The sequence below is a fragment of the Cricetulus griseus genome, chromosome 3 (assembly GCF_003668045.3).
Source record: "Cricetulus griseus strain 17A/GY chromosome 3, alternate assembly CriGri-PICRH-1.0, whole genome shotgun sequence".
NCBI classification, from domain to species: Eukaryota; Metazoa; Chordata; class Mammalia; order Rodentia; family Cricetidae; genus Cricetulus; species Cricetulus griseus.
The window spans coordinates 274,609,253-274,680,156 of NC_048596.1; the positions used below are offsets into that span (position 1 = coordinate 274,609,253).

General features: G+C 43.6%; 3 protein-coding genes across 7 annotated transcripts in view; all 3 read left to right on the top strand.

Annotated features, from left to right (window-relative positions):
• The window catches only part of Camlg (calcium modulating ligand), a 10,073-nt gene extending 9,672 nt beyond the window's left edge, over positions 1-401 (top strand). For all 3 annotated transcript variants that reach the window (XM_027409768.2, XM_027409767.2, XM_027409769.2), the window contains one exon: positions 1-401. This exon is cut by the window's left edge and continues 196 nt beyond it. The gene's annotated coding sequence lies outside the window, so the exon portion shown is untranslated.
• Positions 402-5,685: 5,284 nt separating this feature from the next.
• Ddx46 (DEAD-box helicase 46) lies at positions 5,686-51,065 on the top strand. 2 transcript variants are annotated; one of them, XM_027409765.2, is made up of 23 exons: positions 5,686-5,859; positions 9,430-9,618; positions 11,666-11,809; positions 14,932-15,028; positions 16,908-17,073; positions 20,582-20,733; positions 21,658-21,771; positions 22,315-22,480; positions 23,083-23,203; positions 24,233-24,408; positions 25,244-25,365; positions 27,568-27,646; positions 29,243-29,325; positions 32,770-32,934; positions 33,384-33,546; positions 34,576-34,769; positions 39,729-39,866; positions 40,242-40,391; positions 44,433-44,609; positions 46,395-46,613; positions 47,414-47,558; positions 48,113-48,186; positions 49,756-51,065. In XM_027409765.2, exons 1-23 carry the CDS (start codon positions 5,843-5,845, stop codon positions 49,801-49,803), a joined length of 3,099 nt encoding a protein of 1,032 aa, XP_027265566.1. In that variant the 5' UTR covers positions 5,686-5,842; the 3' UTR covers positions 49,804-51,065. The 2 variants fall into 2 exon arrangements, with proteins under 2 accessions (XP_027265566.1, XP_027265567.1); XM_027409766.2 differs by having other exon boundaries at positions 44,433-44,606.
• Positions 51,066-66,143: 15,078 nt separating this feature from the next.
• The window catches only part of C3H5orf24 (chromosome 3 C5orf24 homolog), a 9,449-nt gene continuing 4,688 nt past the window's right edge, over positions 66,144-70,904 (top strand). The window contains exons 1-2 of one of the 2 annotated variants that reach the window (XM_027409764.2): positions 66,144-66,375; positions 66,938-67,121. The gene's annotated coding sequence lies outside the window, so the exon portion shown is untranslated. The remainder of the gene's footprint in view (positions 66,376-66,937; positions 67,122-70,904) is intronic. The other variant, XM_027409763.2, reaches the window with a different exon arrangement.

The following is a 70,904-nucleotide window of genomic DNA, read 5'->3' on the forward strand; positions in this document are numbered from 1 at the left end:
TGAAGAACTGAGAACAAGTTTACAAAGTGAAAACAATTTCGCTTCTACATTGCAGTGTCTCTAAAGGGGACAAATTGGTTTATACCTTTTCTTTCACTTTACAGAAAACCAATTTATTAGTTTCCCTGATTTAAAAGGGTTGAATTTGTATCAGTTCTGGTATGTGTAACCAAATAGAGGAACAATGTTATTAACAATTTTTCTTGTTTAATTAGAGATCCAGTCTTACCTTCCCCTAACTTCTGAGATTTGTAACCCTCCTGTGGGACCTGGGTCGTCCTTGTAAGGGAGTAGATAAACATGATCTCAGCCTGCCTGAAGGACTGCACCTTGTATTTTGTGTCATTCTGTCCCGAGAAATGAAAACATTCTAAAAATAAAGTGAATGGAATTGAATCGTGTCATGTTAAGTCTGCACATTTTATTAAAAAAAAAATTAACACAAGACCTGAAAGAAGTAGCCATCCTTACGGGTTCTTGAGTTAATGTACAAATAGTAAAGAAAGAAACAGTTAAAAGTTCATGCATTTGGCGGTAGTGTAGCTCAGTGACAGAACGCTCACCTAACGTCAGATCTGCCATCTGAGTGGTGATGAGAGTGACACAAGTTAATGCTTTTTCAAGAAGTTTACATTCTGTGCATCTTGTACTCATCTCTTTTTTTGTTTAGATTTATTCATTTTTATTGTTTGTGTATGCATGTGCTACCTGCATAGCTGTCTTTGTACCCCGTGTCTATCTGGTACCTGCAGAGGCCAGAAGAGGGAATCTGATCCCCTGGAGTTCTAGGCAGCTGTGAGCTGCCCGGTGCATGCTGGGAACTGTCTGCAAGAGCAGACAGCAATTGCTCTGAGCCCTAGTCGAAAACATGTAACTTGCTGTATACATAATCATAGTTGGAAGTTTTCACAAGCATGTTCCTGATGTTGTTGTCCCCGTCTTGCTGTACTGCAGTCAAATCTCAGGACTGTGCATGCTAACTTAGTGCTTGCACATTGAGCTACATGCCAAAGGAGTTTTAAAGATTGTTTTTATTGCCGGGTGGGTGGTGGCGCATACCTTTAGTCCCAGCACTCGGGGATAGAGGCAGGTGGATCTCTGTGAGTCCGAGACCAGCCTGGTCTACAAGAGCGAGTTCCAGGATAGACTCCAAAGCCACAGACCCTGTCTCGAAAAACCAAAAAAAAAGAAAAAAAGAAAAAAGATTGTTTTTATTAAATTTCTTTTGTGTGTTTTTTGTATGTGTGCATGTACACCGTCTGTGTACTTGGTGCCTATAGAGGTAAGAGGGCATTGGATCCCGGAACTAGAGTTATGGATGGCTGTGAACCACCATGTGAGTAACGGGAATTGAACTAGGTTCTCTGCAAGAGCAGCAAGTGCTCTTAACCCTTAAGCCATCTCTTCAGCTCCTCAGAAATACCTTTTAAAGCAAGCTAGGTGGGTGGTAGTGGCATATGCCTTTATTCCCAGCACTTGGGAGGCAGAGGCAGGTGGATGCCAGTGAGTTCAAGGCCAGCCTGGTCTACAAAGTGAGTTTCAGGACAGCCAGGACTGTCACACAGAGAAACCCTGTCTTGAAAAACAAAAACAAAAACAAAAATAAAATAACAACAACAACAACAAAAACAAGGTAGACCAGAAATGTTAGAGTGGGATCTGAGTAGTTTAGGCAGGCAGTGCAATCCCATACTCTTTTGCATTAGCGATCATATTAGTTGCTTTTCCATTGATGTAATAAACACCACGACCAAGGCAATTTTTTTTTATTTTTTTAATATTTTATTTATTATGTATACAACATTCTGCTTCCATTTTTATCTGCACATCAGAAGAAGGCACCATATCTCATAATGGATGGTTGTGGTTGCTGGGAATTGAACTCAGGACCTCTGGAAGAGCAGTCAGTGCTCTTAATCTCTGAGCCATCTCTCCAGCCCCCAAGGCAATGTATAAAGAAAGAGTTTATTTGGGTTTATGCTTCCAGAGAGTTAGAGTCCAGGTGGCAGACATGGTGGCTGGAGCAGAAGCTGGTGGCTCACATCATTTTTAAATTTTTTTTATTTTATGTATATGAGTGTTATGCCTGCATTCATTCATATACACCGAATGCTGCCTGGTGCCCTTGGAAATCAGAAGGTGGTGGTGGATTCCCAGATGGTTGTAAACCATCATATGGATGTTGGGAATTGAACTGAGTCTTCTACAAGAGCAACAGGTGCTCTTAACAGCTGAACCATCTCTCTCTAGCCCCTGGGCACGCATCGTGAACCATAAGCACAAGGCAGAGTAAATTGGGAATTGTCTTAAGGTTTCTATTGCTGCAATGAAACACCATGACCAAAAAGCAAGTTGGGGAGGAAAGGCTTCATTCAGCTTACATTTCCACATTAATGTTCATCGCCAAAGAAAATCATGACAGGAACTCAAACAGGGCAGGAACTTAAAGGCAGGAGCTGCTGTAGAGGCCATGGAAGAAGGAGTGTTGCTTACTGACTTGTCCCCATGGCTTGCTCAGACTGCTTTCTTACAGAACCCAGGACCACCAGCCCAGGGGTGGCATTGTCCACAATGGGCTGGGCCCTCCCCCGTTTTTTTTTTTTTTTTTCTGTGGAATAATCTTTTTGTACACTGTGAAGACTTATCTTTGCCAAGACGCCTTCTGAGTGTTTAATAAAGAGCTAAATGGTCCATAGATATGCAGGAGGTATAGGCAGGACTTCCCGGCACAGAGAGGACCCTGGGAAGAAGAGAGGCAGAGAAGCCAGCCAGATGCAGAACAAGTCAGACATTGTCGAACGGAGATTAATAAAAATATGGGCTTTTCAATAAAAAATGGAAAAAAACAAAACGAAACAAAAATATGTGGCTAATGTAAGTTAAAAGAGCTAGTTAGGAACAAGCCTAAGCTATAGGCTGAGCTTTCATTACTAATAAGAAGCCTCAGCAGGACTGAGGTGGCGCACACCTTTGATCCCAGCATTCTGGAGGCAGAGGCAGGCAGATCTTTGTGAGTTCGAGGCCAGCCTGGTCTACAGGTAGTACAGGACAGCCAGGGTTACACAGAGAAACCCTGCCTTGAAAAAAAAAACTATTAAAAAAAAGTCTCTGTGTCATTATTTGTGAGTTGGCTGGCAGGACAGAGAAAGACTCCTTATACCCACTGATCACTAATTAAGAAAATACCTTACAGCTGGATCTTATGGAGGGATTTTCTCCACTGAGGCCTCTTCCTCTCTCATGACTCTAGTTTATGTGAAGTTGACATAAAAGCAGCCAGTAGAGGAATGATGCAAATCTTTGGTCCATGACATACTTTCTCTAGCAAGTCTAAATTCCTATTTTGCCCAAACACCACCTGGGAATCAATGACCGAGACTGTGGAGGACATTTCATTTAAACAACCACAGCAATCTGGGACTAATTTTTTTTTAAGATTTTATTTATTTATTATGTATACAGTTTTCTGCCTGCAGGCCAGAGGGTACCAGATCTCATTCAAGGTGGTTGTGAGCCACCATGTGCTTGCTGGGAATTGAACTCAGGATCTCTGGAAGAGCAGTCAATGCTCTTAACCGCTGAGCCATCTCTCTAGCCCCGGGACTAAATGTTTTTCCTGATCCTGTTTTCTTTCATTAAAAGCTCTTCCATAGGGCTGGAGAGATGGTTCAGAGGTTAAGGGCACTGGTTGCTCTTCCATAGGTTCTGAGTTCAATTCCCAGAAACCACATGGTGGCTCCCAACCATCTGTAATGAGATCTGGTAACTTTTTCTGGCCTGCCGGGATACATGCAGACAGACCATTGTATTAATAATAAATAAATAAATTTTAAAAAGCTCTTCCATCTGTGACATTGAGTGCAATTTTAATTAATATTCAATGTGTGTGAATTTCAAGAGTGAAAAGCCATTATTCTCACTCCCTTCTACAGGGCCCCATCATCCAGTATCATGACTATAAACACTTTGTATTTTCCATACTGTACAATGCTTGCAATCCATTGCTTTCCCACGTTTGTTCTTTGAGTTTCAGATTTCAGTAGCTATTGTTCCATAGCTATTGTTTTCTGGAGGTCTAGTGGGTATCTTAAACATTCCATGACTGAAACAGAACTTTCTTTGCTTCCTCCCCAGATCTACTGCTCCCATGTCCTCCTTGTTGGGGGAATATTAGATCACACTGTGAACCCTAAGTATTCATATGCATTGATTAAGTAAAGTTAACCTTGGGTCAGGTGATTGAGTTAGCTGCTAGTTGACAGAAAGTCGTGATAGTTCATCAGAGGGCATTCAGGAGAGATAGAGAGACCCAGGAGGTAGTAGGGGGAGATTTGGAGTGCCAAAGCCTTTTCTGGTTTGGCAGAGTCGGAGCACCGGTCGTTCGGAGATGCCAGCAGGGAGAGAGGGTTAGCTTATACATGGAGTTAATTTCCCACCTGGTCCCACTGTCCTTTAGCCCCACATAAACACACAGAGACTTATATTAACTATCAACTGTTTGGTCAATGGCTCAGGCTTCATAATGGCTAGCTCTCTCTTAATTATTAACCCATGAGTACTGATGTATTTATTTCTACATGGTCTTGTTTTCCCGGATAACGCCCCCAGACCTGTTACTCCTTCAGCAGCTACATGGCGTCTCCCAGTGGCTTCTCTCTGGGTCCTCTCCCCAGAATTTTCCTCATCTGGTAGCCCCGCCCTTTCCTTCCTGCCTGGCTATTGGCCAATCAGTGTTTTATTCATCAAATTCATCAACCAATAACAGATATATATATATATATCACCACATACAGGACATTCCCCATAGTTAGCTGGTTGCCCTGTCTGAGCTCGTAGGTTTTCACACGAGCCTTTTAATCTTGAGTCTTATTTATAAACAGAATGAGAGATTTAGTTAAGGCTACCTTTGGCTGCATCGTCAGGGTCGGCGCCCGTGGGAACAGGATTTCTGTCAGGCCTCGGGCTGCTGCCAGGGAAGCAGGCCAGTAACTGTGGAGTTTGCAATTGCTGGCTGTAAATTAGTATAGTAGATTAAGGCACAGGCATTGTGCGGAAGTTATAATAACAACTCCTCGCCTCTTACCGTGGAACCAAAAGCACTCCTCCGAATCAGAGTGTTCTTCTGTCCTCTCCATCAGCTTGTATGCCGTTGATCAGCTCATGTTTTGTGTAAATATCCGGACTCTGATCACTTCTCTGCTTCTTGTGTTAAGACACTAGCCACAGGTTCTACTTTCCGTTCTCCCCCTTTTTTGAGACACATTTAAATTCTGTTTTCCAAGCTGCCCTCTGACCTCTGGGCTCAAGTGAGCCTTCTGCCTCAGCCTGCCCTGTAGTTGGAACTGTGGATCATACATATACGGTCCCTTTCCCTGGGCACACTGTGGCTGTCTATGGCCAAGCACGTGCTTCTGAGGCTTGCCGCTCCTGTCACATTAGTATAGTGTAGAGGACTTACCAGGGTGAAGATCTGGCGCAGGCCTGCTCAGTAGCTTCTGACAGGGTTGACCGGGCTTGGGGTCCCACTCCATCGCACCAACTAGCCAGGCCCTGGGGTTTGCCTGCGAAAACCGGCCAGGGCCACTCCAGGCGCAGCCCGCGCCGCGCGGCCTCCAGCCTCGGGGTGGCGCTGTGGGGAAGGCGCCACTTCCTTCTGCCCGCTCCTTCCTTCCGCGCCCGGCGCCAGCACATCCTGTTTTCGTTGGCCGCGCTCTGATGGCGGTCCGTGCTGGAGCCCCGTTCGCCTCGTAGGGCCGGTGCTCGCTGGACGCCGTGAGGCCGTGGTGCTCCGCTCCTCTGTCCGCCTCCAGGGCGCGGCGCGGACCTTCTGGTGGCCGGCAGCATGGGCCGGGAGTCTCGGTGAGTCCGCGGGCGAGCGGCTCTGGGGCTCCGGGGCGGCGGCGGCGGCGGCGGGTTGGGGCGGCCGCACGTGTAGCCGCCGAGGAGCGCTCGCCGCGGCGGTGAGGGTGCGCTGAGGGCGCGCTGAGGGCGCGCCGCTGCCGAGCCCACCCCTGAGGTGCCGGAGCCGCCTTCCGCCACTCAGGCCGCCGGCTCCCCGAGCCCGCAGCCGCGTCACCTCAGGCAGCCGACCCGGCTCGCACTCCCTCCCTTAGCGCCTCGCCTCTGCAGCGTGGCTTACGCCCACTCTAGTTTCCTCAACTCAGCCAGTTAAAGGAGCGAGTGGCAGACTTTTACTTCACTTCTTTCTTTCTTTATCCTGCTTATTTTACGGCACCTGTAAGACGTGTTCGGCCGGCTCTGGGTAGCAGTGAACACTTGTTTAATGGACGTCTACTTCGCGGATACATTCCGTATTACTTTGTTACCAGCTGCTTCTCGTCTTTTTGAAACCGTTCGCGCGCGCACCTTATTATGGCTGTAATTATAATTAGACGATGTCTTCAAAAACTTGAGGATGTTGATAACAGGTTCAAGACCTTGAGGTTGTTACTGTTATTGTCTTGAAAGATGACTGATACGTATGTAGCCGGTCTGAAAGACACTGTGGTTCGGTGTCTAGGGAGAATGAAAATTCGGCGTTGCTGTTAATGCAAACAGCATTTTACTGGGCTGCGACTTAGGTACGGGAACATGAGCGAAGTGTGAGCGGAGCATCTTGGAATTTTGCAGATATAGAAGCCTGTAGCGTCATGCGGATAAAGGCAGTACAGCCAGTTCATGTGACTACCTTTTAAGTTTCCCAAAGGCATTGATCTTCATCTGGGTACCTAGACCAGAGACCTGGAAGCAATGTTTGATTCGTCCTCTCCCACACTGCTTATTGCTAGTTAGATTCTGCAGTATTCCCCCATTCCTGATCTCTGACTTTATTAAGGCCCCTAATATTCATTGTCCAGACTGCTTCAAATTGATTCCTCACTGAATTACCTTCCCTCCCTCCCTCCCCGCCCTCTTTCTTTCTTTCTTTTTTGTTTTTGAGACAGTGTTTCTCTGTGTGGCTTTGGAGCCTGTCCAGGAACTCATTTTGTAGACCAGGCTGGCCTTGAACTCACAGAGATCTGCCTGCCTCTGGCTCCCAAGGGATCAAAGGCATGCACCACTACCACCCGGCTTTTTAAGAATGTTTTTTAATGAGGTATTTATTTTTATCTTTTGTGCATTGGTGTTTTGCCTGAATGCATGTCGGTATAAGCATGTCAGATCCCCTGGAACTGGAGTTACGGACATTTGTGAGCTGCCATGTGTGTGTGTGTGCTGGGATTTGAACCTGGGTCCTCTGCAAGAGTGGCCAGTGCTCTTAACTGCTGAGCCATGTCTCCAGCCCTGGTAGCTTTAGTTTCATATTTTCTTTTCTCCTGTTGTCTCCTTTGTTTGATTTGTTATTTGTTTAGCAACAAAATAATGCTTCTATTTCTTTCGCACACATACATGCACACACACCATCTCTTAGCCAAGGCTGGTCATTCTGCCTTCACCTCTGAGTGTTGGCATTACATACCTGGCTCTTAGCAATACTTCTTCTTCTTTTTTTTTTTTTTAAGATTTTATTTATTTATTATGTATACAACATTCTGCTTCCATGTATATCTGCACACCAGAAGAGGACACCAGATCTCATAAGGGATGGTTGGAGCCACCATGTGGTTGCTGGGAATTGAACTCAGGACCTCTGGAAGAGCAGTCAGTGCTCTTAACCGCTGAGCCATCTCTCCAGCCCAGGGAAATACTTCTAAAAACAGTGATGAGGTTATGCCACTCATTTTTTAAAAAATCTTCAATAGCTTTTTCTTTTCTTTTAAAGATTTATTTATTGTTATGTGTCTTGGTGTTTTGCCTGCATGTATTGACTGTGTGAGAGTGACAGATGCCCTGGGGCTGGAGTTACAGACCGTTGTAAGCTGTTATGTGGGTCCTGGGAATTGAACCTGTGTCCTCTAAGAGCAGGCAGTGCTCTTAACCACTGGACCGTCTCTCCAGCCCCAGCCTTTTCTGTTTTTATTATCTATTTTGTGGTAAGAAAATTTATTCATGGGGCTGGAGAGATGGCTCAGGTCGAAAGTACCTGCTTTTCTTCCAGGGGACCTAGATTCGATTTCTAGCGTCCACATGGCTCACAGTTGCCTTTGACTCCAGTTCTTCGGGGTCTGATACCCTTTGCTGGTTGCATAGGTACCTGCACTCGGGTGCACATAAGTATACTCAGGCATATGCATATGTGCATAAATGAATTGAAAGTACTCATTTAGAGTCGGGAGCATGCTGGTCTCAAACTGCTAGACCTAAGTGAACTTTCCTGAGTCTTAGTAGCTGGTGCTACAGGTGTCTGCAAGCATGTGTGGCCCAGTAGCTTTTCATCTCACTCAGAGTCAAGGTCGGTATAAGATAAGAGCCTCTGAGGCTCTGCATATTTGACTACTTTGTTGATTCCTCTGGTCTTTCCCCATGACACTCTCTTGAGTCTCTTTTTCTTTTGTCTATTCGTTGAGACAGTCTCACTATGTAGTCCTGGTGGGCCTGGAACTAACTGCCTGCTTCTGCCTCCTGGATGCTGGGATTAAGGTGTATGCCACCACGCCTGGTGTGCTGCTGTACCTTCTTGATCTGTAGTCCTTGCTGCTGTTCCTTTATTTGCCAGTCCAGATTCCTTTCTGTGAGTTTACTCTTGTGCTGTTTGCCTGGAAAGTCTCCCTGTATGTCCACATGTGTGTCTGCATGGTTCCTGGAAGGTCTCCTTGTATGTCCACATGTGTGTCTGCCTGGTTCCTGCTTTTGTTTCCTTCAGGGGCCTCTAACATTGTCACTTTATCAGTGAGCTTTGCTAGTCATCTGACATAAAATGTCAAACCTCCCATTCGCTTTCTTTTAATTCTGAGCTGGTTGTCTCCAGTCCAGTGCTTGACACCTTGTGCCTTTCTTCACTCGCAGTCTCTAACTTTATCAGAGTATAAGCTGTCCTGTGGAAGAATAGTGTTGCTGAGCCGTCACTCCAGCCCCCCCCCACTCCCTTTTTTTCCCCCTTTGGTTTTTCAAGACAGGCTCTGTGTACCTCTGGCTATCCTGGAACTCACTCTGTAGACCAGACTGGCCTCGAACTCACAAAGTTTCTCTTTCCTCTGTCTCCTGAGTGCTGGGATTAAAGGTGAGCACCACCACCACCCAGCTCACTCCAGCCTGTTTGATAGAGGTTTATTTTGTAGCCCAGACCTCAAACCCTGATCTCAAACCCCTTACCATGACCCCTGACCTCACACCCATGCTGATCTTCCCCCAAGTGCTATGTGTGAGTCACCGTGTGTGGCACCCTTGCTTCCCTTGCTGCCTTCCCCTGTACATGTACTGTAGCAACAGTTCATTTTCTCTTTCTAATTAAACATATATTTAATTTGCTGAGTTTTTTTTTTTCTCTAACACATGGAAATTAAATTCAGGCTGCTGGCTAATCATAATCTTTATTTGGTCCTAATCCAGCCATTACCGAAAACGGTCAGCATCACGAGGACGTTCTGGAAGTCGGTCTAGGAGTCGTTCACCCTCTGACAAAAGAAGTAAACGTGGAGATGACAGACGTTCTAGGAGTAGAGATAGAGACAGAAGGAGAGAGAGGTCTCGGAGTAGGGACAAAAGAAGATCGAGGTCAAGGGACAGGAAGCGGCTGAGGTAAGCCACTCATCTTTGAAGAAGCCAGTCATCGTGGGCCTTCCCGGATAAATTGTCCCTCGTCAAAGGTGTGCGCTGGTTTGGAATGTAGCGGTTGTTTGTGGGTCTCCTGCTTCCACACTGTTTGATTAGACACAGGCTTTGTCTGTTAAAATTCTCTTAAGCAATATTTTTAAACTTTGAAATTTAGATTGTGTTTTTGGTAATCCAAAGAGAACCCCTGAAGTCCCCTGGGAGAGATAGAAGTAAGGTAATACATTTTATTTATGGAGATTTTGATTCTGCCCAAGACGGAACATTCTCAACTTTTCTATTTTACATTTATTTTGTGTTTTTTTGTTTGTTTGTTTTTTTCGAGACAGGGTTTCTCTGTGTAACAGTCCTGGCTGTCCTGGAACTCACTTTGTAGATCAGGCTGGCCTCAAACTCACAGACATGCTCCTACCTTTGCCTCCCAAGTGCTGGGATCAAAGACTGCTTACATATTTATTGACACTAGTGTCAATAGTTACAACTTCCCCCTAGTGAAGTGTCTTTAAAACCAGTTTTCTTTACCTACTCATTTTTTTTCTTACTAAAATAGGAAATAATACATAGTTAAACTATGACTAGTTCTGTAGGCCAGGCTGGCCTGGAACTCAAAAGAAATCTGCCTACCTCTGCCTCCCCAGTGCTGGGATTAAAGGCCACGCCCCATGATTGTTCATTTTTTTCTGTTTAAATTGTTCCACCTTTGTGTGTAGGAGCCAGCTAGGTTCCTTGGTCATTCTGACATTTGATAACTTCCTTGCATATTGACATGACAAGACAGGTTGGAAGGTGAGAATATTGTGATATTAATAACTGGTATTGCAGACGGAGCGTGTGGACTAATTCAGTTTCCGATTCTGTGTCAACTGACAGTTCCCACAGTTGAGTCAAGTACATGTTATGTGAATTGATAGTTAACTTTTGATCTTTGAGTTTTTTGTTTTGTTTTGTTTTGTTTTTCAAGACAGGGTTTCCCTGTGGCTTTGGAGGCCGTCCTGGAACTAGCTCTTGTAGACCAGGCTGGTCTCAAACTCACAGAGATCTGCCTGCCTCTGCCTCCCAAGTGCTGGGATTAAAGGCGTGCACCACCACCTCCCAGCTGATCTTTGAGGTTTTTATTTATATATATATACATACATACATACATACATACATACATACATATATATATATAGGCATCCTTTTTTTTTAAAATTTATTTATTATATATACAACATTCTGCCTCCATGTATATAAGGGATGGTTGTGAGCCACCATGTGGTTGCTGGGAATTGAACTCAGGACCTCTGGAAGAGCAGCCGGTGCTCCTAACTTCTGAGCCATTTCTCCAGCCCATGATCTTTGAGTTTTTATGTGAAAATAAAATTGTAAGATTTTAGGTCAGGGATTTTGAGGCTGAGTGTGGTTACATACAGCTTTCTTTAATGCAAGCACTAGAGGGTGAGAGGCAGGTGTCTCTGTGTTCTGAGCCAGGGAGACTCAGATTGAGAGGATAGAGTGAATTCTCCATGTTTTCTAGCTGAGGGATGTGGGATGCACGGAGTTGTGGGGAAGTCTGTCCTTTATCATGTGACTAGCAGCTCTCGGGAAGAGGTATTGCTGCCTGTTGCCTCCTAATCTTTAGATTATGGTTTTGTAGCTTAGGTTCTGCCCATCTCCTTACTTAGGTGCAGGCTCCCCCACGGCTGGGATTAGGATCCTGTACAGCTCAGCCAGTGCTCCATTGCTGCACTGCAGCCCCAGTCCTGGGCTGTCTGAAAATTGGCTTTGACTCTGTAGATGGTAGAGTTATAGTATTTATTGTTACACCATGTTGTGTTTGTTAACGGACATCGTGGAACTGGTATACTTGAGGTTCCATTGTTGTTTGTATGAACAGGCTTCACTGGTAGCTGATTGAGAATGCTACCTCTAATCGTGATCCTAATTTTAAGAAACTGTTTTCAGTTTGGGACAGTCAAAATCTGAAAAAATAACTCCCTTTGGCCACAAAATAATTGTAAACTGTCTCTTTCAGGCGTTCCAGAAGTAGAGAGCGAGACAGAAGCCGAGAGAGAAGAAGATCTCGGAGCCGAGATAGGAGGCGATCAAGGAGCAGAAGTCGGGGTCGTCGATCCCGGTCCTCCAGTCCTGGCAGCAAAAGCAAGAAGGCTGAGAACAGGTAAAGCTGTCATTGACCATATCTGCTGTACAGTTCCTTCCTTCTCAGTAATTACAGAGTGTGATTCTTGCTATGAATTGATGGCAATTTATTTATGAGATTATGGGGCTTATGATTCAGTTGGACAACAGCAGATTCTACTGGTTTTAAACTATGTTATACCCTTATTTAGTGTGTATTATTCATGGTCGGAACTTTTGTAAACATCTTTGTGGGAATTTAGTGTCTTTTGGAGGCAGTGATGAGTATTGACGTAGGCCTGCTGGTTGCCATGTATTCAGCTACATCCTTGGCATCAGTTCTCAGGTAGTTAAGATATTTGTTGACAACTTTTTAAAGATTTCTTATTAATGTGTAGGTAGGTGCCAGTAGAGGCAGGAGGCCTCAGTTCCTCTGGGAGCTGGAGTTATAAGTGGTTGTGAGCCACCTGTTGGGTGTGCTGGGAACAGAACTGCTTTGCAAGAGCAGTAGGTGGACTTAACCACTGAGTCAGCTCATGGTGTATCTTATTGAATTGCTATTTGCTAAGTGTGCTGAAAGGAGATGATTCGTAAGGTTAAGATATCTTTATTTAGATAAACACCAAGCCAGAGCGTGCCAGGGGCAGCAAGGCAGGGAGGCCAGAGAGAAGGGCTCCCATGTGCCTTCTTGCCCCTTAAAACCCTATCACCAGTCATCCTGACCTCGCCTTGACCACGCCCCGACAGGCATGGTCAGACACACCTGTGGCCAGCTTCTAGCAGGCATGCCTTACACTGTCCCCTACAGTGTGGCCTTTCTTGTTTCTTGTGATGCTGGTAATGCTCTTCTAGGTTCCAACCACCGCCATTGCTGCTTCCCTGCAGCCAGGAACTTGATATGTTGACTCTCACTTGTTTCCTGTTCCTGTTTTATTAAGTTGTTGCTACCTTTCCTGTATGGTTTGTTTTACTTCATAAATTGTACTTTAGTTTTTATAAGGCTAGTTTAATAGTGTTGTGATTTTGTGAGGTAGAGTAGGGGGCTGAGTTTGAGATCAGTCTGGTCTACATAAAGTTCAAGGACAGCTAGGACTTTGTAGAGAGAGCCTGTCGCAAAAAACAATTACAACAAAAAGACAAAAGGAAAAGGAAAGAAAGTGCGATGGAGGACTTAGGGAATACTGAATTTTATTTATCTCTTCATGTGTATGGGTGTTTTGCCTGTGTGTATGTCTGTGCATGTCCGGTGCCTGTGGATCTCAGAAGAGGGTGTGGGGACCCTTAAAACGGGAGCCAGAGATGGTTTTGAGCCGAAATATGCCTGTCAGTACTCAAACCAGAGCCCTGGGCGATTGGTATTTTCAACAAGAGCCGTCTCTCTGGCCTGTTTTATCGCTTGACCTTGGTTACAGGAATGTTTTATGATGTTTTCAAGTAATCTTCCATTCCCTGCCCTAACTTGCAGTTTCAGAAAGTTGCTCAAAAGTCATGGGCGGTAGGGTCAGGGCTACATTTGTAGATGGATTAATTGATCAGTGAAAGGACATAAAGAGCCTGCGGCAGCCATTTGGTAAATGACAGGTGACGTTGCAGGGAGTGAGAGATGCTCTGAAGATAAATGGTCCTGGGGACATTTGCTACTCTAATAAAATAGGACCGCCTTTGCTGTGTTCATAGAAAGCAGGCCTGGGCAGAATAAAGAGCAAGTTAGATGATTTTTATAAAGTTTATAATGGAGAATATTTCTTTCACCTCCGAGTATCTTTGTCAAATCTGAAAGGATGTCTAGACAGGATCACTCAGAAACACCAGTCATGCGCAGAAGAGGAGAGACGGGGTATTTTTATTTTAGGTGTATGAGTGTTGGATTCCACATGCATACATGACCTGCAGAGGCCAGAAGAGATCCCCTGAGACTGTGTTACCCATGGTGGCCCACTCCCTGTGAGCGCTGGGAACTGAACTTGGGTCTTCTTCAAGAGCAGCAGTGCACCTAACAGCTGAGCCAACTCTCTAGCCTGATGTTGATTAATTTTGTTTCCTTAAAATTGAGCCAGTTTGAACTGGGCAGTGGTGGTACATGCCTTTAATCCCAGCACTGGGTTAGCAGAGATAGGTGGATCTCTATGAGTTCAAGGTCAGCCTGGTCTTCAGTGAGTTACAGGACAGGCTTCAAAGCTACACAGAGAAAGAAGCCCTGTCTTGAAAAACAAACAAACAAAAATTATTAAGCCATTTTTTGTTATTAGAGGCATAAGTCAAATTGTAAACCCATTCTGATTTTAAATATTATTACATATATGAATTACTAAAATTGTACAATTTTTTAGACAAATTTCCAAATGTTTAGTAATGTTTTCTTTCCTTTTTTTAAAAGATTTATTTATTATGTATACAACATTCTGCCTCCATATATGCCTTCATGCTGGAATAGGGCACCATATCTCATTACAGATGGTTGTGAGCCGCCATGTAGTTGCTGGGAATTGAACTCAGGACCTCTGGAAGACCAACCAGTGCTCTTAACCTCTGATCCATCTCTCCAGCCCTTAGTAATGTTTTCTATTAGTGTTAAAAGATTTACTTTCTTGCCGGGCGGGTGGTGGCGCACACCTTTAGTCTTAGCACTCGGGAGGCAGAGGCAGGTGGTTCTCTGTGAGTTCGAGACCAGCCTGGTCTACAAGAGTAGTTCCAGGACAACCTCCAACGCCACAGAGAAACCCTGTCTTGAACAACCAAAAAAAGAAAGAAATGATTTACTTTTCTCATATCCCAGGTAATTATTGCTAGAATATGACAATGTGCTAGAATATACAGTGGGAGAAAGAAGAAAATGAGGTCTAAATCTGTTAAATAGTCTAAAATGAGTATAGCAGGACCTTCAGATGGCACAGTGGTACTTGCTGTTAAGACTCAAGCTGACCTTGATCCCTGGTTCTCAGTGTACGGCGTGAGACCTGACTAGTGCCAGTTGTCCCCTGACCTCCACAGGCATTGACTCTCCCCTCCCTCCCTCCCTCCCTCCCTCCCTCCCTCCCTCCCTCCCTCCCTCCCTCCCTCCTCCCTCCCTCCCTCTCTTCCCCTCTCCCAAATACATGTCATAAAGTGAAGAAGAAATGATTTCCAAATGATGGTATCTTACTCTCTTTTGTCCTTTGGTAGGTCTAGGTCCAAAGAGAAAGCAGAAGGTGGGGACAGTTCTAAAGAGAAGAAAAAGGACAAAGATGACAAGGAAGATGAGAAAGAGAAGGATGCTGGGGTACGTTCAGCTTGGAACAGTTCTGTAATGGCAGTCTTGCTTTCACAACAGAATTATCCCCTTCCTTCCTTCCTTCCTTCCTTTCTTTCTTTCTTTCTTTCTTTCTTTTTCTTGTTTTTTCAGACAATGCAGCCCTGGCTGGCCTTGAACTCACAGAGACCCATCCGCCTGCCTCTGCTTCCTGAGTGCTGGAACAAAAGGTGTGCCCCACCACATCTGAGAATTAATTTCTAAATGATACTCTTTATCTTTATTTTTACTCTTAAGTAATGTATAACAGTAATATAAAATAAAGAGAAGTCTTGAAGAATCACTCTGAAAATGTTGCATAGTTATGTTATCTGTTTCTAATTAGAAAATGTGATTAGTCCGTGTAAATAGTATCTAATTGGCCTGAAAAGTATATACAGATTTAGACTCTAGAATTTAGGCATCTAGGACCCTACAATGGAAAAGCACTTATCACGGATGCCTGGTGGCTAAATTTGAAGGAACAGCCCACATGAAGGTGGGAAGAAAGGGCAGATGGCATGTTGTTTTCTCACTGGTAAACTCATGCTGTAGCACCCCCAGACATGCATGAAAATAGATAAAACTGAAAAGCGCTAAGGCGCACAGCAGTGTACTTTCCTTCCTTGCATCCTTCCCAATGTGGGTCTATCAAATTTATTTTCATCAATCTAGTAGGACATAATTGATAACATACAGGTGTAGTCTACCAGCTGGACTTTCTTTGGACCACCAGCTTACAAATAACAACACAGACTTATTATTAATTATGAAAGCTTGGTTTTAGCTTAGGCTTTTTCAAACCAGCTCTTGTAATTCAAATTAACTTGTTTCTAGAAATCTATGTCCTGTCCCCTTGCTCAGTTACCTCTCCTCTATACAGTATGTCCGACTTCTTCAGTGTCTTGCTACGTTCCTCCTCTCTTCCCATAGTCCTCTCTCTCTCCCCCTGGAAGTCTCGCCTATCTCTCCTGCCTAGCTATTCGCCATTCAGCTCTCTGTTAAACCCATCAGAAGGCCCCTTAAGCAGAGATACATCTTTGCAGTATACAAAAAGATTATCCCCCGATATATGTTTTTTTTATTATTATTATTATTTTATGGGTATGGGTGTTTTGTGTCTGTGACCACTTGTGTGCCTGGTGCCGGCAGAGGCCAGATCCGTGGGAACTGGAATTAACAGATGGTCATGAGCCACCATGTGGGTGCTGGGAAGAGCAGCTGGTGCTCTGAAATGCTGAGCCAACTCTAGCCTCAGGTGCCTGCAGGACAAAAGAGGGTGCCAGATCTCGCTACAGATGGTTGTGAGCCACCATTTGGTTGCTGGGAATGGAACTTGGGAGCTACTGGAAGAGCAGTCAGTGCTTTTAACCTCGGAGCCATTCTGCAGCCCCCTCATTGAATTTCTTTCTCATGGTCTTGTTATATGTAGCTCAGACTGGTCTGGAACTAGCCCTAGGTTTCTTCAGCTACAGGTGCTAAAGACCAGGTCTGACTTTGTCATTCCAAAATACGTATTTTTTAAATTATGTTGCGTTGCTTTGTGAGTGTTACACACGTGGCATGCCATGACACAAATGTAGCGGTCAAGCATTAGTTCTCTACTTCAACCATGTGAGTTACAGGGATTGGACTTAGATGGTCATTCTTGGCAGCCAAGTACCTTTATCTCCTGAGCCATCCTGCTGGCCTTGCTTCTATATCATAAGAGCATCATTATAGAGATGGGTGATTACTAAATCTGGTGTCCTTTTAGGAATTTATATACACTTCCTTTTTTATCTTAATATACTTTGGAGAACTTATTTAGAATTGCTAATTCTGATTTTGATTTTCCTACTTTTTTTTTTTTTCTTTTTCACACCCAAAGAACTTTGACCAGAATAAGCTGGAGGAAGAAATGAGAAAACGAAAAGAAAGAGTTGAAAAATGGCGAGAAGAACAGCGTAAAAAGGCCATGGAAAACATAGGGGAATTGAAAAAGGAAATTGAAGAAATGAAACAAGGGAAAAAATGGAGTTTGGAAGATGATGATGGTATATTTGGGATGTGGGTGATGCTCTTTTTCTAAAATTGTGGGAAATACGCACAGTGTTATATTTACATTTTAACATTTTTGCCCTGTCAAACTGAGGGTCATAGCCAGGGCTTTGGGCATGTTCATCAAATACTCCAGCAGCACCCTGCTTCCTTACTTCCACTTTACCCATCCCAAGCAGAGAGCGTTGAGTGTAGCTGCTCACGCTGTGTGCACGCAGTGCTGTGTGCATGCAGTGCCGTGTAGCCCTCATCACTGCTCGTTTCCAGAGCTTTCGTCATCCTGGGTAGAAACTTCTCCAGCTGAAGATCTCACTGTCCTGCTGCCACCAGCCCCTTGTACCTTATACTGCTTTCTGTCTCGGAGAATTTGCCATGTTCCTCCACAGTGCAGCCGTACTATTGGTGTCTTCTTGTGTCTGGCTTTCTAATTTAGCATACTGTCTTGAGATTCATTCATCATATAGCATACTCTACTTTCTTCTACATGGCTGAGTAATAACCTAGTAAATGTACATGACAGGGTCTTACTATATTAGCCCCAGATGGCCTAGAATTTCCTATGTAGACCATGGAGCCTTGGACTCTGCCTCCTAAGTGCTGGGATTAAAGGCACATGCCACTGTGCCTGGAAATATTTTGTTTTTCTGTTTAAGACAGGGTTTCTCTTTCTAACTTAGGCAGGCCTTGAGATAGTGATTCTCTTACTTCAGTCTCCTAAACATTGGGAATATGGCTTGTGCTACTGTGGCTGGTTTATGCCATGTTTTGTTCATCTACTCACTTGCTTTAGACAATTTGAGCTGTTTCTGCCTTCTGTTTTTAGTGTGACTAAGGCTCCTGTGAGCATTGGTATGCATCGGAATATTCGAGTTTCTGTTAATAACTTTTTTTTCCCTTTTTTTGTAAATCTATGTACCTTGAAATAGGTTTGCTGAATTCATACTAAGATTCTTGTAATTTTAGATATAGGATCTCATTGTGTTGTCTAAGCTGGCCTGGAGCTCCTGCACCTACCCCCTGAGTAGTTGGGACTGTAGGTGTGAGCCACTGTGCCTGGCCATATGGGGATTTTTAAAGGCCTTCTTCAGTGGATGCTAAAATTTCAGTTGTAGAGTGGCATCCAGTAAGAATCACAAATTTTACTTCAGGGCATACAGTTGTACACTTGCATAGATAGTAGATAGTGCTGATGTGTTTGCTGCCAGTGTGACTGTTAATGAGAGTAAGCGTCTCCTGATGGTTCTGCATTATCCAGAATTCCAGCTCCAGGGATTCAGCCCCCTCTTCTGATCCTTGACCACCAAGGCACACACACGTGCACATACATGTTTATCTTAAAAAGATAATCACACCCCTCCTTTTTTTGTTTGTTTGTTTGTTTTTCGAGACAGGGTTTCTCTATGGCTTTGGAGGCTGTCCTGGAACTAGCTCTTGTAGACCAGGCTGGTCTCGAACTCATAGAGATCCACCTGCCTCTGCCTCCTGAGTGCTGGGATTAAAGGCGTACACCACCACGGCCTGGCTCACCTCTTCCTTTTTATGATTTAGGAGAGAAACATTTTCATCTTGTATTGCTCCTGAGGCTTGAACCCAGGCTTAGCCCACACTGCCAACACACTGCACCACTGAGTCACACCCAGGGCTTAGCCGATGCTGCCAACACACTGCACCACTGCATTACACCCCAGCCGTTTTCCATTTCTGATTTTGCTCTTGAGATTTTACTAAAGTGAAAGATTATGGTAGCTTACAGGAAAATAGAATTTTGCTTTATTTTCTGTGAAAGCTCCTGTCTTGGGTAGGGTTTCTGTTGCTGTAAAGAGACACCATGACCATGGTAACTCTTACAAAAGAAGAACATGTAATTGGGTGGCTTTCATGTTCAGAAGTTGAGTGCATATCACCATGGTATGGCGTGGTGGTGTACAGGCAGACATGGTGCTAGAGTTAATACATGTTGATGTTTAGGCAACAGTAAGTGGCTTATCTCATCGGGTGTGGCTTGAGCGTATATAAGACCTTACAGCCCACCCCAACAGTTACACACTTCTTCCTTCAAGGCTACACCTACTTCAACAAAGCCACACCTCCAAATTATGTCACTCTGAATGAGTTTATGGGGTTGTTTACATTCAAACTACTACAGCTCCAAACATATAGTTTCTGTATATCAGTGGTCATGATTGGGAAGAGTAGATTTTCTTGAGTTAGGAGTGATCAGTGCTTTTCTTTCTGTCACTCAAAGATACTTGAAGGAAGAATAGTTAAAAATTTGGGGAGAAATAGCTGTTGTTCTTTCCTGTGCAAGCATGAAGACCTGAGCTGAGTTTCATTTCTGATGATAACTTCCAGGCCAAGAGAAACAGACTTTGCCTTAAAACACTAGAGTGGATAGCACCTGAAGAATGATAGTCTAAGTTGACTTGTGTGTGGCCATTGCACACGTGTGCACACAGCAGGGTGAGGACAGAAGAGTGAGCACTAGCACTGCACACGTGTGCACACAGCAGGGTGAGGACAGAAGAGTGAGCACTAGCACTGCACACGTGTGCACACAGCAGGGTGAGGACGGAAGAGTGAGCAATTGAGAGAAACAATGTCATTTTTAGCAGAGAAAGTGTTCAGTATAAATTAGAACTGTGGCATTTTTGTTGTTTGGTTGTTGGAAAATCCAGCCCAGGGCCTAATGCATACTAGAAAAGCTACTCTCCTGCTAAGTTGTATGTATTCCCAGATCTAGAAGTACATTTAAGCACAATTACCCTTTTACCCCTCTTTTTTGTTGTTTTTATTTTGTTTTGAGACAGGGTTTCTCTCTCTCTCTCTCTCTCTCTCTCTCTCTCTCTCTCTCTCTCTCTCTTCTTTCTTTTTTGGTTTTTTCGAGACAGGGTTTCTCTGTGTAGCTTTGGAGCCTATCCTGGCACTTGCTTTGGAGACCAGGCTGGCCTCGAACTCACAGAGATCCACCTGCCTCTGCCTCCCAAGTGCTGGGATTAAAGGTGTGCGCCTCCACTTCTGGCCTATTTGCTTGCTTGCTTGCTTGTTTACTTATTTTTGCTTTTCTTTTACTCCTCTTTAGTTAAGTGATTTATTAGTATGTGTTTGCTCACTGTTATTTAATAGTAATACATTCATTATTGAGAATGTAAGACCTTCCAAGTATGAGCACTTGAACCGCATCTAGGAGTGAACTGTAGCCCAGAGGAGGGATGTTTGCACAGTGGGGAAAGTATGGAAGTAATGGAACAGATGTGTGTCTCCTCTTTAAAAAACAATTGTAGAAGTATTGGTGTGTTCATGTGTGGCTGCATTCACGCTCTTACACACACATGCAGACGTCAGAGGACAGCTTTCAGGAGTTATTTCTCCTCCCACCATGGGCTGTGGGCTTGGCCTCAGGTTGTCAGGCTTGTGCAGCAAGCCCTTTTACTCCTGAGCATGTCACTGGCCTGTGTCTTTCCTTTTGAAGTCTGTGTACAAAGACAATACATGCTGCTGTTTTAGATGATGAAGATGACCCTGCAGAAGCCGAGAAGGAGGGCAGTGAGATGGAGGGCGAGGAGTTAGACCCCCTGGACGCCTACATGGAGGAAGTGAAGGAGGAGGTGAAGAAGTTCAACATGAGGAGCGTCAAAGGCGGCGCCGGCAATGAGAAGGTGCGCGGCTGCGGGGGGGGGGGAATGAGAAGGTGCGCGGCTGCGGGGGGGGGGCAATGAGAAGGTGTGCGGGGGGGTGCGCGGCTGCGGGGGGGGAGCGCGGCTGCGGGGGGGGCAATGCGGCTGCGGGGGGGCAATGAGAAGGTGCGCGGCTGCGGGGGGGGCAATGAGAAGGTGCGCGGCTGCGGGGGGCGGCAATGAGAAGGTGCGCGCTGCGGGGGGGGGCAATGAGAAGGTGCGGCTGCGGGGGGGCAATGAGAAGTGCGCGTGCGGGGGGGGCAAGAAGGTGCGCGGCTGCGGGGGGGCAATGAGAAGGTGCGCGGCTGCGGGGGGGGCAATGAGAAGGTGCGCGGCTGCCGGGGGGGGGGCAATGAGAAGGTGCGCGGCTGCGGGGGGGGGGCAATGAGAAGGTGCGCGGCTGCCGGGGGAGGGGGGGGCGGCCTGCATGGTGCTGTTGCTCTCTTGAGCCGAAGGTTAAGGAGGTAGAGGGCGTTTTATGTTAAGTGACCATGCAGTAAAAAAAGTATTGCTGGAGGTGGTGGCACATGTCTTTAATCCCTGCATTGGGAGTCAGAGGCAGGTAGATCTCTGAGTTTGAGGCTAGCCTGGTCTACAAAGGGAGTTCCAAGACAACCAGGGCTACACAGAGAAATCCTGTCTCTGAAAAACAAACAAAAAGTTGTTCAAACTTAGATGTTCTGCCATAAGTTCAAAGTATGTGAATGTATCTGAACCATCACAGACACTTTGAAAAGTTCACACAAAACAAAAGGAAGTTTTCTTGGTCTTCTTAAAACTTAAATTATGTTAGTTCCAATTACATTTGTTGGGCTTAATACTGTTTTGTGTCTGGTGTCCACGTATTTTAAATCTATGTTTTGTTTTAGTTTTGCACAATATTTTAATACCTCTTTTTTATATTAGAAGTCTGGGCCAACAGTCACCAAAGTTGTTACTGTGGTAACAACCAAGAAAGCAGTCGTAGATTCTGATAAGAAGAAGGGGGAGCTGATGGAGAATGACCAGGATGCCATGGAGGTGATTCTTCATTTTGACTTGGTTTATGATCGATCGCATCCTAGGAGCATTTATTGCAAAGCGTTGATGCTGATGTGCTTGGCAGCTAGTATAGTGTCCAACCGTGCTGTGTCCTGCTTTTCCCTCTGCTCTAGCGGCTCATCTCAGGCATAAGACAGAAAAGTGAAGTAGAAAATGAATGACATTTCATCCCGATAACCTATACTGTAAAGGTCTATATAATGAAAACAATAGCAAAACTTTAATGACATTTCTGAGAATTATGAGGTTTGTATTATTATTCAAACTTTGAATAAAGAAAAAAAACAACTTAAGTTGAAAACTTTTTAAGGAGTTGATCTACTTACATTTAAAATAATGGACATTCTTACTTGAGATTTTAGGGTTATGCACTCTTAATTTTCCTTGTGGATGGTCTGTTAGAGATACTACTCGAAAAGCTCCGCAGAGTGCTTCCTAAGAGGGAAAAAGGCTTTGACAACTGGGACTTTTGTCTTCTGGAAGGGAGTGAATAATGAACTTTCTTTTTCCTGAAAATTCAAGTATTCTTCAGAGGAGGAGGAAGTTGATCTTCAGACGGCCCTCACAGGCTACCAGACGAAACAGAGAAAACTTCTAGAACCAGTTGACCATGGAAAAATTGAATATGAACCATTCAGGAAAAATTTTTACGTTGAAGTTCCAGAACTAGCAAAAATGTCTCAGGAGGGTAAGATGCTTCTGTTTGATTGATCATTTTATGGTGGTCTCTGGGAGGGTGCTCCACTCTGCAGTGAGAGGGTGTGCTCTTCTCCTCAGGGGGAGTGTACTCCACTCTGCAGGTGGATGGTATGCTCCACTCCTCGGGGATTGTGTGAGTGTGCATAGGCCTGGGGGTTGGAAGATGTTTCTGGAAGTATTTTTAAACAGAGCAACATGGATTTAGTCACATAGTTGATGTTCTTAAGGTTGAAAGTATTATTCATGTGAGTTTCACACAAACTGTTTTTGTTGGCCCTGTTGGTGTATGAGATGGTTGGCATGACAACAGCCATCAATCTACTGTTGGTTGGCCAAAGACCATCTGGGCAGCTCATGCTAGAGCAAGCAGTTCTCTTGTCAGTCATTCGTTACTCTGTTGCAATTAAGGAAAATATGAAAACCAAAGGGTTGAAACTGCAGCAGCAATTACTGTGTCTCTCTGAGCTGTGGTGTTTTTCTTGTGTCTCAGGTATGGGATTTTATTAGGTAGCACTTAAAGAGAGATGAGGATGCTTGACTCTTGACCACCTAGTACCAGGGGAGGAGATTCTAACGGGCTTTGTTTTCCAGAGGTGAACGTGTTTCGATTGGAAATGGAGGGCATTACAGTTAAAGGAAAAGGTTGTCCCAAACCCATTAAATCATGGGTCCAGTGTGGAATTTCCATGAAGATATTAAACTCCCTCAAGAAGTAAGTGGATGATGGTTATGTCCTTGTTTTCTCAGTGTCCTGCTGCTCACAGTAGCTCTCTCACACAAATATCTCTGGATTTCAAGTTTATTCATGACTGGAAGTTTTTTTCTTTGGTGAAGACCATTCCAGGTAGTTGAGCATGCTAGGGAAGTATTCCACCCTGAGCTGTATCTTAGCCCCAGTCCTTTTTTTAAAAATTTGTAAATGTCTTTATTGAGCTATAGTGTAAGTGTGAAGGTGCCCATTTGGAGCACACAGTCCAGCGGTATGTTTACAGATTCTTGCAACTATCTAATTGTAGAACATTTCCATCACTTCCCGTAGAAACCCTGTCCTTTATCAGTCTTCTCCCATGGTACAGGGAGAATTATATAGCATGTCATTTCTGATGACTTGTTGTCACTTGATGAAACCACTCTTGAGGGTTCCATGTTGTGGAATTTCTTAGTTCTTCATTCCTTTCTTTGACATTAAACAAATATTTATTTTAAAGACTGTTAATGCTCTTTTCCCCTCCCCCTAGATAGAGTCTCTCTATGTACTCTAAGTAGCCCTGGCTGCCCTGGAACTCAGTATGTAGTCCAGGCTGGCCTTGAACTCACAGATGCTCCTGCCGCTGCCTCCTCAGTGCTGGGATTAAAGGTGTGCGTCACCATGCTAGGCTTTTAAATATTTTTTTTCCATTTGTTTATCCCATGTATTTTATTTCGTGGCTGCACGCATGCTTGCTTAAGCACATGCACCATGGCCCGTGAGTGGATGGAGGTTAGAGGAGAGATAACTCAGGAATCCATTTCTTTCTTGCTACCTTGTGGGTTCCAGGTATCTATTCGGGTTATCTGGCCTGTACGCAAGTAAGAGTAAGCCATTTTGCTTGCCTAGCCCTTGGCCTTTTCTGCTGTCCACCAAATAACTAATATTTTATCAGGCAGATATGTCACATTTAGAAGCGGTAATGTTTGTGGTCCCCTGAGCGGCCTTAACACTCATGGTTCTTACATTGTGTTCTTTCTCTTTCTTTTAAAGGCATGGCTATGAAAAGCCCACACCAATCCAAACTCAAGCAATTCCTGCTATAATGTCTGGACGGGATTTGATTGGCATTGCCAAGACAGGAAGTGGAAAAACCATTGCCTTTCTTTTGCCCATGTTTAGACATATCATGGATCAGAGATCATTAGAAGAAGGAGAGGGGCCAATAGGTACAAGTCTTTTCATTACATGGTTCTTAGATGTGCCTATTGTAATGTCAGAAAGAACTGGTCCTTTGCGCTATTAATTGTGACAATGAAGCTATCTAGATGTGCATTTCCTCATCAATATGGCAGTTTGGGGCTGATTTCCCCTTACCAGCATGTGGCGTGAGAATCTTCAGAGCTCTGGAGTGACATCTAAGAACTCTGACCTGGCAGGTAGAGCCCTTATGCATCTATCCAAGTATTTATGTCGAGGAGTGTTCTCAGCCCAGATCAGTGCATTACAAACTCAGGGTAGAAGAATGAGAAATGATATTTCCTAGGAGAGCTTTGGCCTTGAAGGCGATCATGTCAGTGTTTCATGTAGGATCAGGTCTTCAGATTTCTTCTCATTTTTTACAGTTTCTGTTTGCATATTTGATTAGAGAAAGTTGTTCAGCTTTTTTTTATGCAAATCCAGGCACGGTGTATTGTGTGTGTGCCTCTCAGAGCGCCGTGCTTTTGGGAAGCAGCCCTGTGGCTTCTGTAGCACAGTGAGTCACTTGATTTCCTTTGTTCTGTGAGTTGCTGTTGAAAACTTTGCATTTTGCTCAAGTATTTTTCTGAGGGTTAAGTATGGTGTTTAACTCTTCATTTTCTTGTATCATAATCTTAAGAATTTATTTGCCCTTTACCTCAGTTTCTGCCATTACTGAGCTTTTGAGACATGAATTTTCAGACTTCGATAAAGACAAAACAAATTTGGCTGAGACATGAGCCATCCTGCAGAGGTCAATTTTAGAGTTTTCAAGTGTCTTCTAAAGGGTGTGGGGGTTAGGCTTTGACATATTTATCTTTTCAGCTGTCATCATGACTCCAACCCGAGAACTGGCTTTACAGATCACTAAAGAATGTAAGAAGTTTTCGAAGACCTTGGGACTCAGAGTGGTCTGTGTGTATGGAGGGACAGGAATCAGCGAGCAGGTAGTTAGAATTAAGCGCTTAGCCCTTCTGTCTTTTCCAGGGTGAATGCTCCAGTGAGTTAAGTCGTTTTTTTTTGTTGTTGTTTTTGTTTTTGTTTTTGTTTTGTTTTGTTTTTGTTTTTTGTTTTTTGTTTTTTTTTCGTTAGTGTTTGGATATAGGTGATTGCTCTTAAATCTTTTTTTTTTTTTAAACTATTTATTTATTATGTACACAGTGTTCTGCCTGCAGGCAGGAAGAGGGTACCAGATCTCATACAGATGGTTGTGAGTCACCATATGATCGCTGGGAATTGAACTCAGGACCTCTGGAAGAGCAGCCAGTGCTCTTAATAATCTCTGAGCCATCTCCGCAGCCAGCCCTTAAAATCTTACAGGGATTTGGTGTGAAGTCATTATGAGAATGAATTATGTGCCTGTGGTGTGCCTGTAACCCCAGCATAGAGAAGACTGAGGAAGGAGGATTGCTAGTTTGAGGGTTAGAACCACACAGAAAGACCCTGTCTCTAAAAGGCTGTGTGTGGTGTGTAGATAGGACACACCTCTCAAGTGCTGGAATTAAGGGTGTGCACCACCTGCCTGGCTATAGAACAAGTTGTGTGTATTTTTTTGTGACAGGATCTCAGCCCGAGATGGCTCTGAACTCACAGTGTAGCCAAGGGCTGTCCTTGATTTCCTGATCTTTTTTCCCTAGCTTCCAAGTGCTGGGCTTATAGGCTTGTTCCACTGCATCTGGCAAGAAAACAAAATTTCCAAGCCAGGCAGTGATGGCTTGCCTTTAATCCCAGCACTCAGGAGACAGAGGCAGGTGGATCTCAGTGAGTTTGAGGCCAGCCTGGTCTGCAGAGTGAGTTCCAGAACAGCTGGGACTACACAGAGAAACCCTATCTTGAAAAACCAAAAAAAAAAAAAAAACCCAAAAAAAACAAAACCAAAACCCAAAAAATAAAATTTTGAAAGCAACACTAACAAAAATAAAAAATCTTATAAAAAATCTCACTGCCTTTGCAGTGAGAGTAGGGTGTGCTTTTGCCACAGATACTTTAAGTCCCACCAGACGGGTGTGTGAAGATGATGTTACCAGGGTTACCATAGCTTTGAGTCTAGAGAAGCATTTCAGCTCTTTCATAGAAGAAACAGAAAGAAAGTTAAAGCATTATCAGAAGTTTATGTGTGACTTCCGTTCTACTGCAAAGAAACTATTATTATATATATATATATATTTTTAGTTTATAATTAGTGTGTGTGTGTGTGTGTGTTTTGATGTGTTTGAGCTTGCTTCTGTGTGGTTGCCCATGTGCACATGCCACAGCACGTGTGATACGGTCAGAAGATGGTGTGTAGGAGTCAGTTGTCTCTGGGTGTTGAACTTAAGTTGTCAAACTGGCAGCAGGCACTTTTACCACAGCACACACCACTAGTCCTATATTTTGTTAAATACTTAAAACTTATATGGGAAACAGTATGTCTTGTGGAATATTTGCCACAGAAAAGTTCACTCTTGCTGGTACCTGTAACTATATAGGCCAACATTCCAGAATTTGCAGTTGCTTTGGCTGGAGAGATGGTTCAGTGGTGAAGAGCACTGTCTCTGGAGGTCTTGGATTTGATTCCCAGTGCCCACAGGGCAACCAACTCACAATGACTGTAACTCCATTTCCTTGAAGAGCCAGTGCCCCCTAATGGCCTCTGCAGGTATTGTATGTGTGTGATGTATGGACACACATGCAGGCCAAACACCCATATATATGAAATGATATAAAGGCCAAAAGGAACGAGAATGAGCGCGCGCGCGCGCGCGCGCGTGTGTGTGTGTGTGTGTGTGTGTGTGTGTGTGTGCGCGCGTGCTTTCATTGTCTGTTCAATTTGTAAATCTGCTGGCCTTGGCCTAGAAGACCGATGTCATGGGTTCCTAAATAAGAGTATATATTTTATTGCTTATTCTGACCTTCCTGTCTTGGTCTTTTAGCAATAGTTGCAAATTAAAATATGTGAAATTCATTAGTTTTACTAGTTTCTAAGGTCTGGCCTGGGTGTTGCCTGCTGCTTCCCGTCCTCAGAACTCTAGCAGCCCAAGGGTCACGTGCCAGCCTGCAGTCTTCTACTCAGACTCTGTCTTACCTGGTAGAACCATGGATGGCCAGATGCTCACATCTGCTCATAAGCAGTGATGACTCTCCTGTAAAATCTTATCCTGTTTCATTAGATCGCTGAGCTGAAAAGAGGTGCTGAGATTATTGTTTGCACACCTGGTCGAATGATTGACATGTTAGCGGCTAACAGTGGTAAGTCACAGGTATTTTTTTGTTTTCTTTTCCTTTTTGAGCTTGACACTTTTTTGTTAAAGCAGATATGAGAAACCAACAAAGGGTTTCTATGTTTCTTCTTAAAGCTGTAATATCTTAAAATGTGAATGGTAACACATTTATTGTTGAAAGTATTAACAAGTTTTTGGCAGTTCAATTTCTTTTCACAACTAACTCCGTAAGACCTTACTAGCATTTAACTTGACTTTTCATTATAGTCTTTTTATTATAAAATTCTCCACGGGAGCTAGTATTTTATACTAGTAGATACATTAAGTTATTGCAGCTTCAAGAAATGTGTCTTTTGTAAATACTGCATGTTGTTAGCCGAAATGTTGTGCTTTGTTAAAATATTCCCTGTCAAAAATGATACTAAACTGTTGACATTGTTTAACCTCTGTGGAGAAAGGCCCTTGAGGATTTATAGACCTGGGCTTCCGAGATGGTAACCGACCAAGGTAGGTGACTTAATGCTGTTTCCAACCTTTCGAGAGAGACTCTTGTCAACTGGAGATGTTAGTGTGAACACTACCTGTTTAGTCTTTGAAGAAACAGCTTTTTCGAGGTTTCCATTGAAACGTTCAGTCTGTATGTAATTGAGTGTTGGAATCCGAGAAGTGCATGTTCTTACTAGTGTTCCGCCTGAGCTTGGGGTAAACTTAATTCTCCATGAGGGTTGAGGTCTTGCGCTTGTGTAGCAGATGAAGCTTTGGGGATGAATGCTGACTGTATAATCCCTTGCTTTTTCTCACTGTTGTATTAATTAAATCTCCTGAAGTTCATCTTGATTAATTTTACCTTTTCCTTTATTTGTCTTTTTCGTTTGTCTTTTAATGACTATTTTTGCCAGGTGGTTGGTTCTGCAAAGTAATAGCAATACTTACTGGTCTTTGAGAGGGCTTTCTGCATTTTTAGTTTTTTGCTGGGTAAGAAGCCAGGATTACTTAATTAAACCAGTGGCCCCAACTAATAATTTAATGTGTATCTTTGCATAGAAAAGTATATTTGTATGTAATGCATTTATTTTTTAAAGTGTGTAAGATATTGTTACCCAGTGATTTTGAGCGGTTTATTAATGTTTTAGCATGCCCACTTAAGGCGCTTCTAATCGTATGGCAGTAGGCTGTAAAGTAATGAGGTTTTATGCCTCTAAGTAGTTAGCACTGGAACCTGCTTTCCACACATACGCTGTAATCTCTAATATGTTTTTTTCTAGGTGATGCTGTCAGATAATGGCTGATGTGGCTCGATGCTTCATCTCAGTCTTAGTTTTATGATGTGTTTTGGAGAGGGCTGTTTTCTGAATTTTACAGGTTCTTCAGGCCCTATGATGGTATGCAAGAGACGAGTTTGACCAAATAAAGGGCCTCATGTACCCACTGTCAGAAAGAACTTGCCACTAGATTAAGACTTTTAGACCAAAGTTTCTTTTCACTGTTGTAAGAAACCTAACCTACCCCTCTGCTTAAGTCAGGCATTTTAGTTCCCTTTATGGTTTTTTAAAGTTCTTGATTGTCATAATGAATTGTGACTGGTAGTTAGTTTTCGTTTTGTTTTTCTTTTTTCTTACCTTAGGTCGGGTCACAAATCTTCGAAGAGTGACGTATGTTGTTTTAGATGAAGCAGACAGAATGTTTGACATGGGTTTTGAACCACAGGTAATAATTAAATTTCTTTGTAATTTTAAAGGTTTATTTTACTTTTAATTGTGTGTGTGGTGTGTGCACATGAATGCAGGTGCCTGCAGAGGCTGGAAGTATCATATCATCCTGGAGCTGGAATCACAGGTGAATGAGAGCTGTTCCATGTGTGTGCTGGGTGGCTGCCTGGAACTTGGGTTTGCTCTAAGAGCCATCTCTCCAGTCCCTCATTGAGGTTCTTAAATTTTTGAAATATAAAGGGGATTTTGTAACTGTAGTGAGAATGAAATGTTTGTGGTCTTGAAATTCACACTCATTTTGTATTGCCTGGTATTATAGTGTGTTGGCAACATAGGGAAATGAAATAAATACTGACATTGCAGATTAAATTTTTAAAACTTTATGGTTTTTGTTCTGGCATTCCTTAGCAGTCTGGAATATCATTGGTCAGGCTAGATTTAGAGTACTAATGATAAGAGAACAAAAAACTGAAATTGCTGGGGGGTGGTGGCGCACACCTTTAATCCTAGCACTCAGGAGGCAGAGGCAGGTGGATCTCTGTGAGTTCGAGACCAGCCTGATCTCCAAAGTGAGTTCTAGGACAGCCTCCAAAGCTATAGAAAAATCCTGTCTCCAAAAAAAAAAAAAAAAACCTAAACTAAAACAACAGAAACCCCTCTGATATTTTGGTTGGACATGGTGGTGCATACATACCTATAGGCGCTTGTGAGGCAGAGGCAAGAGGATTTCTGAGTTTGAGGCCAGTTTAATCTGCATATGAGTTCCAGTCAGCCAGGGGTGTGTAGAGACCCTGTCTCAGAAGCAAAGCCAAGCAAGCAGTGTAAGTTGTGCTGCATATGCTCTGGGGTGCGGAGTGAAACCCTGCTTTAGGAAAGGAACAGAGTGGCCACTTGGGGGTGGGGGTGATAGCAGAAGCATAGTGGTTAGACTTTTAGTTTATTTCCATGTCCTCCAAAGAGACATTGTCTGCCATTTTAGATTTAGAAACTGTATTATTTTTTTGAGACGATTTTACTGTGTAACCCCGGGTATCCTAGAATTCATTCTGTAGACCAGGCTGGCCTTGAACTCAGAGAACCATCTGCCTCTTCATCCCCAGTGCTGGGATTAAAGACGCATGCCATCAACACCTGGCTAGAAACTGAATTCTAAATGAGATCTGAGTAGGTGAGCCTAAAAATAGCAGGATTGTGGGATAGTTGAATCATTTGGCATGCAGTTAGACTAGGTAACTTGGAGCAGAGGACTTGCTGTCATGTTCAGCTCTTTACAAGCTTGTCCTGTAGTCTGTGGTCTTAATGAATGGAACTGAAACCAAATGGGGAAGCCAAAGGGAAACTGAACTGAATTGAGCATCAAGAACTGAGCAAGCTTTGTTTTGGGGCAAAACTGGTTGCTTTGTCAGTGAGGGGCAGAACTGAATAATGTTTCCCCCAAATATATATGTATTTATTTTGCACATGGTCACATGCGTGTATGGGGCATGGGTGGGGGGTGTCCCACAACACAGTTGTGAAAGTCAGATGACAACTTCAAGGGTCGGTTCTTTCCGTCATGTGGAATCCAGGGATTGAACTCCGGTAGTCAGACTTGGTGACAAGTTCTTTAATGTACTGAACCAGTGTTGTTTTTTCTTTTCCCTTTTAAAGAATTATTATTACTAAAACCTGTGGAGAGGAAAATAAGAGGGAGTGGTGATTTTTGTGAGCTTTATTGGTTAAAAGCACAGGGTAAATAGGGCTTTCATGTCATAGACTATTGATAAGGTGAGTAATATAACTTCAGGAGGAGAAAGACCCTGTTGGGACTCTATGATGTCGCTGTTTGGATAGGAGTAGGAAGCAGTGGGATGATTCTAGGCAGAAGTCTATATTGAGGAAGAGAAGGAAAATTGAGAATTAAACCATGTCGTTGAATGTTCATCCTTCACTGAACTTTGCTGTTCATATGTCATAATGACATAGACATTAGGTTCTGGACTCCACTTTTTCATATATTTATGAAAATAAATTGCCTTAAACTTTAAACTTAAAAGCAAAGAATTCGCTTTTAGGGATGGAGAATGTGTATGATCAGTAAAACACTTGCAGGGACCTGAGCTTGGTTCCCAGAATGTACACGGGATACACAGTCAGCTCTGGTGATACACTTCATTCTTGGGGCTCACTGGCAAGCTAGCTCTGGGTCCATGGTGAGGTCCAGACCAGTGAGAGACCCTGTCTCAAGGGAAGGAGAAAGGTGAATAGCGCTGGGGCAGTCGTGGAGGTTGTCCTCTGACGCCCATGCATGCATTCTCTCAAATCTCTCTCATAATCACACACTTTCTCACACACACAGACACACCCCCTAAAAAATAATTTTTACTGTGGAGGATAAAATGAAGTTTTAAAAGGCCAAACTTACAGATGGATGCTTGCTTGCTTTGCTTCTTTCATAACCGTTAGCTGCTTTTAGTTTTACTGAAGAAAAAGTTTATTTATTAGCAGACATTTCTCACTACTGGAAGAGATTTAAACATGTAGAAGGAATCCACAGACTTGAGGATGCTAGCTAGGACATTGAGGACCGCAGGCATTAGCAAACCTGAGGGGCAGAGAGGGGTGAAGACTTAAGGGAGGTGAATGGAGTGTAACGATGCATTTTTCCTCTGGAGACCAGTTTGCCTGGGGTTTTGACAATGGGATGAGATGAAGGTTCCGAAGTGCGATCCATTTTCCTTTTTTATTGTTGAGTTTTTTTGTTTTTTGTTTTTTTCCAAGACAGGGTTTCTCTGTGGCTTTGGAGGCTGTCCTGAAACTCTATGTAGACCAGGCTGGCCTTGAACTCACAGAGATCCACCTGCCTCTGCCTCCCGAGTGCTAGGATTAAAGGTGTGCGCCACCAACACCTGGCTGATTTACATAGTTATTAACTGTATTAGTGTGTGTGCATAGGGGCATGCAAGTGCCATGGTTCATGTCCCCCCTCCCTCCCCTCATTCCCCACCCCCCCTTTGTGGTACACATGTATGCAGATGTGTCTGGAAATCAGAGGATGGTATTGGCTGTTCTTAAGGAGCTGCTGTACAAGGCCTGTCCAGGGGACCTAGGATGCTGGTTAGGCTATACTGCTGGCCAGGACGCCCTGGCTGGGGTGCTTGACCTAGGGATGCTGGTTAGGCTATACTGCTGGCCAGGACGCCCTGGCTGGGGTGCCTGTGCACGCTCCCACCTGGGTCCCAGGCTTTTTTCAGCGCACACTTTCCACTTGAAACCCCAGCACAGCCTGCCCTTTCTTGACAAAGTGAAACTGAAAGCTGCTGTATATAAAGTATAAAATAAGTTCAGATTTTAAGATAATGAATCTAAAGTTACTGAAATAGTTCTTCCAAGCTCCTTCTGCTTGGCTTGAGCATTGTGCAAGTCTTTGGAGACCCATCGTGTGCATGTTTATTGTTCTCAGGTCATGCGCATTGTGGATAATGTCCGTCCTGACCGACAGACAGTTATGTTTTCAGCTACTTTCCCTAGAGCTATGGAGGCTTTGGCCCGCAGGATCCTGAGCAAGCCCATTGAAGTTCAGGTTGGAGGCAGGAGTGTGGTTTGCTCAGATGTGGAACAACAAGTGGTAGGTATCATTTTCAGGAAATTGTCAGTTTTCCTGGTGTTTAGGCAATGTGTGTGATCGATCCTTTTTGTATCATCATAGTTATGGGATAGGTAGATAACTTGTAAAGTTAAATATTATGCATCAGTTATAACCTTCAGTCTGTTGTCAGGTACATGGAACCGACTTAACAAAGCTCTTTTTAGTTCCACCAGAATTGAGTGCTCAAAGGAATGTTATACAACCTTCCTGTCTTTGATTAATAGGATTTGAGGTTCAGGGACAGAGAGATCCAGTGACCAGTTGCCACAGTTACAAACCTACCAGTTAAAAGTCCACATTTGCTTAGCCATTATAAGGTGTAGGAAGCTATTATTTTCTACTCAGTTCACTACAGATTAAACAACCCTTTTTGTTTTAGCACACATTTGTGTTTTTTACATTAACTTGCTACATTGTGGTGTTTTCAGATTGTGATTGAAGAAGAAAAGAAATTCTTGAAATTGCTCGAGCTTTTAGGCCATTATCAGGAGTCAGGATCTGTCATTATATTTGTGGATAAGCAGGAGCATGCTGACGGTCTTCTGAAGGACTTGATGAGGGCCTCTTACCCTTGCATGTCTCTTCATGGAGGTAACCTTTGCCTAACTTCCCCACAAGGATGTCTTAAATATTTAACTTGCCAAGAACTGCATTGTGCTCTGAATAACATTTGCTTTGTTACCTGTAATGGAGGTGAAGAAATGAGATAGACGTTTGACAGAATTCCAGCTTTATATAGTGCACACTGCTGTCACATAATTGCCTGGAGATGGTGCCTCTCACAGTAATACCCTGAGGTTTTCAGCCATTAGGCTGTGAGAATCCACTTGTCTCCATGACCCAGTGCTAGGAGACGTGCCTGACTGCTTACATGGGCATTAGGACTTACCTTGGGTTTTCGTTTTTTGAACAGCAAGCACTGTTTCCCACTGAGGCTTCTCCCTGTCTCCTTGTATCTAGAACCTTTTCATTATCTCAAATGGAAACTGTAGTTGTTATGCAATTATTCTCTATTTCTTTCTCCCACTTGTCCACTATAACTTTGATACTGCCATACTATCATATGTCCTTAGGAATTTCTTATCCTTTGTATTGTATATTGTGAAATAATATATCCTTTTGTGAAATTTTATATCCTTTTGTGTTTGGTCTGGTTCCCTCAGTCATATGATTCATATTTTAACATGTATTAGATTTTCTTCTAAAAGTTGGATACTATATCCTTTTGTGTATATTTACAATCATCTCTTGATTCACTTGTTGATAGAGATCTGGGATTTTATTATTTGACTGTTGTGTGTGATGTGAACATGGAGTGTGGATATCTTAATAGCTTTTAGTTCCTTTTGAGTAATGGAGTTGCTAGAATCAAAGAAGTTGATTTCTTTCTTTTTTTTTTAAGATTTATTTATTATGTATACCATGTTTGTTCTGCCTGCATGTATACCTGCACAACAGAAGACAGCACCAGATCTCATATTAGAGATCGTTGTGAGCCACTATGTGGTTGCTGGGAATTGAACTCAGGATTTTATTTTTTATTTCTGTGTTTAGAACTTTCTCAGTGGAAATAGAAAATTTCAACATGTTTTTCTGTTTGCCCCTTTAATTTACTTGCAGGTATTGATCAATATGACAGAGACAGCATCATAAATGACTTTAAGAATGGAACCTGCAAACTTCTCGTGGCCACGTCTGTTGCTGCTCGAGGTCTAGACGTGAAACATCTAATTCTTGTAGTAAATTACAGCTGCCCCAACCATTATGAAGATTATGTGCACAGAGCTGGACGAACTGGAAGAGCAGGCAACAAGGTAAAGGCTTTACACTCATGTCTGTAATTCAAGCACAGGTGTTTAGTTTCAGGAATAGATAGATAGTAGAGGTTACGGTATTTTGAAAATCTTTAAATAGCAGAACATGATCGGATGTTGTTAATTACATATATGTGTGTCTCCGTGTCTCTGTGTTGTTAAATTTACAGTTATGGGGCTGAAGAGGCAGACGGTGCTTCAGTTAAGAACACTGGCTTCTTTTTGCAGAGGACCTGTGTTGTTTACAACACGGCTTACCACCATCTGTAACTCCATTTCTAAGGGATCCTGATAGCCTCTTCTGGCCTTGATGGACACCAGTTGTATGTGTGGTGCACAGACATACAGGCAAAATTACCCTACACATTTAAAAACCTAAATTAAGTCCGATAGTGTTGGTGCATGTCTTTAATCCCTTAATCCCAGCACTTAGGATCAGAGGCAGGTGGATCTTTGTGAGTTTGAGGCCAGCCTGGTCTACAGAGTAAGTTCCAGGACAGCCAGGGCTACACAGAGAAGCCCTGTCTTGAAAAAACAAAACAAAACTAAGATTAACAGGTACCTTGGTGGTTTCCTGAAGGTAGTGGTAACCGTTTGTGTCTCTCAGATGTAGAGATACTTGTATGTAATTCAGAATGTTTCATTGCTTTTTGTTACTTGTTTGGCTTGACATTATATAATCTAAGGCAGTGGATCTCAACCTTCCTAATGCTGTTGTGGTGACCCACCCACCCATAAAATTATTCTGTTGCTACTTTATATCTGTAATTTTGCTCCTGATAAGAATCGTAATGTAAATATCTGATCTGCAACTCCCAATGGGGCACAATCCACAGGTTGAAAACCATTGGTCTAAGTCCTCTTCTGCTGCTCTGTTTGTGGGATGTCTTATTTTGTCAAGGCTGTTAACAGACTGTATATGAGCCACCACACACAACAACAGCAGTTCCTTTTATCTGTTTTCTAGTTTGCGATGCCAGGGACATAGCAAGTACCTCAACACTGAGCTGTATGCCCATCCATCCATTCTTTTTTTTTTTTTTTTTTTTTTTAATTAACTACTTTGTTTTGTTTTTTTTTTTTGAGATCGTATTTCTCTTTGTAGCTTTGGTACTCACTGTGTAGATTGGGCTGGTCTTGAACTCACAGAGATCCACTTGCCTCTGCATCCTAGGTGCCGGGATTAAAGGTGTGCGCCACTGCTTCCCAGCTAACCAGTTAATTTTTATGTATATGGATGTTTTCCTCGCGTGTCTGTGCACCATATGCGTGCATTGCCTGTGGAGGCCAGAAAGGCGTGTGGGATCCCTTGTAACTAGCATAAGACAGTAGTGAGCTGCCATGTTGGTACTGGGAATTGAACCAGGTCCTCTGGAAGAGCAGACAGTGCTCCTAACCACTGAGTCATTTCTCAGTCTCCCCTGCCCCCAATAATTCTCTTTGAGAGCGTGAGGATATTTCATTGTTAGAAACAGTAATGATGAAATATTTAACTTTCAGCCTTAGATGTTGTGTCGTGGCGTAAGAGTAGTACCAATAATAGCTTGCATTTCTGCCAAACTGACTGTATACTAGGCAACGTTGTAAGTTTTTTTACATATATCATTTCATCCTCAGTCTCCCAGTGAAGTAGATACGAATTCATTTTATAGCAGACGAAAATTAAGGCATATAAAACCTGTATCTTGGGGGGGCTGGAGAAATGGCTCAGTGGCTAAGAACACTTGCTCCTTTTGTGGAAAGCCCAGATTTGGTTTCTAGCACCCCACATGGTAGCTCAAAACTGTAATCCACTTCTAGGGGACCCTGTACCCTCTTGGCCTCCATGGGTTCCTGCATGCATGTGGTACACAGGCATGCCTCAAACACACATACACATAAAATAAATAAATGAATATTTTTTTTGTTTTCTGTTTTCGAGACAGGGTTCCTTGGTGTAACTGTCCTGGAACTCAATTTGTAGACCAGGCTGGCCTCAAACTCACTGAGATCCACCTATCTCTGCCTCCTCAAAGGCATGTGCCATCACTGCCTAGCATAATTTTTTTTGATAGTAGCAAGTATGTTTTAGGGGACACACACACTCTCTCATCACACCCTATTCCTCTGCGCATATGTGTTTATAACTGTATAAAATGGAATTTTTAGCTCATGGGAAGCATAGCATGAGAGCCTGGGCAGCAGGTAGTAATCTTAGGTATTGCTGAAATTTGGTTAGGATGTCTGTGAGGATGATAAACTGATGGTGTGCTCTCTTCCCTGCCCCAATCTTCTCTTGCATGGACCAAGAGTTGCTGGGACGTCTGAACACTTCCAGACTCCCAGGAAGATGATAGAACTGATAGCATTTTTGCAAAATAGTTTCAGAAGTACGTAATTTTGTAAAGAACATGTTTGTGTACTTAACCTAATACAAACACACACTTTGTATCTTAAAAACATGAGCAGAGCATGAAGGTGCGTTTCTCTAATACCAGTACTTGGGAAGCAGAGGCAGCATCAAGGCCACCTTGAGCTACAGAGCTGGACTCTGACTCAGAAAACAGACCAAAAATGGAAAGCTATGTATAAAAGTATCCTAAAACTTACTTGTTAAAGCTCAGCATGGTGATTCATGCACGCAATCCCAGCTCTTGGAAAGCTGAGGCTTGCCATCAGTTGATACAGAGTGACACTGTCTTAAAAAACAAAAACAAAAGGGGCTGGAGAAATGGCTCAGTAGTTAGGAGCACTGGCTGCTCCTATGGAGGACCCTTGGTGGCTAACAACTGTTAACTTCAGCTCTAAGGGATCCTATACCCTCACTGCCTCCACAGGCAGTGCATACATGTGGTTACAGATATGAACAGCGTGAGCAGACCATGAAGGTTACCAGTATTTTCTCTGTCTTAGATCTTACCCCTCTGTATGAGGTATAATTGGTGGAAGTTTTCCTTCCATTTTTTGGTTTTTGTTTTTTTGAGACAGGGTTTCTCTGTGGCTTTGGAGGCTGTCCTGGAACTCACTCTGTAGGCTGGTCTCAAACTCATAGAGATCGCCTGCCTCTGCCTGCCGAGTGCTAGTATTAAAGGCGTGCACCACCAACACCAGGCAGTTTTCTTTTGCTTGTTTTTTTCTTCCATTTTTTCCTTTGCATTCATGTTTTATTTATTCATTTTTGAATTCTTCTTTCATACAATAGGCTTTGATCATGCTTTTCCTTCCATTCTGTATGGTGTCTTTTTTTTTTTTTTTTAAAGATTTTATTTATTTGTTATATATACAACATTCTGCTTCCATGTATATCTGTACACCAGAAGAGGGCACCAGATGTCATTAAGGATGGTTGTGAGCCACCATGTGGTTGCTGGGAACTGAACTCAGGACTGGAACTGAACTGACTGGAAGAGCAGTCAGTGCTCTTCACCTCTGAGCCGTCTCTCCAGCCCTGTATGGTGTATTTTAATTCTGGTTTTAATTTCCTTTCCTGCGATCCCATTTGTCAGCTCTTGGGGCTCTTTCCTGTGCTGTTGGAGAAAGCTTGTGTGTATGCCTGTGTAGACATTTGATTGCTAACAGGTCAGGTGTGACGTTCACCAAGGAGCTGTCTCAGAAACAGAGTTGTGTCCTGCTTCCCAAAGCCTCCTGTCCAGGAATGGACTGGCCTCTAAGTGACAGTGAGGGAAGAGCACAGTGAGACAACAGAAGTTACCAGTGCTTAGCCCTTAACAGCCTGTCGTGAAGAGAGTGCAGGCACTCATCCTTGCAGTGGAAGAGGGGATGCTCTGAATTAGGCACTGCAGCCAAGTGCCTCAGCTTCCCCCATGTCTGCTGGATGGTTCTCTCTCTCTCTCTCTCTCTCTCTCTCTCTCTCTCTCTCTCTCTCTTTCTTTCTTTCTAGATTTTATTTATTATGTATACAACATTCTGCTTCCATTTGTATCTGCACACCAGAAGAGGGCACCAGATCTCCTAACGGATGGTTGTGAGACACCATGTGGTTGCTGGGAATTGAACTCAGGACCTCTGGAAGAGCAGCCGGTGCACTTAACCTCTGAGCCATCTCTCCAGCCCCTGCTGGATGTTTGTAAGGGCTCAATTTAATGGTGTTACCTGCCTGCTGCTATTTGTTCTTTTATTTGTAAACCTCACTGGAGGGGATATTCTGCTCCACTGTGGACTCAAGGCAGCCTCCCCAGCCAATGTCTTGTTTGATAATGTTACTTTTTCTTTGCTCTCTCCCTTCGGCTCCTCCATAATTCCTGACCTAGATTATACAAGAGGGGAAAGCCATGGTGATGGACACAGCATAGTATTGACACAAGAATAGACCATGCAGACAAAACAGAAAATAGTAGGTCCAGAAATAAAACCACACAGACTTAACCATCTCATTTTTCATAGAGATGTAAAAAAATCTACATTGAACTCAAGACAGAATTACCATACTTAAAATAATTGTTCTTCTTAATATTGTTTTGACTGCTTGCCGTGCTCTGTGCTTCCATGTGATCTTTAGGATTGTTTTCCTGGCATGATAATGAACGTCAGTGGAATTCTCTGGGTGTTATATTGACTCTGAGGCGCTCTGCTCAGGGATGTAGCCATGCCACATTATTCTTGTCAGCAGCTACAGGTCTCTCCATCTTGTGTCTTCTTGAATTTCTTTCTTTTGGAGATGGGGTCTCATATACTTTGGTGGGCCTAGAACTCATAGCTGCCCCACCTGTGTGGTGGGGTGGAACCCCGGGGTTTGTGCATGCTAAACAAGCACCCTGCCAACGGCATGCTTCCTCAGTGTCTTAGTGTATCCTGTAGAAGTCTGCATCCTTGCTTAGGTTTATTTCTAGACTGTTCTTTAAGAGTCTGTGAGTGAGGATGCTCATTTTTTTGTTAGTGAGTTTGTAACTGGTTTATACCAATGTCCTGGGTTTTGTTAGTTGATTTTGAGTTGTCTAATCTTGCTTCCTCCTTTTCTAGGGTTATGCCTACACTTTCATCACAGAAGATCAAGCTCGCTATGCTGGTGACATCATTAAAGCGCTTGAATTGTCAGGCACGGCAGTGCCTCCTGATCTGGAAAAACTCTGGAGTGACTTCAAAGACCAGCAGAAGGCGGTAAGTGTGAACTCCCCTGTGTGAGTCACTAACATGACTGCGTGACACTTGGATGTTGTGGTGACCATGTTTATTCACATCTTGTGTTTGTTTGTTTTTGTGTTTTTTGGACAAATGTCTCTGTAGCTCTGGCTGTCCTGGAACTTGGTATAAAGACCAAGTTGGCCTCAAACTCTTAGATTTCTCTATTTCTGCCTCTCAAGTGCTCATATGAAGTTGCACATCCAACCCCTTACATTTTTAGAAGGAAAAATAGTGAAAATAGAATCTTGTCTTTTGGTTAAACTTCGTCACGTTTTATTAAGTTGGTATATTCTACTTTGAAAATATTTAATAGTGCTCACTCTAAAAATTAACTTTGTTAACTCTTAACAGGAAGGGAAAATAATTAAAAAGAGCAGTGGTTTCTCTGGCAAGGGATTCAAGTTTGATGAAACAGAACAGGCTTTGGCCAACGAGAGGAAGAAGTTACAGAAAGCTGCTCTTGGCCTGCAGGACTCTGATGATGAGGATGCTGCTGTCGATGTGAGTATGGATGTCCGTGTGTGCGTGGAGTAGCCTGAGAAAGTTGAAAAAGTAATCAGAACAGCCTGCTTACCCGGTTAATCCAGGAATTTTCCAGCACACTTGTTCATAGGACATTCTTTACACATGATAGTGAACTACCCCAAGCTAGATGTGGTGATCCATGACTTTACTACTACAAGCACTGTGGTTGGAGTGACCCCAGAGTACAAGGTCAGCCTGGGCAACACAGAACACTGTCTGATGCAGCCATGCCTTCTGCTGAGAACATAGCCTGTGACTATGTAGTGTGTTCAGCCTGACCATGCTGTTGGGGACACTGAAACCAGGGAGTATTGGTCCAGTACCATTATGAATGCAGACGGGCAAGTCTCCTGTCAGCTGCAGGCCATTTCTTTCTGGTGCACCATACTAGCTTAGAATGAAGAAGTAAAGTTGGTGTTTGGTTATGTGTTCACCTTGTAATGAGTCGACTCAAACAAAAATTACCAGGTTAGAGCTGAGCTTGCGGTGGCATACTTCTTTGGTTTTTCTTTTTCTTCTTTCTTTTTCTTTTTTTTTAAAAGACTTTATTATGTATACAGTAGTCTGTCTGCATGTATACCTGCACGGCAGAAGAGGACACCAGATCTCATTATAGATAGTTGTGAGCCACAATGTGGTTGCTGGGAATTGAACTCAGGATCTCAGGAAGAGCAATCAGTGCTCTTAACCTGTGAGCCATCTCTCCAGCCCACTTTTTTGGTTTTTCAAGACAGGGTTTCTCTCTGTAGCTTTGGAGCCTGTCCTGGAACTCTCTGTGTAGATCAGGCTGGCCTTGAAGTCACAGAGATCCACCTGCCCCAGTGCTGGGATTAAAGGTGTGCACTACAACTGCCTAGCTTGGTAGCATACTTTTTAATCTTAGCACTCGGGAATCACAAGGATCCCTTTGAGTTTCACTAGACTGTGGTATATATAGTAAGTTGCAGGCCAGCCACTGCTACAAAGTGAGACCCTGTTTTCAAAAAGAGAAAAAATAAAAGATGATGATGATCACATCATTAAGTCACTCATAACTTCAAACATATTTTAAAAACCTTCTGTCACACATATGATGCACACATACATGTACACTTAATAAATACAAATGTGATTTGTGTGTTTGTTTTGATGTAGAGTTTCTCTGTGTAGCTCTGACTGTCCTGTAACTCACTCTATAGACCAGGCTGGCCTTGAACTCAGAGATTCTTCTGCCCCTGACTCTTACTCCCAAGTGCTGGGATTAAAGGTGTGTGCTACCACCACCCAGTTTACAGGTGTGGTTTTTTAAATGCAAGAAAGAACAAAGAAACCTTAAGCCAGGGACTGGAGAGATGGTTCAGCACAGTGAAGAAAATGTGCTGTTCTTACAGATGGCCAAGTTCAGTTCCTAGCACCCACACCAGGCAACTCCTCCTCCTTGAGAATCCGATGCCCTCTTGTAGCCTACCTGGTACCTGCACTCATGTGTACTGCACTACCTATCCCCTCGTACACATAACCACTTAAAAAAAAAGTAGCAAGATCAAAAGTAAAGTTGAAGGTGTTTTTTTTTTTGTTTTGTTTTTTGTTTATTTTTTTGTTTTGTTTTGTTTTTTCTTTTTCTATTTTGCTCTTTTGAGATAGGGTTTCTCTGTGTAGTTCTAACTGTCCTGTATGTAGAGCAGGCTGGCCTCAAATTTAGAGACCTCTGCCTCCTAAGTGTTGGGATTAAAGATGTATGTTACTGCCACCCGCCCTGTTTATTAAGATTGTTAAATGAATGTGGGTATTTTTGTTGTTGTTGTTTTGTTTTTTTTAATACAGCTTCACTCAGTTAAATGTACATTCCAGACACTCTCACCATAAAAACTATTTGATGGCTGTCACCCCATCATGGGAAGTGTATGTTTTTAAAAAGAAGCTAAATTGAGACCATTTCATTAGAAATGCTTTCTAAGTTAATCTAATTAAATTTAAGTCCACCAAGCTTCCCCTGCATTTGAGACTGAGAAGATAAGCCCATTGCATCTGATATGGTCTCTGGAGGAAGTTGTGTGACTTTCATCTTGCCACAAGTTGTTTTGGGAAAGCTATCTGTTTTTGTTTTGTCCTTTTTTTTCCCCCTATTCTGTTCTATTAATTAGTTTTGTGTGGGTGGTGCTTGTGTCATGGCATGTATGAGGCAGTCTGAGGATCATATTGGTGACTCGGTTCTCTCCCTTGTAGGTAGATCCTGGAGCTTAAACTCAGCTCATCATCAGGTTTACATGGCAGCTGCCTTTACCCCAAGCCATGCTATCAGCTATTGTTTCATGTCTGTGCATTGTATTTTGATGTGTGCCACCAAGCCCTGTTCAAAGACATCATTTAACACAAAGGACAAGGGAGCTGGTGAGATGGCTAGGATAAAAGACGCTTGCCATGTGAATATGGCTATGTGAGTTCTCTCCCCAGAGCCCATGTAAAGATGGGAAGAAGGAGCTGACCCCACATGTTGTCCTTTGAGAAGCACACAGTTAGTAGCAGGTGTGTGTGTCTCTCCTTTTTTAATGATAGCAGACCTCACTGCACTAGGGGTCACGTGACCTTGGAGACTTGAAAGCTTCGTTGTTGCTCTTGCCTCATAAGGAAGTTTTACCCTCATTCCCTTCCTCAGCCTTCTTTTTCTTGTTTGGTTGGTTGACAGGCTGTTGTTATATAGCCTATCCTGGTCTCTAGCTGTTGATCCTCTTGTCCCAATCTCTGGAGAGCCTGGGTTAGAAGCATATACCACTATGCTAACCTGTTTTTCTTCATTCGAAAGAAAGGGGTTAGGGATGTGGCTCCGTAGAGTGCTTGCTGGCATGATCTCCTGCACTGCATCAACTGTGTGGAGCTGCCAGGCCTGTGGTGCAAGCCCTAGGAAGAGGGAGCAGGAGCATCGGGGTTCAAGGTCAGGGCTGAAGAGATGGCTGCTCTGCTGGAGGACCCAGGTTCAGTTCCCAGCACCTACATGGTGGCTCACAACCATCCCTAGTACACTTCCTAGGTAACCAAAGTCCCCTTCTGACCTCTCAGGCACCAAGCATGTATATACATACAAGTAGGCAAAACACATAAAATGAAACAAATAAAAGAAAAAACCATCCTGGATGGTCCTCAGCTATGCAGTGAGTTTGAGGTCAGGCAGAGAAAGCTCCATGACAAAAGGCGTTCCTCAGGCGCTGGGGTGGGAGCGCCTTGGGAGGTTGCCTTGGGAGCACACTGTGTCAGTCCTAAGAGTCACGGCCTTGAGTTGCAGCCTCTCTAGCTTGTTGTAGAACAGTGTGGGCTTCTGTTCAGTGCATCGTTTGTTCTGCCTGGCCTGAGCCTCTGGTTCCTCATCCACAAGATTGGGGTGGGTTTTCTGTGCCTCCCACAAGTCTGCTTACATGAATCACGTAGCATGGCATAGTCTCTCTTTGTTTTTTCTTTTTTATTACATTTTTTTCATTTTTTTGCATACCAACTAGTTTCCCCTCTCTCCTGTCTTCCCATTTTTTTCCCCCACCCCCATCCCCAACCACTCCGCCACCATTCAGATAGGGGTAAGGCCTCCTTACCCCTATGGGAGTCAACGAAAGCATGTCCTGTCAGCTTGAGGCAGGACCAGGCTCCTCCCCCTGCATCAAGGCTGGGCAAGGTAACCCTGCATGGGGAATAAGTTTCAAAAAGCCAGCTCATGTTTCAGGGGGCAGGTCCTGATCCCACTACTAGGGGCCCCACAAACAGACAGCTATACAGCTGTCATCCACATGCAGAGGGCCTAGGTCATTCCCATGTGGGCTCCCCAGCCCTCGGTCTGTGAGATCCCATTAGCTCAGGCCAGCTGTTTCTGGGTTTTCTGTCATTTGTTTTAATTGTTTTCTGATACAGACAGTAGATTTTTGAAGGAGAAGTGAGTGAAGAGCTGTTTGATTTTCTGTTGATCCCTGGGAACATTGCTTTTTTTGTGTAGATACAACTAAATTACTATTTCTAACCTTGTATTTACTAATCCTTGATTTTCCCCTGGTCTAGATTGATGAACAGATTGAGAGCATGTTTAATTCAAAGAAGAGAGTAAAAGACATGGCTGCACCGGGCACATCTAGTGTGCCTGCCCCGACTGCAGGCAATGCCGAGAAGCTAGAGATCGCCAAGAGGCTGGCGCTTCGAATCAATGCTCAGAAGAACCTGGGCATCGAGTCTCAGGTATTAAGTAATTTGTTCCGAGTCTTAGTCATTGTTCTGGTTGCTGTGATGTGAGACTCTTCAGAGTGACATTCAAAAATGGAAAAATATCTTTGTTTAAAAAAAAGCTGGGTTTCTATAGCCTAGGCTGGCCTTGAACCCTCTGTGTAGCCAAGGATAACCCTCTCCTGGTCCTTCTGTCTCTGCTTCCCACATGCCATGATGACAAGTTTGCTCCCCGACACTGCTTCAGCAAATGTGACTTCCACCCTTGGGCTTTAGCAAGTGTGTGGCCCCCACCCCCAACACTGGGCTTCAGACACTACTTTGAATGCAGATCCTTTCCAGGAGCACAGTGAACAAGTTGTGTAGGAATTCAAGTTTCCAAGAATACATACCATGCTCACTAAGGGCTTCTTTGACACTTGCCTTGGGACGATATCTCCGTGTGCCTCTTGTGGAAACCTGTTAGGATGTGAGTCTGGATTGTTTGGGAAGATCAGATGAGCATACCCATCCCAGGCCCTCCAGAATCAGAGACCGTCTTCTTGGGTGACATGATGCTGATTTTTTTTTGTTTGTTTGTTTGGTTGTTTTGTTTTTCAGGACAGGGTTTTTCAGTGTATGTAGCCCTGCTTGTCCTGGAACTCACTCTATAGACTAGACCTCGATCTCTGAGATCCGCCTTCCTCTGCCTCTTGAGTGCTGGGATAAAAGTCATGCACCATCACTGCCCAATATGTTTGGATTTTTTTTTTCTGTTCATCTATGTATATTTAAATAGTAGAATCTGTGCAAATATTGTAAAATGTAAAGGCTTAAGCTCCGAAATGCTTCTTTCTGTTCCCAGCATTCTGGATAAGAGACACCAGCTTATACTGTATTTTTGTCTTACTAAGGTTGAAAAATTTAATTCTTAACTAATCTGTTTCATGGGGTGGGCTTATTGGGTACAGAAACAGTTCCCAAATATGAACACCTAGTTCTCATTCAAAATACTATGTTTAAACAGTTGAGCAGTGTTTTCTCTAAGCATTTCACATGATTTGTGTTTTGAGGTTTTTTGAGACAGGTTTTCTGTGTGTTGCCCTGGCTGTTTGGGAACGCAGTCTGTAGATCAGGCTGGTCTCCAACTCACAGAGATCACCTGCCTCTGTCTCCCAAGTGCTGGGATTAAAGGCGTGTGCCACCACTGTTGAGCTGAGGTTTTGGGTTTTTAAACCCAGTGTTCTCTGGCAGTCACTCTCCTTCCTCTGCCTCCCAAGTGTTGGGATTACTGGAGTGTGCCATTATGCTGGACACTGTTTATTTCTCAGTAAAACGCAATTTTATAGCATGTCCAAAGATTTTAATTAATTGTGACAGTATTTTGAAGATTTTTGAGAGAGTCATTTGCTGTAATTTATTGAGTGTTTGGATGCTTCGTTGTGGGTGGGGGAAGGGTCAGTGATGATGGCAGTATAAAGCATTATAATGAAGTAGAAATACCTAGTGGTCACAAGATATGTGATTTGAGACAAACTATATTATGTACTGAGAGTTAGCCAATGATCACTGTCTATGGTACAGTGATACATGGTAGGTCATTGAATATCCTCAGTTTTCTCCTCAGGATGAGAGGAAGAGGAAGATGGCAGTGTCAGTTCGGGACTGACACTGGTCAGTCAATAGCATATGTGAGGGATTGCATCAGAAAGATACTTGTATTTACTAAGCTGAGTTAGTGGCTGTGGGGGAATCACTTGGGGTGCGGTCCTTGGCCCTATCTGTCTGCAGCTGAGGTTTAACTGGGGTGTTCTTAAACCGCAGGATGTGATGCAGCAAGCCACCAACGCCATCCTCAGAGGGGGCACCATTCTGGCTCCCACGGTGTCTGCGAAAACCATCGCAGAACAGCTTGCTGAAAAGATCAATGCCAAGCTCAATTATGTGCCTTTGGAGAAGCAGGAAGAGGAGAGACAGGAGGGTGGGCAGAGTGAATCTTTCAAGAGATATGAGGAAGAACTAGAAATTAATGACTTCCCACAGGTAAGTAACAGATAGAAAGGGTTTTATATTGTGAAGTAGAAGCACTTCTTTCGGGAAAGAATTCCTTCCTTAAAATACACAAACTATTATTATGTGCTTGTTTGTTTTATTTTATTTTTGAGGTTGGGCCTCAGAGGACGCCTGTCCTCACACTCAGTGTATAGCTAGGGATGAACTTATGACTTACCCTCCTCCCTCTCAGGTGCTCAGGTGACAGATGTGCACCTCCACCCTGTCTCTGTTTATTTTTTCAGCACTGGAGAGAACCTAGGACTTGATACATGCCAGGCAGGCACCTTAGTATTGGTCTGAACCTCCAGCCCATGAAACAGGATTACTTTCAAGTGAACATTTAACTGCTTGGCTTTTACCTTTATAGGGGAGACAGTAATAGACAATAGATCCATTCTTTTTTTTTTTTTTTTTTTTTTTTTTTTGTAGACAGGGTTTCTCTGTGTAGTCCTGGCTGTCCTGGAACTTTGGAGACCAGACTGGCCTTGAACTCAGAGAGATCCACCTGCCTCTGCCTCCTGAATGCTGGAATTAAAGGCGTGCATCACCACAGCCCAGTGAATCTGTTCCTTTACAACCCAGAATCTTAGACTAATTGTGTGGTTTTCTATATTGGGGGGTGGTGGGGCACAGGTGTCAGCATGGCTGTGTGTCAGTCAGGACAATTTGCAGGAGTTTCCGGGGTTTGAACTCAGGTGGCCAGCCTGGGCTTTATTCACCGAGTCCTCTCAGCTGCCCACAACTCAGATTTCTATGGTGTGATTTAATTCCCCCAACTTGTCTTGTAGACGGCAAGGTGGAAAGTCACCTCTAAGGAAGCCCTGCAGAGAATCAGCGAATACTCTGAAGCCGCGATCACAATCAGAGGAACCTACTTCCCTCCTGGCAAAGAGCCCAAAGAAGGGGAGCGGAAGATTTACTTGGCGATTGAAAGTGCGTACTGTTGCTTCTGTGTGAAGCATGAATTAGATCAATGTTGTGTAGATGTAATGCGGGTCAGTGTGAAGTTGAGAGTAGGAAAGACTGAAAATAGGAACACCTCTAAGAAATAGAAGACCATGTATTGCTTGAGGTCTTAGAAGTCCAGTACCCACATAAATATAAAGTGGAAGGATCTACTTGTGGGATTTAAGGGTGAAAATTGCTCTAGAGAAAGTCCGGGTTTTAAGGGCGTACATTTTTCTTTTCTTTTTTAAGGTTTGAACACTTATGCTTTTTTGTGTCATCCTTGTGTAGGGACCGTGCTCATTGTCTGCACCTTTCATGTTGTAGTGCATGTGCTGTCCCAGGGGGCACAGGACCCACACACTTGTATTGTGTCAAGTATTTTTATCAGTGTTCAAGTTAGAAAGTAAACCTGCTGTACTAGTTCACTGTCTTGGCAGGCAGTATACTCCCTAACATGACTTGAGGTGTTGTGTCCTGGACCTCCTTACAGCCAGAGGAGTTCAATAGTATGAACCGTATGTTTTCTACTCAATCATCAGGTGCCAACGAACTGGCTGTGCAGAAAGCCAAGGCAGAAATCACCAGGCTCATAAAAGAAGAACTGATCCGACTGGTAAGTGAAACCCTCACGCCTTGCTTATTTCAGTGACAGACTTGGACCCCGTCCCAACACATAAATGTATCTTGGCGAGTTTTTAGAGTAGTCACTATCTAAATGAAGAAATACAGACCGTTTCTCCATCTAGAAGCATGTCCTCTGACTTCCATGTCACCATATCACCTTCAGATAGAGACGGATTGTGACTGTAGATTTGAGGATGAGTGTTAGGCGTTTTCACCTCTGTGTAGTGTGATTGTATGCTGTTTAGTCTGTTTGTGTCTCAGCATTATATTGAGGAGGCCAGGCTGTTGTTGCAGGTAGCAACAGTGCGTGCTGTTTCATGCCTGTATGTTATGTCATTGTTGAAAACACAACAGCTTTGGGCTGAAGGAATTCTGCTTTGGGCTTTTATGAATGATATTTCTATGAATCTTTTTCCTTGACTTTTTCTATATATTAATGCATCTCTTCATTGAATTTATAGTTTGGAATAGGATTCTAGTTATAAATTCTATACAGTTTATCTTTTTAGTGGGTGTTACCACATTGTTTTACAAAAGCATTTACCCATTTTCACTCATTGGAGCATTTGAAAATGCCAGCTGTTCTGTGTCTTGTCCAACCCATAGTGTGGTCGGTATTTAAAGTTTAGGCAGCGAGTTAATTTTGAAAAAAGAATAGCCTGCTAAAGATAACCTTCCTAAGGGGCCACAGATACATTATTGATCCTTAATACCAGTATGCAGCAGTTGCTTTGGAAGGAAGTCTGGTTGGCTATCTAAGGATAAAGGGGTGGGGGGTGGGGCTTTTCTGAATTTCCATTTATAACACATAGAATTCTTTTATGGGGAATGTTTATCTTATTTATTTATTTACTTAGCTTATGGATGCAGGGTTTCTTTGTGTAATCCTGGCTGTCCTGGACTCGCTATGTAGACCAGGCTGGCCTCAAACTCACTGAGATCCACCTGCCTCTGCTCTGCCTCCTGAGTGCTGGGATTAAATGCAAGTACCCAATTTGAGGGGGGGAAATACTTTTATTTTTATTTGATGTGCATTGATGTTTTGCCTACATGTATACCTGTGTGAGGGTGTAGGATCTTCTGGAGCTGGAGCTACAGATACTTGTGAGCTGCCATGTGGGTGCCAGGAATCGAACCCACATCTGAGAGAATATATAAACAATCCAAGTATGGTGACTCATACCTGTAATCCTATCACTTGGGAAGCTGAGCAAAAGGACGTCATAAATTCAAGGCTAGCCTGGGCTATTGAATTTGACCTTATCTCAAAAATATACTAATAATATAGCAGTGTGCTATATTATTGAGATTGTTTCTTCTAAGAGTAATAGAAAAAGAATTTCATGTTTGGAGACTACAGAGTTATTGGGGAAGGGGTGGGGTGCACAGTGAACAGAAAAAAATGAGTTCTTTATTGAGACCTTCCTTTTGCCTCCACACAGCCTTTTTATTTTGGTTATCTGATAGTTTATAAATTGTTAAAAGAAAATGATCTCAAATATTCATTTGTGTGTGTGTGTGTTCTTTCTAACCTTCTGTCTTTTATTTTCTATCATAGCAAAATTCATACCAACCAACAAATAAAGGACGATACAAAGTATTATAAACATCTTGGAGGCACTTTGTCCCTGTGCTGGTCTGTGAAGTTCACAATGTATTGTAAAGTAAGACTTTGAAAATTTTGTCTTGCTTATTTTTTAAAAACAAGAAACCAGTGTTTGTTACAGAAGTCAGTTGTCAGTAAGTACTGCCCCACACTGATCCAAACTCCATCTCCATCAGACCTGATTTCAGAATGTGATGTTCCCAATGTAAACCTTAGATACCAATACTCTTAAATGTCTGGAAACAAGGACTCTGTGTTGAATGTGGTAGTAAAGTGTGTCAGTCACTAAGGGCCACTGGCCTCTCCTCTTTCATTGAAATTGTGATGTAATCGTCTCCAACGAAAGGGTAAAAGTCCATGTCATGTTTTGTTGCCCCCTCTTAAGCTTAAATCTTATTTGACTGAATGGAACATAAGAACTGGATCCAGGAATGTTTTAATAGATGTTTATAAAATAGGTTCAGAATTTAATTTTATCATCAAAAATGAGTAGTAGTTGGTTTGCCTTTGGTTTTGTAAAATTAAACATAAGTAGCATAATGGGATTTTTGCACTTCTTTTTTCTTGCTCCTTTAGAGAGAGTCCCTGTGTAGCTCAGGCTGGCATTGAACTTGTAGTCCTCCTGCATTTACCTTTGTAGTGTTTGGGATCACCACTTCTTTCTACTGCATTAGTGTTACTATTTCAGGTTCCTGATCAGCCTCTGACTCTGCCTAAATGCTAATTCCATTCTTTCCTGCTTTTAGATAAAGTGATTGTGGCCAATACACACTAAATACGATTCCTTTCCCTCCAACGTGTTTCTTTAGACATATATATATATATGATAGATATGTGGTATATACAAACACCTTGTTACTTTTCATCTAATTTTCCTTCAGGATGATAGAAAAGGAAGTAAATTTTTTCCCTTTTAAAACAAGGCAGGTGGTAAATGCCCGTAATCCTAGCACCCAGGAAGCAGGGGCAGAAAGATGATGAATTTGAGGCCATCCTGGGCTTACATAATGAAGCCTTATAGGAGGGAGGCAGAGGCAGGCAGATTTCTGGGAGTTTGAGGCCAGTCTGGTTCACAGGCTTCACAAAGAAACCCTGTCTTGGGAAAAGAAAACAAAACAATCCAAACAACAAGGCTGGGGATATAGGTGGTAATGCACTTTGACATACATTATGGCGTGTGCACACGGGTGCGCATGCACACACACACACACACACACACACACACACACACACACACACACACACACACACACACACACACAGTAAAAGACAACAAATTGGGCTGGAGAGACGGCTCAGCGGTTAAGAGCACTGGCTGTTCTTGCAGAGGTCCTGAGTTCAATTCCCAGCTCATAACCACCTTGAATGAGATCTGGTGTCCTCTGCTGGCATGCAGGCAGAAGACTATATACATAATAAATAAATAAAATCTTTAAAAAAAGAAAAGAAAAAAAAGACAACAAATTACATTAAATACTGGTATATAAGTTTCAGACTACAGCCTCTCAATAAAATTTAGTACACAAAAACCAAGAATTGTACTTTAGAACCTTTGCCGTCTGATTCCAAATGGTGATAGTTGGATTACCTTAAACTACTTTCAAAACTCATGAAAACTTTATATTGTCACCAGGGGAAAAATAAAAAGCTTTATTGGGTATTAAATAAATATTTCTTAAATTAACAGAAAAACTTTTTAAAAGCATTCTTGACTTACACCAGGTGTGGTGGCCCACACCTGTAATCCCAGCTTTTGAGAGGGAGGCAGGATGATACCTGGGTTCAAGGCCAACTTGTTCTACATAGTGAATTTTGGGCCAGCCTGTGCTGCACAGTGAGACCCTGTCTTATGAAAAGGGAACAAATATATATGTGCATATTCTTGATTTAGATGTTTTTAAGTCAGAGTTTACTCGACTTGTTAAATACTTCTAAGGCTAGAAATGTGATCCACTGACTAAGAGGGCCTGTTGCCCCTGCAGAGGACCCAGGCTCAGTTCCCAGCACCCTCAGGGCAGCTCATGGTTGTCTGTAATTCTAGTGAGTATATCTAAAGAACAGTCGAAACACTTCTAACGTAGTTAATAGCTATATTGACAGATGAGCATTCTGTTTAGGTATAAGTGTATTTGTACTGGAAAGGCAAAGTGTAATTGGAAAATATTTTTAGACCTTAACATATCCAGTTACTTTTCTTGAAGGAAGAAAGTAGAGGAAATACAATAAAATGAAACAAAACTTGACATTGCAGTTCTCGTCATCAGCACTTCTTTCCACCTTAGTTTATTTGCTTCTTTGTCACCAGGTGTCGTTTGTCACTTAACTGAATGTATGGCAGTCACACTGGTTCAATGGTGCTCCCTGCTCACTGGGTCCCTTTGAAACGCAAAAGTTAACATCATTTCAAAGTTTCTGTTTATGGGTCTAGTTGTGATGAAACACTGATAGTGTGTTTTTCTAAAATAAAATACTGTGCAGTACATTTTTTTAGTGTCAACATTGACTAATTTTTAAAAGTTTGAATTATGTACAGATTTTGTTTTTAATACAATATCAATATTTGCTCAAGCTCTTTAGATTCCTTACAGAATAAAGTTAATTCATTCTTCATTTGTCTCAGGTTATTGTTCCTTGAATACTTCCTGTTTTGCTTTTTCTCTAGTCTTGCTTATATTTGTAGACATCTAAGAGAAGTATTACTGTTGGTGTGTCTTTTTGGGTATTTTTTTTTTTCCCTCTTTGAGACAGGGTTTCTCTATGGCTATGGAGTGTGTCCTGGAACTTTAGTGGTCGACCAGGCTGGCCTCAAACTCACAGAGATCCACCTGCCTCTGCCTTTTGAGTGCTGGGATTAAAGGCCTGTGCCAACAATGCCCAGCCTTTTCTTTTTTTTTTTTTTTTTTTTTTTTTTTTTTTTTTTTTTTTTACAGAATCTCATTGTGCAACCCAGGCTGTCTGTCCTGGAACTTGTGTTGTAGACTAGGTTGGCCTTGAACTCACAGAGAGATCTTCCAGTCTTTGCCTCCCAAGAGCTTGGGGGTGTGTGGGAGGGCATACATAGTTTGCACCTTAAAAAACAAAAAAAACTAATTTGTTTATCTAATATACATCCTTTTAAAAAATAAATTTTATGTAATTTTTTTTTGTCTGCATGTTTATCTGTGTGTCATATGTATGTCTGGTGCCTACAGAGGCCAGAAAAGGGCATTGGTTTCCCTGATATGTGAAAACTTAATATTATCACCAGAAAGAAGTTACCAGGGTTAAATAAGTGTTTCTTATTCTTAATCATGGCCGGGGTTGGTGGTGCATGCCTTTAATCCCATTACTTGGGAGGCACAAGGGAGGCAGATCTCTGTGTTTACAAGAGCTTGTTCCAGGGCAGCCTCCAAAGCAATACAGAGAAACCCTGTCTCGAAAAAAAAAAAACAAAAAGCAAACAAAACTAAATATAGACTTACTAATGAAAGTAAGAAAACATTTGACTGAGATGGAAGCCTTAGGAAGACCTACTAGTGAAAATAAAAAAAAAAAAAAAAAACGGACAAAGAGAAATTTAGACAAGAACCACTGTGCTACTTACTGTATGATGCAACTGAAGAAGGGTGGCCCAAAGGTCATTAGAAAACCAACCTTAGTGTATCTAGTTACTATACAAGAGCAACCACCTGACAATTGGCAATCCTAAGGTTATGAAGACATTACATGGAATCCTATAAAAATATTAGATTTCAGGAGATTTAAGGAAACAGTTGTTTCATATGGTATATGCATTCACCCTCTGTGAAGCAGATTTAAATTCCTGGGCAGCTCAGAACAGAATTATCCCCCCAAATTGCAAAGTTTTAGCTACAGCAGTATTGGAAGCTGGTCCTCAGTTACAATGGAGACCATGGGGGAAAGTGGAAGCCAGGATTATAAAACAATGAAATAGGGCAGAAGCATTAGCATTTCTCAAGGCCAGCATCTAGATGAGGGCCAATGTGCTGGCTGCAAAGACTGTGAGATTGATGATCATACCTTGATCCTATTCTGTTTAGCAGCCTTAAATGCTTGGGACAAGGTTCAAGAGTCAGGAAAGAGGACTGAGTCGCTAACCTTACACAAGACCCAAAAGAAACTTTCACTGATTTTCTTACAAAGATTGACTTCAGCTGTAAATAGAACAGCACCAGATATAGAAGTCAGACAAATATTAATTAAATCTGTGGTTTTTGAAAATGCCAATTCAGGATGTAAAGGGTGATTTGGCCTTTAAAGGGAAGATCAGCACCCATAGATGAATGGATTAGAAACAGAGCTGATATTAAATCTCATGCTTATGATGCTGCTTTGATAGAAGTAATTTCTAAAAATTTTAAGAAAAATGGAAATGTCAGATGTTTTAATTGTGGTAAGCAAGGTCATTTGAAAAGGGATTGTAGGCAAGGTGTTCCTAGAAATAATGCCCGAGGTTCTCCCCCCCCCCCTCCGCCCCAGACAATCCAAACAGAAGGCCCCTGCCTTCTGGAGCATGCAGAAGGTGTGGCAAAGGCCAATATTGACTAATGAATGCAGATCAACAAGGGCCAGGCAGGGCAACCTGTTGCCAACAGGAAATGCCCTGAGGGGCCTGCCATAGGCCTCAATATCAGACTTGATTCATTCCATGCCAACATCAGAGAAACTTATCCACAGAGCAATTAAAAGACTTAATGCCGTTAAAAACCATACTGTTCTGGATGTAATCAAGGACAGATCAGCTTCAATAAATACAAGAAAAAAATCAGGAGAGACCAGAAAACAAGTTAATTTGGCAAACCAAAACTAAAAATATAATTAAATGATACTGAAATAGAAGGCTTGATGGACATAGAGGCATATGTAACAATAACTTCACCAAAATCTGAGATCCAGATTGGCCTCTTCAGGAGGTCAGTATTCAGCTTCTAAGAATTGGAATTTTATCTCAGGTAAAACAAAGTGCGAGATGCATCCAGTGTGCAGGGCCAGAAGGACATCGAGGAAAATTAAAGCCTATGTGGCTGACAAAGCAACGAATTTATGGGGAAGTAGTTTGTTGCAGCAATGGGAAACACAGATAAACATTCCTCCAGTCTCAGAAATAAATCATAAAGAATGCTTCTGAGAGCAATACTAAAAGGTATTATCAAGAATATTCTCTGACTGTTCAGGTTGTACATAAACAGCACAACAGCTGTTGGTCTTTCAAAGGTACCAACAGCCCTACCTTTAAAATGGCTGACAAACCATCCTGTATGGGGGAAACAGTGGCCTTTGTCATCAGAAAAATTACAAGCACTAGAATAACTGGTACAGGAACTGCTAAATGCTTAACATACTGAAGAAGCAACTAGTCCTTAGAATTGTCCTGTATTTGTTATTAAAAAGATATCTGGAAAATGGAGAATGGTAACAGACATGAGAGCTGTAAATTAGGTGATTCAGCCAGTGGGCTCCTTACAGTCTGGGATTCCCTTGCCTTCCTTACTACCTAAAGGTCTTTTAATGATTAACAAACTGCTTTTTTTTTTTTTTTTTTATAACTGTACCTTTACAGGAAATGGATAGAGAAAAATCTCAGCTCGTTAAAAGGTACCATTTTAAAATTCTTCCACAGGGAATGTTAAATAACACCACCGTGTGTCATTATTTTATAAAACAGCCATTAGAAATAACTAATAAACAGTTCCCTCAATCTGTAATTTGCCATTATTTGGATGATATTTGACTGGCTGATTCAGTTGCAGATAACTTAGGAAAAAATATTTGACAAAGGGAATTTTGTCTTGTTGGGGATTACAAATTGTTCCTGAAAAAAACACAAAGAGAAAATTCTATTAGTCATTTAGGATTTGAGATAGGATTACAGAAAATTTAACCATAGAAAGTACAAATGAGAGAACAATTACAAACTCTTAATGACTTTCAAAAATTGTTGGGAGAGTGGATATTTGTGAGTTCAAGGCCAGCCTGGTCTACAGAAATGGGCTCTAGGACAGCCAAGACTGATTTCACAGACAAACCCTGTCTGGGGGGGTGGGGCAAGGACCAAAATAAATAAAATGCTAATGACAAAGAAATGACAGTTGTGGAGAGGCATGGATAGTAGGGAAAAAAATGCTGATAAGTCAGCCTGTATATATTAAAGACATTCTGACCTCATATCGGAACCCGGGATATGTATTACATGGGGAAAAGGTTTTGCTTTTGTTTCCACAGGAGAAGAAACGCTATGTATACCATCAAGATTGATAAACATGAGATTCGAACAGGAGAGACCTTTTAATTAGTAGAGGAGGTATTTTACCAAACAGCTTGGTCATTCAATCCAAAGTAACTTAGAAAACTAAAAGATGCAGGGGCTGGAGAGATGGCTCAGTAACCACTGACTGCTCTTCCAGAGGACTGGGGTTCAGTTTCCAGCACCCACATGGCAGCTCTTGACCCTCTGTAACTGTAGTGCCAGGAGATCTGGAACCCTCACACAGAAATAAAATGCATGCAAAACACCAATACATATAAAAATAATTTCTTTGCCGGGTGGTGGTGGCACACGTCTTTAGTCCTAGCACTCTGGAGGCAAGGGCAGGCAGATCTTTGTGAGTTCAAGACCAGCCTAGTCCTGGTCTACAAGAGCTTGTTTCAGGGCAGCCTCCAAAGCCACAGAGAAACCCTGTCTTGACACCCCCCCCACCCCCCCACCACTCCCCACCCCTCACCCCGCCCTTGCAAAAAAAAGAAAAAAGAAAAATTCTTTTAATGACTAACAAATTCCTTTCATTTGGTCAGTACGGAAAAAAAATTAACAGATAATAACTTTTTCTGTTGCCAAAAAACATTCTGCTTTAATAAAAATATAACTTGCCCACAAAAAAACGGAATTTCCCAAAGTTAGGGTTGGGGCAGGATTTAGTTTTTGTCTTTGCAGGAGAATAAAAGCATCCAGCAAATGAGTTGAAGACTACTGAGACATTTGAAGGACAGATCATCAAGAGAAAATGTCCCAAGAAAAAGAGTAAATTGGCTCAGGCTATAACACTTCCAACAGGGCATTATTTCATAAACCTTCCTAAATGCTTGCCTTTGCTCTCTACAGACATAGAAGGCAAATAGGCTTTTTGTGGTTCCAATTCAACTAAAATTCAAAGCTGGCCTTGGAGTTGGAGCCTAACTCTCTCCTCTTAAACCCAAGCATCTTGTTAAAGGAAAATCCAAAATCTCTGTCTCATGTCAGAAGAGCCCCCTGGTATGGAACAGAAGACAACTAAACTAAGGGATCATTCCACTGCTACTAATCTCTTAATTCTTTGTTTTTATCTTGTTTCTTTAAAAAAAACTTTTCTTAAGTATCTCAGCCGGGTGTTGGTGGCGCACGCCTTTAATACCAGCACTCGGGAGGCAGAGGCAGGCGGATCTCTGTGAGTTTGAGGCCAGCCAGGTCTCCAGAGCGAGTGTCAGGATAGGCTCCAAAGCTACACAGAGGAATCCTGTCTCGAAAAAGCCCCCCCTCCCCCAAAAAGGTATCTCAAAACCTATGACTAACACACACACACACACACACACACACACACACACACACACACACACACACACACACACTCACACACACACACACATACACACACACACACACACACACACACACACACACACGCAATCTTTTTGTGGGATATTAGTATTCATATAGAGTACCAACTAGTTTTAGAAATAAGCTTCGTCTAACTTCCTATAGACGTTTTCAGGTTTGAGTCTAAATCAGGTAATTAGGAACTAATTTTGTGTAGTACTCTGGATGTACTTGATAGATTGTGGTCCTCTAACCTCTCGGAGATCTGCTGCATATGACATTTAAAATATGTAAGTTTTTGGTTCTTGGAGACAGGGTTTCTCTGTGTAGCTTTGGAGCCTATCTTGGCACTCACTCTGGAGACCAGGCTGGCCTCAACCTTACAGAGATCCACCTGCCTCTGCCTCCTGAGGGCTGGGATTAAAGGCGTGCGCCACCTATGCAGCCCATTTAAAATTTTAATGTAAATTTCTAGTCCTTGAAAGCTATTATTCCAAAGTGTTTAAGATAATCAAGAAATTGGGTTAGCTTTTTTTCCTCCGTGGCTGCCATATCTGGTGCAAGGGCAGGTTCTAGTGTTAGATGGCCAATGCCTTCTTGACTGTCTGGTGGCCATTGTGGCCAAGCAGGTACTACTGGGCGGGAAGGTGTTGCTTGTGTGCTGTGAGGGCATCAACAGTTCTAGAAAAGTTAAAGTGCCTGGGGCTGGAGAGATGGCTCAGAGGTTGAGAGCACCGACTGCTCTTCCAGAGGTCATGAGTTCAATTCCCAGCAACCACATGGTAGCTCACAACCATCTGTGATGAGATCTGGTGCCCTCTCCTGGTGTGCAGATATATATGGAAGCAGAATGTTGTATATATAATAAATAAATAAAATTTTTAAAAAAAAATTTTAAAGTGCCTGGCCTTTCTCTGAAAACGGATAAACACAAATCTGTGGTGACATTTTGTTTGTGCTTTAACAAATAAAGCTTGCCTGAAGATCAGAATGCAGAGCAAGCCACTACTCAGCCATGGAGACCAGGCAGTGGCAGCAAACAGCTTTACTCCCAGCACTCAGGAAGCAGAGGCAGGTGGATCTCTGAGTTCCACCCTGATCCAGTCTAAAAGAGATACAGAGCCAGGTGGTGCTGGCTCACACCTGTAATCCCAGCGCTAGGGAAGTGGAGACAGGAGGGATATGGCTGGGCAGAGAGGACTCTAAGGCTGGAGGAGCCAGGAGCTCAGTGCATTCAATCTGAGGTTTTGTAGAGACAGGTTCGCCCCTGTGGTCTGAGGATTCAGTAGATGAAGGAACTAGTGGACAGCTGCTCTGCTTCTCTCATCTTTCAGCGTTAACCTGTGGTAGAATATTTTCAGGTGGATAACTTTTGTTTATGCTGTATTTAACTTGGTGACGCTGTGTTTCTGTGCCTGTCTAAAATGCCAGGTGAGCCTAATAAAGAGCTGAACAGCCAATAGCAAGGCAGGAGTAAGGATAGGCAGCGCTGGTAGGTGGAGTGTATAAATAGAAGGAGAAACAAGAAAACAAGGAGAGAACATCAGGGGCCGCACACCTGCCACCCAGACTGTCATGGAGTTGAAAGAAAAGATAGATATACAGAAGTACGAAAGATAAAAGCCCAGAGTATAAGGTAGACGAGTTAATTTAAGAAAAGCTGGCTGGAAACAACCCAAGGTGGCTGGACATTCATAAGTAATAGCCTGTGTGTGTGTGTGTGTGTGTGTGTGTGTGTGTGTGTGTGTGTGTGTGTGTGTGTGTGTGTGTGTGTGATGGGCTCCTCAAAAAGACAAAAGAGCAAAAACATTTCAAACAATACTAACCCCTGCATCTGACTCCAGGTTTTTATTATTAAGACCAGTCAGAACTCGTGCTACACCATCCCTCTTGAGGCCCTTAACAGTTTCGAGCCCTAGCTGCAGTTTTTCGTGCCTTGTGCTAGGTTTACTGCCACACAGTACCAAAAAGGCCAGGCTGTCTGTCCTGGAACACATCCTTCCACCCTGTAACAAGTTTGCTTACCTGGGATGTCTGGCTCATGAGGTCAGGTGGAAGTAACAGGAGAAACGGAAGGAAAAGGCAGGATCCACTACTGGAAGAATGAGCAGCTATTGAAGCTAACGACACAGGCAGAAAAGAATGTGGATAAGAAAGTCAGCCGTTTACAGAGGCCCTCAGGACCAATGGAGCCTGGTGTGGGCCCCAGAAAGACTGCCACAGGCTTGCCTGCCCTGCCCTTCCTCTACTGCTGACCAGGTAAGTGGGGACAAAAGGTGCCTTATTCTCTGCTCCTGTGGGAAAAGGGTGCTTTTTGACAGATTGGAGAGCTCATTGTCACCCACTTGTTGGGTTTTATTAAAGTGGTAACCATGAAAAAGGAAAAGAAATGCAGATTCATAGTTTGTCATCTATAACAATCAAACTTGTAGTCATGCTAGGTATGTTTCCAAGTCAGATATATTTTAGACAGATAGGTGGTCTGTTTAAACATGTCAGAGATCTACAGAATATGGCATTTAAAATGCTTTAATAAAATAAGGCTTTTCATGTTAGTGAGAAATGTCTGCTCCTAGCCCCACCAATCTACCTCAGAGATGATAAGCATTGAAGAGCCTACATATAGAGTTTGCTTTCACTGTGGCAAAGTTGGCCATTGAGCAAGACACTTCCCTTGCCTCAACTGCTGACAGTATGTTGTCCAAATTGAACAAGCAGAACACAAAGAACTTAGCCAACTTTGCTAAGACAAGGTAGGCAGTCCTTCAAAATTCCTGCTTCACAGGAAAGTCTATCAGAAAGGTTTGTAGGCTAAAGATAGATTCCCCCCAATGTTGCAGAGGAACCCTGGGTGACTGTCCAGGCAGTCAGGTATCTCTGGTATTTCTGTAGTTTTGGAAGTTGCTTACTCTGAACTTCCTGTTTATTCAGGTAGTATTTTAGCTTTCTTGGATCTCTGATGGGGGTTGAAGACTAGATATACCATTTTCTTTTCTCTTTTTAAAAAGATTTGTTTGTCATGTATACAGTGCATGACAGAAGAGGGCACAAGATCTCATTACAGGTAGTTGTGAGCCACCATGTGGTTTCTGGGAATTGAGCTCAGGACCTCTGGAAGAACAGTCAGTGCTCTTAACCGCTGAGCCATCTCTTAAGCCTCACCATTTTCTTTGTTACCCAATATGGAGAAGAAACTTACAAAAGAGATGTAAAGTTTATAAGGTTGAGAGCCATAAAAGTTTAAGTTGCTTATCTAAGAAAATGTTTTAAGATCTAAAAGGACATTTTTAGGCTGGTGATGCAAGTTATGATAGAAAGTGGTTTAGGTATAAAACTTTGGACTCACCAGGATAGGGTAGATTGTAGGATATTTTCTACGAATTTGCCAAATACAAATGGGCTGAACAGCTGCTGGGCTCTTAGCCCTTCTGCCATGTAGACAGCCATTGTGTGTCTCAGCCAGTATTGTGTAATCCAATCTAGTAAATTACATGCATGTGCACGCACATATCAACACACTTGTACCTCTGTCACTTACGTCCCTTTAGAAAACACCAACCAAGACAGCAGGTACTACATTAGAACGGCCCTACCCTACTCCTTTCTGTAGTGTGATGTGTTGAAGTCAGAATTTCTTCATTACTGTAGACTTTTCTGGAACAATCTCATAAATGGTATGAGAACTCTTAGCTACCTCTTCAGGGCCATGTCTGCCTGTCTGCTGCCATGCTTCCTACCACAAGGATAATGGACTGAACCTCTGAACTGTACACCAGTCCCAATTAAATGCTTGCTTTTATGAGGGTTGCCATGGTTGGGGACTGGAGAGATAGCTCAGGGGTTAAGAGCACTGGCTGTACTTCCAAAGGTCTTGTGTTCAATTCCCAGCAGCCACATGGTGGCTCACAACCATCTACAGTGAGATCTGATGCCTTCTTAGGGCATAAAGGTGTAAATGCAGATAGAGCACTCATACATTAAATAAATAAATCTCTTCTTAAAGTCGTTGTGGTCTTGGGGTCTCTTCATAGCAATAGAACACTAAAACACTATGTAAAAAAAATGGTAATATGGTGCACACTTGTATACTGAGTTTCTGTCCTGTCCGGTGGTTCCATAGCCCTTTAGTACCAAATAAACACACAGAGGCTTATATTAATTAAAAACTGCTTGGCCGATGGCTTCTTTTTTTTTTTTTTCAAGACAGGGTTTCTTGGCACACGCTCTGTAGGCCAGGCTGATCTCAACCTCACAGAGATCTGCCTGCCTCTGCCTCTCGAGTGCTGGGTTTAAAGGCATGCACTACTGCAGGTGGCTAGCTCTCCTAATTATTAACCCATTTCTATTAATCTGTGTATCTCCACATGGCCTTGGCTTACGCGTGATGCCCAAACCTCTTGCCAGCAAGAGTCCCTCTCTCAACAAATAATGGAGACAGCAGTGGAGAACAACAGCCAACATTGTCCTCTGACCTCTACTTGCATGCTCAGAAAAAATAAAAGAATGTTTAAATTCATTTATTTATTATGTACACAGTGTTCTGTGTACACAGTGCATGTATGCTGGCATGTCAGAAGAGGGCACCAGATCTCATCACAGATGGTTGTGAGCCACCATGTGGTTGCTGGGAATTGAACTCAGGACCTCTGGAAGATTAGCCATTGTTCTTAACCTCTGAGCCATCTCTCCAGCCCTCAATCAGAGGTTCTTAAGGAAGATATAAAATTAAATGTGAGACCTCATTTCCTCTTTGAAACTCAAAAGTTTTATGATTCTTACAGGTTCTGGCACTTCCCCACAAATTCTTGGCTGTGAAGGTGGAATACCTCCTGCTAGTCTGCCCTGATACCCAGTGGGAGATCAGAGTTCACTCTCCAGAAAGCACCGAGAGCTCTTGCATTCGTGTGGCTTCTCAGAACAAATAGAAAGCCACAAACAGCTGGCCCTAGGGCAGAGTCTCTCATGGGCCTGGGTCTGAGGAGCAGGTCTTCCAGCACTGCTCTCCTGCTAGACAGCCCCTCTTTCCAGCTGGCAGGGCCTCCCCTCCCCTCTCTCTCTCTCTCTCTCTCTCTCTGGTGTGTGTGTGTGTCTGTCTGTCTCTCTCTCTCTCTCTCTCTCTGGGGTGTGTGTGTATGTGTGTGTGTATGTGTCTGTGTGTATATGTGTGTGTCTATGTCTGTGTGTCCGTATGTGTGTGTGTGTGTGTTTATGTATGTGTGTGTGTGTGTGTGTGTGTGTGTGTGTGTGTGTGTGTGTGTGTGTGTGTGTGTATGTGTGTGTGTGTGTGTGTGTGTGTGTGTGTGTGTGTGTGTGTGTGTGTGTGTATGTGTGTGTGTGTGTCCGTGTGTGTGTCCGTGTGTGTGTGTGTGTGTGTGTGTGTGTGTGTGTGTGTGTGTGTGTGTGTGTGTGGTGTGTGTGTGTGTGTGTGTGTGTGTGTGTGTGTGTGTGTGTGTGTGTGTGTATGTGTGTCTGTGTGTGTGTTTGTGTGTGTTTATGTATGTCTGTCTGTGTGTATCCGTCCGTGTGTGTGTGTGTGTGTGTGTGTGTGTGTGTGTGTCCGTATGTGTGTGTGTGTGTGTGTGTGTGTGTGTGTAGCAGTTCTCAATCTGTGGGTTGTTACTCTCTTGACAAACTTCTGTCTCAGGAGATGTTTATGATTCATAACAGCAGTATAATTACAGTTATGAAGCAGTCATGAGGAAATGACTTAAATGATTGTAGCATTAGGAAGGTTGAGAACCACTGCTCTATGTTGTCCTGGAGCTTGCTATGTAGACTAGGCTGGCCTTCAACTCACAGAGATCCTCTGGGCTCTACTTTCCCAGTGCTGGGATTAAAGGAGTGTTCTAGCATGCCCAGCTTTTGTTCAGAGTTTTTATTGGTGGTCATGTAGACAGATCACTGTCCATGTGGCTCATCTGTCTCCAGTTCCCTTGGAGGTGGTACTATACTATGCACCTCAGCAGCCCAGTGCTGAATCACTTTGATACACAGACAATACTCAAGGTCCCAGGTCAATACAATCACCATGAAGCATGACTCAGAGATGACCTCCAAGCTTCACTGTAGTAGGAAATCTAGTAAAATCACTGTATCTAGGGTAAACATCAGAGTGAAGTAGTTGTTTTCCAGAAGTATTTAGACCTTGAAGAAATCATTGCAGAAAACTGATTGTTTTCTATGATTTATAGAGTTCTTTTTCTGAAGGAGTTTTACAGCCTTTGCACAACTTTAGTCACACGATAGTCCTGGCACCCGGACACCCTGCACTACTGAGTACTGAAACAGTGCAAAAAAGGACAAAGATTGCAAGGGTGAGGTGCTCCTTTGAGAAAGATGTAGATTACATCTGTGTTTGGTATGAGGATCTTGTTTTACTCTAAAAATTTTGGTATGACAATCAATAAATACTCTTCTGGGTGGGTTTTTGGGGTTCAGCCCATCAGAGATTGTTTTTCTCTGATATCTCAGAACCTGATTTCATTCTGGAGTAACCCTCTTTCCTAATGGTCCAGCATAACTCAGAACATCAACACTTCATCAAGAGCTGAAGGTCTTTTTGCTCTATTCAAATGGAAACTCACTCACAGACAACGAGTCTAAGTGCAGTGCCAGGGCCCTCCTTACAGTGTAGCCTTCAAGTGCCAATGGCCTGGTTTCCAGCCTCTAAGTGCAGCTCAGTAACCGAGCTGGCAATTCAGTACCTTCCTCTTTGAAGTACCAGGACAGGGCGGATGGCTCCTCCATAGTCTCACTTCTCAGCCCTCAGACCCTCATCTCTTCAGTCTAGCTGTGAAGTCCCGCCACCTTCCAGCTGTGTCTGGGTGCCTGGGGCTGGTAGTTCCAAGTCACCTGCTTTCCCCACAACCCCCTTGGCCCACTCTACCAGCAGTCAGAAGCTACCCGTGGGCAATGTGACTGCTGAGACTAGTCTTCACTGAGCCTGCCCTGCGTTGCAGCATAGAAGCCTTGCCAGGAAGCAAGTTTCCCCAACTGCTTTCAGAAGCACGAAGGGAGTGCTGTTTGTATAGCCAAGTCACTTGCACTAGCCACGGTGGGTTAGCGAGATGTTCCCTTCTGAGCAGACTGAGGACTGCTGCAATAAGATCAAGTGTATCTGTGAGCAGGGTCATCTGGGCTGGCAGTAGGCTGCTTCATCCAAGAGACATTTTGAGTTGTGGTCAAAGCAAGGCCCTTTGGAGTAGCTGTGATACCACTGTGGGACAGGAGTCCCACAGAACAGGGTCTCTGAAGGGAGGGGCTGTTTGAAGGACAAATCCTCAGGTTCCTGAGAGGAAGACAGGGTTGTTGCTTCTGAGGTGGGCTTCCTGTCACTACCCCGCTGCCGGACAGGTATTATTTTTTCCTTGGAAGTATATGTGGGTTTGGAGTATGGAAAGACTGTTAATTTCATGTTATATATTTGTGGTGCAAACTGTCAGAATCCAAGATAATTATATAACAAAAAACGACTTAGCAGGAAACTGTAGTTGGATCCCTTTTTGGGCCACCAGCTCACAAATAACAACACAGAGACTAACTATGAACACTTGACCCTAGCTTTTCCCCAACTAGTTCCTATAACTTAGATAAGCCTGGTTTTATTCACCTGTGTCCTGTCACATGGGCTGGTTACCTCCCTGCAGCGTAGGTCTGACTTGGGCCACACTACATTTACCACCTCCATCCTCACCTCTCTCTCCTGCCCAGCTGGTAGCCAGTCAGCTCTTTAGTAAACCAATCAGAAGTTGCCTTAGGCAAAGACACATCTTTACAGTGTATAAAAAGATTAGCTCACAACAGAGACAGTTATGCCAAATGGAATTAGGCTAGTGGCTCAGCCTCTTCCAGGGCAAAAACTATAGCACTTTCCAGACATAACAGGGATTTTTAAAAAACAAAAAACAAAAACTAAATAGGATAGGGTGTAAGGATAAGCGTTTACTACATCTGCCGGAGCCTCGCCCCCACGTACGTGGGCGTCCAGAATAACACACGAGACTTACATTAGTTTACAATGCTGCTGATTGACTAGGATTTATTATATGTGGCCCAGTCTTAATTACCATAAATCTATATATTTTATAAGACTTATGGAGGACGTCTTCCGCTGGCGTCCTCTTCCCGCGATCACATGCAGCTCTGTAGAGAAGAGCGATTTCCTGCTTATATTCTGAGTCTGCCTGCTATGTCACTTCCTGCCTGGATCACAACACTTCTCTTGACTACACTTCCCAGAATCCTCCTTGATTCCTAGTCCCGCATAACTTGCTTTCCTATTGGCCAACAGTACTTTACTCACACAGAAGGACCTCCCCCACCAACAGGGTGTCCCACAAAAGGCCTTTAATTATTATGTCAGAAGGTCCTGCTGTTTGGAGGTCGGGAGTCTCACCCCAACCGCCCCTAAGAAACCCAAAGTCAGACAGTCAGTCTGTTTTCTTGTTAGTTTCCTGAGACAGGGTCTCTCTGTGTAACATTCCTGGCTATCCTGGCACTCGCGCTGTAGACCGCGCTGGCCTCCAACTCACAGAGATCCGCCTGCCTCTGCCTCCCTGAGCGCCCCTGCTCTGAGGAACTCGCCCCCGAGGGAGAGTCAAGCTCACCTAGGCGAACAGCCCGCCCTGGGCGGAGCTCTGGGCCGCGCAGGCCTCCGTCACTCACCCCGCGCACGCGCACTCTGGCCGCGGGCCGGGCCACCGGTCTCGCGATAGCCAAGCGTGCTGCTGGCGCCTGTGTGCGTGCGTGCGTGCGCGCGCGCGCCCGGCGCTCACGTTCCGGGGCTGTGGCGGCCTCCTCCGCCCGCGTCCCGGCCCGCGTTGAGGGCTCCCGGGAGTCGGGCGCCGCCGCCCTCCCTCCCTCCCTCCCTCCCTCCCTGGCTCCTCCCTCCTCCCTCCGCCGTGGACTGCACTGGGCCGGCCGCAGCGAGCGGAACGGGCGGGAGCGGCCCTGCCTATGGTCGGCCCCTGGGCGCGCTGAGGGCCGGGCTCCGAGCGGCCGAGGTAGGGCGCGGCGAGCGGGGCGAGCGGGGCGCGGGGGGGGGGGCCTCTTCTCCCCCGGAGCGGCCGTCCCGCGGCACTTCCGCCCGGCGCCCGCCGGCCTCGGGGAGGTCACGGCGCGGGCCGCGCAGCCCGGGCTGCAGCGCGAGCGGGAGAGCGGGAGAGCGGGCGGGCGAGCGAGCGAGCGCGGGGCTGCCAAGTTGTGGTCGCGCTGGGCAGCCGCGGCCGGGCGGCCGTGAACGCCCCGGGTCCCGTTCGATGCTGGCGTGGGGAGCGCCGTCGGGCACGGCCCAGGAGTGCGGAGGAGACAAAGGGGGCTGTTATTTACCCCGAGTAAACTTCCCCCGGCCAGCCCGCGAGCGGGGCAGCACCCCCGGTTGTTGCCACGACCCCCCTCCCCAACTTGTTCAGAGTGATAAAACCGCATGTGATAACGAAAACCCTAAGATCATGTGACTCTTGCTGCTTGGAGCGCGGCAGAATGTGCGGTTTTGAGCCTTGGCTGTATTTACCGCGCCTCGTCGGTGCCTTGTGAAGTTGCTAAGAATAGTTTTGTTGGCCGTAGCGTCTGCCATCTTCAAGATGCGATTGTTTCATTGAAGAACAGGATTTGAAACTCCACAGCAAACCTCCAGGGAGAGCAGATCTCAGCACACCTTCAGAACCGTTCATTTAGTCACAGTCCAACTAATTGTTGGCGTCCTTAAACTTCCAGTGAACCATTTAAAGAGATTCTCCTTCCTTGTCTGGTATGTGCAAGGCCCTGGGTTCCAGCTCCAGTACCACTAACAAAACTGAAAAGAAAAACAACTGTAGCCTTTGCTCGGCAACACGCTTTGTTCTCTAAAGCCCAGCTTGCGATCCACCCGCATCTTAGAGAAATTCTTGGGATTTTCTTAAATGTAACCTATATCATTTTAGTGAGCTTCGTATGCAAAAAGTTAAGATAGATGGGAAAAAAGGTAGTTCGATGGCAATCGGCAGTTAGAGTGTGCTGGCCCTGAGAACTAAAGGTCCATTCCCTTTGCTTGCTTACCCTGCACGGCTGGAAACCCAACTGTAGCCCCCATCTGTTGCACTCCAGGGCTGCCCTAATTCACGTGTTCTCATGCACACAAAGATAATTAAAAAACAGTAGCTGACCAGGGATGCTGGTTAACACCTTTACACTCAGAATTGCTTGGTTAGGCTGGAGGATTGCTGTGAGTTTGAGGTCTGCCTAGACAATGAGACCAATTCTCAAAAAACAATCATTAGCAGGTAAGATTTGGAATAGAATGAGGGAGGCATGTTGTTTTTTTAATTAATTATTTAATTAGCTTTTCTAGACAGGGTTTCTCTGTATTGCCTTGGAGGCTATCCTGGCACTCGCTCTGTAGACCAGGCTGGCCTCGAACTCACAGAGATCCACCTGCCTCTGCCTCCCGAGTGCTGGGATTTAAGGCGTGCGCCACCAACACCGGGTGAGGGAGGCATTTTTAAGAACGGGATTAATGTGGATGTGTTACCCAAGTGCTGAACTTAATCATGTATGTAAATTATCTATGTATGTGTGCATGTATGCATGTGTGTGTGTGTGCTCGCATGTATGCACATACATGCACAAAGCTTTTCATAGCCCTGAAGAAAGTTCTAAGAATGTTTTTTTCCTAGCTGGGCGGTGGTGGTGCTCTCCTTTAATCCCAGCACTCTTGCGGCAGAGGCAGGTGGGATCTCTGAGTTCGAGGCCAGCCTGGTCTACAGAGCTACACAGAGAAACCCTGTCTTGAAAAATCTAAGAGAAAAGAATATTTTTTTCCTTTATCTAATAGTTCTGCGTGTGAGAAAAGGATGTATTTCCTTTATCTGGTAGTTCCATGTCTGAGAGAAAAGAATGTTTGTCTTTATCTAATAGTCCTGTGTGTGAGAGAAAAGAACTCTCAACTTACTACCTTTATCCCTTGCTCCCTATAAAGCTTGGGACTGGCCTTGAATCTGGGGTTCTCTGACTTCAGCCTTCCCAGTGATAGGATTTACCAGGCATGCTGGCCCAGGCCTCAAAGAGGTGACTCTTGTGGAAGGAGAGGATTGTGCCTGTTAGGGCACTATCTGGAGAAAAGTTTGGTTGTCATTAATTTGGGGGGAAAGCTGTGTTTCTGACATCTAGTGGGATGCTGGTGAACACCCTCAGTGTAGAGAAGACAGATCCTGGAATGGCTGTATGCCCTGCAACATGAACTGTTGGCTCTGTTCAGATTGTCGAAATTCCTGTTGGGCTTTGCAGTCTCCTAAAGAGCCTCCCTCATAGGTCACTTAAGTCAGTTCCCATTTCTTAAAAACAACAACAAAAGAAGCCAGGTGGTGGCGCACGCCTTTAATCCCAGCACTCGGGATGCAGAGGCAGGTGGATCTCTGTGACTTCGAGGCCAGCCTGGTCTCCAGAGTGAGTTCCAGAACAGCCTCCAAAGCCACAGAGAGACCGTGCACACATGTGACTATTTGTGTTGATGTAGAGGCCGGAGCAGGTTGAGTGTCCTCTGTTGCTACCTGTTTGAGGCAGGGTGTCTCTCTGAACTTGGGGCTCCACTAATCTCCCTGTCTTCCCTCCTTTCAGCAGCTGAGGTTGTAGGCAAGACTGGTCTGTAGGTGGATGCTGATAGGCAAACTCTGGTCCTTCCACTTGTGCAGGAGTGCTCCACCCCGGCCCTTTCTTAACAGAGCATGCACTGAGGGTTATGTGCAAAGGCCTGGCACATAGGAAATGCTCAGAAACTACTTGAGGCCAATGTTCCGTTTAAAACTTAACTGAAGGTCTCTCTTTCTTATCTGAAATTAGAATTGTAGCTAGTAAAGTATTAATAGTTAGCTCATATCTTTGGCAAGTGGGTAAAGATTATTCCTTTACTATTTTGTTTAGCTTTGTCTTGTTTTATAATTTCAAGTCTGTGTTGGTTGCCCTGACCATAAAACAAGCAGCTTTTTGTCTTCTCGGTGTATATTTTACTTCATGATTGACACCTTCAGCTATCTGAGCAACAACTCTCTTGATTGAGTCTCAGCAAACACTTGTTTGGTGGCATGTGTCTCGTGGCATGAGTCCTACCTAGTTCCTTGTCCTTTGATGAACTTAGTAAGTTCCTATGTGTGCTCTGGGAGGAGTTGCAGTTTTATGTATATGAAGGATGACACTTCAGGAGGGACCTCAATCTGAATTGGAGTTTGTGCATGGCTTTGTCTTTCTTGTGTTACAGTGCTGCGGTATGAAAGCTCAATGCTCGTGTGAGATACAGCCTTATGAGGGGGGGGGGGGATTGTAGTTAGGGCCTGGGAGGAAACAGTGACTTTTGACTTGTTCAGGGCTCCTGTGAAGAAGATGGCATACCCTGTATGTGATCTGTTTGACATTCAGTGTTTGTCTTTGGAGTAGACGGTATTTGTTTGCTGCCGTGTTTTTGTAGTTCAGTCCTCACTGTTAGTGTATGCGCTCATCTGTTTTAGCTAATAGAAATGTTTGTTTATCCTCAGTTTTGTTTGGATAGAGACCACTGGAAGGGATTCTGTGTGCTGGGCCAAGACATTGTGTTCCTTGCTTGACACTATCTGGCTTTTGAAAAGTGTAACATACACCCAGGGTTCTGCATAAATAATAAATTACCTTAATGACTGAATATCCATCTTGTGGAAACTGATCAGGGTAAGAGTATACATGTGAGAATGTGCCCAGACCCATTGGAGGCATTTGAAGGTTAGGCATGGGAAATCATTTTAATAAGGATTCTGGGTTTTGTTTATTTATTTATTTTAGTGTTTGTGTGTGTGTGCACCAGTGTGTATGTAGATGTCAGAGGACAGCTTGTGGAAGTTGACTCTCCTACCTTTTGGGTCATCAGAATTGCACTTAGTATGTCAGTCTTGGTGGCAAGTACCTTTACCTGCTGAGCCATCTCTTTGTGCCTTGTTCTGTTTTTTTACTATTATATAGTCTTTCTAGGATTTAATAACTTTAAAGGGGAAAAAAAAGCCTACAAAATACTAATTTTTATATTTCAGCTTTAATCAGAGTATTACAGCTATTAGTGTTTTGAATTATCTTTTCAAAAAAGTAGATTTTTAAGAAATTTTATGTGTCTGGGTGGTGGTGGTGCTCTCCTTTAATCACAGCACTTGGGAGGCAGAGGCAGGCGGATCTCTGAGTTCCAGTTATTGAAAAATAAAACAAAAAAATTATGTGTATGACTGTTTTGCCTGCATGTATGTATGTTTACCATGTACATGCCTGTTGTCCAAGGAGGTCAGAGGAGGGTGTCAGTCCCCTGGAACTCGAATTGTGGATGGTGTGAGCCACCATATGGGTGCTGGGACCTGAACTACAAGAGCAGCAAGTCCTCTCTCAACGGCTGAGCCATTGTTCCAGCCTCTAATTGAGTGATCTTATATAACTTATGTTCCTACATGTAATTAAGAAAACCATGACTCTCCTGCTGTTTTGTGACTTTTTGGGGGGAGGCATGGACAATTCTCTGTTTACCCTTGATAGGGCACCAATAAAGACT

Excerpts from the sequence above, each read along its gene's own strand:
- Ddx46 (XM_027409765.2), top strand. Across the intron at positions 21,772-22,314 it reads ATGACCAGGATGCCATGGAG|TATTCTTCAGAGGAGGAGGA; the intron begins GTGATTCTTCAT and ends TGAAAATTCAAG. Across the intron at positions 23,204-24,232 it reads ATATTAAACTCCCTCAAGAA|GCATGGCTATGAAAAGCCCA; the intron begins GTAAGTGGATGA and ends TTTCTTTTAAAG.